At 40.8% G+C, this 72,089-nt stretch overlaps 1 protein-coding gene and 1 non-coding gene across 3 annotated transcripts; one reads left to right on the forward strand and one right to left on the reverse strand.

Moving 5' to 3' along the window:
• Window positions 1-7,433: 7,433 nt before the first annotated feature.
• On the reverse strand, window positions 7,434-35,761 carry LOC135467710 (uncharacterized). 2 transcript variants are annotated; one of them, XM_064745529.1, is made up of 6 exons: window positions 35,327-35,761; window positions 34,329-34,404; window positions 29,263-29,453; window positions 28,535-28,805; window positions 25,746-25,937; window positions 7,434-11,299 (listed from the first exon to the last, which is right to left on the reverse strand). In XM_064745529.1, the coding sequence occupies exons 2-6, from the start codon at window positions 34,393-34,395 to the stop codon at window positions 11,091-11,093; spliced, it is 930 nt and encodes a 309-aa protein (XP_064601599.1). In that variant the 5' UTR covers window positions 34,396-34,404; window positions 35,327-35,761; the 3' UTR covers window positions 7,434-11,090. The 2 variants fall into 2 exon arrangements, with proteins under 2 accessions (XP_064601599.1, XP_064601598.1); XM_064745528.1 differs by lacking the exon at window positions 35,327-35,761 and having other exon boundaries at window positions 34,329-34,511.
• A 5,443-nt stretch (window positions 35,762-41,204) lies between these two features.
• Trnav-uac (transfer RNA valine (anticodon UAC)) lies at window positions 41,205-41,311 on the forward strand. Its single transcript has 2 exons — window positions 41,205-41,239; window positions 41,276-41,311. It is a non-coding gene; the product is annotated as a tRNA-Val (tRNA).
• The last annotated feature ends 30,778 nt before the right edge of the window (window positions 41,312-72,089 follow it).

Genomic DNA, 72,089 nt, shown 5'->3' on the forward strand with positions numbered 1-72,089 from the left:
ACAGTTGTTACCAGTATTATTCACCATGTTGACAGTTAGACAGTTCTTTGAAATTTTTCTCACATCAAGATACATCTCTTAGCCAACTCTGGAATTTTCTTCCAGAGTTGTTCTCAACGCCTATTGAGATTGAATTTTTGAAAGGTAACCACCTGACATACATTTTATGATCATTTATGTGCATTATACATTGAAAATGTACATATGTTTTTTAAAATATCTGGGAAACTGTTTCGAAGTATAGTATGGACTCGTGCTGGTCTTAAAGGATAACAACTCCTGTGTAAATTATGTTTGGCTTAATGTGTAGCAAAATGTTTCATGTGAACCAGTACATTTATGTGTTACATGCATACAATCTTCATGACATTTTTCGTGAAAAAATACACTTTAATACTGTGATTAATTTAACTGACTCACATTATAGTAACATTATTGCTGACAAGTGTTCATTTTGAAAATGTACATTTTCAAAATGTAAGGAACAGTACATGGTGTTTCCAAAGGGCCATATCTCAAAAATCACTGAGAATTTGGAGCTATAACTTGACAAACATTCCTTGTATATGGTAAGGTATGTTGAAGAATTTTCTCAAAATAATCGAAGAGAGTCAGTACAACAGCTGGCTAAAGTGACATGGAATGACCTGTATTGTATCCCATGTACCTGACAGATTCGCTGTAATATTCAATAACAGACATAACTACACATATTAATAGCCATAATCGGATTGTAAAAGAAAATATCACCAACATGTGCCGTTTTAGTGTCACTCACCTACAGGTGCAATACTTTGCATGGTGACATTGCCATAAACTGAAGACAGCTGTTCAGACTCTACAGGTCTTCATGAATAGCAGAATGGAGCACTAGTTCCGGAATGTAACTCTTAATTCGGGCAATAAAAAGTACCGGGTGAATTACAGACAGAAACTGCTTCTAATGTGTCAGATCTGCAATAAGGAACATCTACGGCATCTTCACACGCGCATTAAACTTTCCCAAGCATAAGTCGATGTCAAGCCAGTGGTCCTCATAATCAACTAACCTGTTCTGACTTCTAAATTTTGTATAACCAAAAACAATTCATGACAACTGCACAAATTCACATAATAAATACATTTTCAAACACTATGCCCACTGTGGAGGGAGATTTGTTCCAAAAACAATGTTCCACATAAAAAAAGTTATTAAAAACTAAATTGCTAGAGCAGGTATTATTCCAGATAAAATAACTACGTTAAAGTAAGATAATTAGAGTCTCTTACTGTTACTCAAAGTGATATTCTGCAGCAGTCTGCCTTCCCTGCAAGCATAATGGAGACTTTGAGAAGAGAAAATTTATCGGGTGGCCTGACCAACATTTCAGATGTCACATTTACGACTGTTTGAGACTTGAAGAGAAAAGGTTAACTCTGTACAATGGCAAAAAAGTTGTCACAGTACAGGTCGAGCCTCCTGATGGCAAATGGAACACAGGAAGGGAGTACTTACAAGAACAAAATCCACGGCCAAGCTCTCCAGTGTGCCAATGTTGTGGTCAAGGAGAAATAGAGAGTGAATCTGCTGCAGCAAATGCAATGACTGGTGGCAGCTTTCATGTGCAGGTGTTGCAGATGATGCTAAGTGGGAGGAAGTGTCTAGAGAAGAGGTACACCGATTCTGCAGACTTTCTCCTCACTGCATTTGACCGCTTAACAATGGTCAACTGCCTCAGGATTAGGCCTACACTGTGTGTGGCTGTAGAATATTGCCTGTACAGTGTGGTGCGTCTCAGTTACATCGTGGATGCCCCTCTGCTGTGAAAAATATTTTTTAAATATTATCACTATTGATGAGCTTTGCAACAATAGAACTGTTCAGTGACTGTGAGATTACTGAGATCTGCTTCACAAAACTAGTCAATAGATACTGTATGGATGAGACTTGTTGAGTTTCCAAAGACTTAACATTTGTTTCAGGAACTTAAGCACTGGTGGTGTTGAACAAGGCGTTCAAACTAAGCAGACCTGCCATTCTCTGATCAGCCCTGCTGATTGGTCTCCTGTCATGAAATGTATAAATTATTATCCTTCTCCTTTTCACTAAGGAGATTGCTCCAAAAAACAACCCAGCAAAATCATGACATTCTATGTAGAATTTCATCAGACCACCTCTGTGAGCTGGTTCCTCATTTTCTCTGCTGAATTTGCTGAATGAGCATGGGTGCTCATTAGTCAGTTTTCTATGAATGGGTAACCCATGTTGTTCATAACATTCATAGCAAGCAATCCCAAACTTCCATGTTACTTCATCATCATCAGTTTTAAGCAGCCGTGTATCTGTACCACTCTTCAAAACATTGTTTCGAATCTTCGAATGTGATGGGTCGGAAATAAATATTAGTGGCAGAGAAGACAAAATATTGTAAGTAGCCATTTCTTTGCCATAGCCAATGTAATTTGATCAGACATCTGTTGTTTGAAGATGCATCCATAGAAGTGAAATTTTTAAAGTGCTTCCACAATTTTCCAAAACATGGGATATAACTGTCCTGCAGTGGCTTGCTCGGTGGGAAATCGGGCAGTAGAGATACGGCGGCGACTCCTCAAACCGGGGAGCACAAACTGTAGGACATGGTGTGCAGCTACATTAGCTTGGTTTTCTAACAAGCAAGAGTTGGCTTCCACACCGAGATCAATCAGACCCACAAGTTGGGACCCATTCTTCTTTCTCCCAATTTGAATATCCTTCTGCATGAATATCTCATCCAGGACAAGTCCTCCATAGAAACCATTTTTTTTTAACTATGGCATCCATATACATCCATTTAAACACTTCTGGGTTTACTCCTGGGTTTTGATTAACCGAGTTTTTATACCGAGAAAGTGTTTACGTTCCTGATAGAACCATCATACCATTAAGCCACAGCTGTTCAAAAGCTCTTGGGCTTCTTGTCTTATTGTGGCATAATCGGACTAATCATCATTTGAATCTCTTCCCCTCTTAAGAGTGGTGCAATAGATTGCAAGAGTTGCCCCAGTTGATGTGGCCTAGCATGATGACATGTTGATGATGGTTGTACAGCAGGCAACTCGCTCAGAATCAGTGTTTTCCTCGACAGTAGTGTTCGGGACATTTGAATTCGAATTTGCTGGTAGTTTTTATAAGCAGAATAAACATCTGTTGATTGTCTGTTCGTCACAGGTAAAATTGCTACACATTCAGAAGAGAGCATTTGTTTTTGACCTGAAGCTTTAACTTCATACAATGCCTTTTCCATATTATTTACACCAGCAACATTTTTCCACCCCCTGGGAAAATTTTAGGCAGGTAAAAATTTTAAACACATCTTGTAAATATATTTTCTCCAGTCTTACACTTTCTGGAAATTCACTTGACCCTCTGTTTCTTACTTTTATGTCCATTTTACTATCTGCTTTAATTTCACATTTCATTATTAATTTGTTTCTGTTGCTGAGTAAATTTGTATCCATTCTTAATATGACACTATCGATAGATTTCTTCAAGACACAGTTTGAAGTTTGATGGAATTAAGTCACTGAGATGTTCCAGTGACACAGATGTGGGGGTTGATCAACCATGGTAAACTTTACAGTAACTTTTCCAGTTTCCTTTGTTCCTGGTTTGGGGAGGCTTCACTCTGGAAAGGCTTTGGCTATATATTTTCGGGGTTCCTTTTATGATTTTCCAACAAATATTTCTGTAAATTTATGGTATATAGTGTCCAAGAAAACATAATGTTGAGAATGTTCTTCAAAGTTTTGATGAAGCCCATTGTAAATAGAAAATTATAGATATTTAATTTATGTGTATAAATGTCGCATAAGATTAAATGTCACATATATTTATATGTCAAGATAACTGATTAAAAATTTGTGCAAAGTAAACTTTAGACTGACCTAACATCATGTAAAGCAATCTGTATTATGGTACTTGTCATATTTTTTAATAACCAAGACTGGCAGACCAATAAGGAAAGTAGGCAAAAACCGTGAAGATCATCTAATCATGTACTGCTAGTTCAAACATTGTAATTGATAAAGGTTGAAAATCAATGTTAGTGTTGGGAAACACCCTCATTCATGCGTTTACAGTAAATGTTTTCAAAATAACTTCGGAACTCTTTATATGAAAAAGGTTGGTAATTACCACGAATAGAGTGATTGGATCCTTTCTTAAGCATGGGACCTGGGGTAGAGAGTTCCAATCCAACTCTTTCCAGGTAATCCTTCATCTTAGCAGCAATCACATGATCTATATGTACGAGGTAATTTATTTTTAATTAAGTTTTGATTCACCAATGAAGTGGCAGCCACCATGATATAGGTTGGTCTGAAATCAATCAGTACATAGTCCTTCCATTTGTCTCATGCCTTGCTATTAGTCATATTTAGTGACAGGCAGCATTAAAGGAGAAGAAAATTTTAATACCAATCAAATATCATTGAAAAGAGAATGCTTTCCCTCGTGGGTGCATGCCATAAAAAGAATTCTAATATGTACCTCAAGTTGATAAATTATAAATAAACTCAGCGCCAAAATCCGCTGTGGGCCACTTCAGTTTGAACTAGTCCTGAAGCCTTCTGTGTTAGGATTGGAATTGCCGTCGGAAACCGCCGAAGTGCAGTTCGTACATTTCCGGTAGAATTCTTCCCTGAAGGTAGCGAACAATACAGTTTGTTTTCGGCTTGACGATCGGGAAACCGGAATGTTGGACGTAGGTTCCGAGTTTACTCGAACAAGCCGGCAGTTTTAACGACTCTCATTGGCTGAGAGGCAACACACCCCCAGCATAAATTACAGGGTGTTAAAGATCGAGGACTTGATGGACTCGGCGATTTATGCCAGTATTGCCGTTTTCAGGCTTTAAAAAATGGTAAAATTAAGCAGCAGGCACCATCAGATAGAAAACATGTTTTTAAGTTTTCTTCTCCTTTAATTCAAACTGAAATCTGTGCCATGAGTCTGTTCTCTTGGTGGGTTCCAAGTGCCTGTGAATAGGGTCTATGAGAGATACGAGTTCTCAGGAGTTCCACATGAGGACACTCGCACATATACGAGAAGTTGTGGTTAGAACCCTGGTTGTACACGGCCATCCCTCGTGGACGTTGGAGAATGGAGCATTTACTAACCCAAACTTCCGGTATATGCGAGAGCGCCCCCACACGGAACTCCCGAGAACTTGCAAAGACCCTATTAGAACTTCAATCCAGGTCAGCACAGTTCCGGGGAATGTGTCCTGTAGCATTTCTGCTACCTTTTGAGATTGTTTATACATCAGTAATTCTAAGCTGTGACAATTGTGTTCACGAGTTTGGTGTTACAGTTCCCAAGTACGCATTCAGTAAGTTTACCTGCGATGGGAAAACGTTACAACTCAAAAGTAGGCCTAAATACCTGAAGTCTGCAACGCCATTGACAGTCAATTTCGAAGGACTTGCTCCATGGAGTGGACAACGCCACAAATCCAAGATCTTGGGTCTATAAGGTAAGACACCAGATTCTTACGTCTTTCATAAAAGCAAACGTATATTTGCATTGCGTGAAGTTCCATCAAATATTGTATTGCCATGGCAAACTTTCAAATGTTTAATGTTGACTCCAATAAAAAAATTGCATGGAAGGTTATAAAATTCCAATGTTAAATAATATGATTTTGTCTTGTTTAGATGACCCTACTCTATTGACAATAGTTGAGAGGAAGTACACAGCCTAGCTTGCGAAGAAAGAAGCTAACTCCCGTAAGTTTTGGTGAATTTTAATGCCGTAAACCATGACTTACAACAACTTCTTCCTCCAACACCTATAGTGCATGTGAAATTTACTTTAGAGCGTGGTAAACAATAATCACATCACTTTCCAAATCTGATAGATTTACATACATGCTTATAGGTGTGTAGTAACCTATATATTCGTTTACTTTAATTTCATTTCAGAAAAACGCTTACTACAGAAGCATCCCCTTCAACGGAAGCGGTACGAAAACCCTGAAAAGGTAGGATGCAAAAGGTAATAAACGAGATTTGCTTTATCCTACCTCTTTAAAACTTAATACTTCATAACAAAGTGGCAAAGGCACCGTTTATTGTAGCCTGTTACATAGCGAGGTGAACCGTATAAGTGACCCTTTTCTCCTGTTTTAACCAGGGCATCAACTTCATTTCGCATGCACATAAGAAGCCAGGTATCCAACTGCCGTCAATGCAGGAGGAAGATCAGACGGAATGTTGAGACAGGGGTTTCACCTACCTCTTTCCTCTAACAACCCTCTCGCTTCTGGCCGGTTACTGTTCCAACTATATCTGGCCACCCTGGGTCTCTAACTCCTTCTTTTCCTGCCATTCATCGTGCCATCGCTCCAGTTCCTGCCTCTGCTCCTGTTCCTACCTGTGCCGCTGCTTCTGTTTCTACCTGTGCTGCTGCTCCAGTTCCTGCCTCTGCCTCTGCTCCAGTTCCAGCCTCTGCCTCTTCCTCTGCCTTTGCTCCTGTTCCTGTGTTTGCCTTTGCCCCGTCTCTGTAACTCCTACTCCTGCATCTTTAATCGGCAAGAATTCTAGTAACTCCGATCCTTCTCACTCATTTCTCAATCTGCTAACGTCTAATACTCTTTTTTGATATGGTTGTCTTCAACTAACCCAACTATCCCCATTATCATTGACACCGCTACCTGATCACATAACACCCGCTAATCAGCTGCCTAATGCCAACTGCCCTGTTCCTTCCACTGTGCAGATGCTGGCTGCCTCCCAGCAATGCTGATTGACTCCCTGCCCTTGACGTTGTATACCAACGACTGTACTTCGTCCTGAAGTACATGAGGCGCATAGAGATGTTGGAAGCTCACCTTTGTGGCTTAGCACTTCTGTATTTTAGTTAACGTTCAGGTATAGGCCATGACCTCACCCGTGTGGCTGATCATTTCTGTTTTTCTGTCACCCTCGTGTACATACGGTGACCTCCCCTGAGGGAATGAACACTTGTGTCTTATAGTTGGCCTCAAGGAACCAGCACTTTGCTAAGTCTAATCTGTAAGAGTACATAGGTGCACAGTGTTTTTTAGTAATACTGTTAGGAATTCTGTGAAGTTTTTACTTCCTGTTGCAAATCAGATAGAGCTGTTCGATTATTTAGCTATTTAGTTTATTATTTATTTGACTGGCATTTTACGCCATACTCAAGAATATTTCACTTATACGACGGTGGCCAACATTATGGTGGGAGGAAACCGGTAGAGGCTTGGATAATTAACCCACGACCACCTGCAGGTTGCTGGCGGACCTCACGTACGAGCTATTTGATGAAAGTGTAATGATTTTAATATATGTACTTGTACTATGATATAAAGGTTTACGTACAAGGAAGAGGCCAAAGGTTAGATGTAATAGGATTTCTCGCAAATTTTACAGAACTTCACATGTAAATATGGCTGTCAAAGTTTAATAAGTTTTAAATCATAATTATATCCATCATTTGACAAATATATGAAATATAGCAGTTGGAACGTATGGGAATAATTTTCCAAATAAAAGACGAATTACATGCATGTTTCAAGGAAGACACTATACATGTATATGCAATCCTATAATACAGTGGATTAAACGTTGTCTTTACTTTAAGCCATTTTATTAAAACGGTCAGTCCTCAGTTTTAGGCAAGAGTTTCTGTAGAAATTACACAGATGATGCTACACACCACATGATGTTATACATCACAAACAACATCACAGAAGACGTTACACATCCGAGATGACGTTACACTCCACAATATTACACATCACGTGACGTTACACACCGTGACAGTGTTATACATCACATGACGTTACACAACAGAGATGACGTTACACATCACAGTAGATGGCACATCACAGCAGAGGGTACACATCACAGCAGACGGTACACATCGCAGATGACGATACACATCACAGTAGATGATACACATTACAGAGAACGGTACACATCGCAGCTGATGCTACACATCACAGAAGGCGTTACACATCACAGCGGACGCTACACATCGCATAGTAGGATTGTACATATCGCAGCAGACGGTATATACCACAGACGACGGTACACATCACATTAGACGTTACATGACACAGACCACGGTACACATCACAGCAGACTGTACATACCACAGGAGACAGTACACATCAGAGCTGACCGTACACATCACAGCTAACCGTACACATCACAGCAGACTGTAGATACCACAGGAGACAGTACACCACAGCAGACGGTACATACCTCAGACGACGTTACATGAAACAGAAGTGGGTATATATAACAAAAGACGGTAAACATTGCAAAAGATTTTACATACACCAGACGATGATACACATAGCAAAACACGTTACACATGGTAAACATCCAGAGCACGCTTCACCACACAGAAGACGGTACACACCACAAAACATCGATATATCTCAGATGGCGATATACATCGTAAAAGACATAACACATCAGTGATTACATGACACATCACCGAATACATGACACATTAAAGGATACGTAACACATGACAGTACAGATCACAAAACCTAGTATATTGCAGAAGATGTTACGACATCACAAATCACGGTACATTTGCAGAAGATGTTAGATATCATAAAACACGGTACATTTGCAGAAGATGCTAGATCTCACTAAAGACGTACACGTCACAAAACATCTTACACACCACACGTAGGGGAGTGTCTCCTAACACACACGTCCTCACAGACGGGGGAATGTCACCTATCACGGGTTCTCAGGTAGTGGAATGTCTCCTATCACACATGTTCTCACAAGTAAAGGAATGTCTCCAAGCACACGTCCTCACAGGTACAAGAATGTCTCCTATCACACACAGGTCCTCGGGTAGAGGATTGTCTTGTCAGACACATGTCCTCACACGTAGAGAAATGCCTCTTATTACACGTCTTCACAGGTAGAGGAATGTCTGCTATTACACATGTCCTCGTAGGTAGGGGAATGTCTCACACATGTCCTCACAGGTAGTGAAATGTGTGCTATCACATGTCCTCACAGGTAGAGGAATGTCTGCTATCACACGTCCTCACCGGTAGAGGAATGTCTGCTATCACACGTCCTTACAGGCAGAGAAATGTCTGCTATCACACATGTCCTCACAGGTAGGGGAATGTCTGCTATCACACGTCGTCACAGGTAGAGGAATGTCTCCAATCACACATGCTCACAGGTAGTGGAATGTCTGCTATCACACATGTCCATACAGGTAGAGGAATGTCTGCTATCACATGTTCTCACAGGTAGAGGAATGTCTGCTATCACATGTCCTCACAGGTAGAGAAATGTCTGCTAAAGACGTACACGTCACAAAACATTTTACACATCACATGTAGGGGAATGTCTCCTATCACACATGTCCTCTCAGAAAGGGGAATGTCTCTAATCACAAATATCTTCAGACGTAGAGGAATGTATCCTGTCACGTATCCTCACAGGTAGGGTAATGTGTCCAATCACACGTCCTCACAGGTAGGGGAATGTCTCCTTACACGTGTCCTCACAGGTAGGGGAATGTCTCCTATCACACGTGTCTTCACAGGTAGAGTGTCTCCAATAACACGTCCTCACAGGCAGAGGAATGTCTCCAATCACACGTCCTCACAGGTAGAGGGATGTCTGCTGTCACATATATTCTCACAGGTAGACGATTGTCTGCTATAAAACACGCCCTCACAGGTAGGGGCATGTCTCCTATAACACGTCCTCAGAGGTAGGGGAATGTCTCCTATCACACATATGTCCTCACAGGCAGACGAGTGTCTCCTATAACACACGTCTTCACAGGTAGTGGAATGTCTGCTATCACATACATGTCCTCACAGGTAGAGAAATGTTTCCTGTCACACAGGTCCTAAGGTGGAGGAATGTCTGCATTCACACTTCTTCACGGGTAGAGGAATGTCTCACACATGTCCTCACAGATAGTGCAATGTGTGCTATCACACATGTCCTCACAGGTAGTGCAATGTCTGCTATCAAACGTCATCACAGGTAGTGGAATGTCTGCTATCACACACATGTCCTCACAGGTAGAGAAATGTTTCCTGTCACACAGGTCCTAAGGTGGAGGAATGTTTGCATTCACACGTCTTCACGGGTAGAGGAATGTCTGCATTCACACGTCTTCACGGGTAGAGGAATGTCTCACACACGTCTTCACAGGTAGTGCAATGTGTGCTATCACACATGTCCTCATAGGTAGTGCAATGTCTGCTATCAAACGTCTTCACAGGTAGTGCAATGTCTGCTATCACACACATGTCCTCACAGGTAGAGAAATGTTTCCTGTCACACAGGTCCTAAGGTGGAGGAATGTTTGCATTCACACGTCTTCACGGGTAGAGGAATGTCTGCATTCACACGTCTTCACGGGTAGAGGAATGTCTCACACATGTCCTCACAGGTAGAGAAATGTTTCCTGTCACACAGGTCCTAAGGTGGAGGAATGTCTGCATTCACACTTCTTCACGGGTAGAGGAATGTCTCACACATGTCCTCACAGGTAGTGCAATGTCTGCTATCAAACGTCTTCACAGGTAGTGGAATGTCTTCTATCACACACATGTCCTCACAGGTAGAGAAATGTTTCCTGTCACACAGGTCCTAAGGTGGAGGAATGTTTGCATTCACACGTCTTCACGGGTAGAGGAATGTCTGCATTCACACGTCTTCACGGGTAGAGGAATGTCTCACACATGTCCTCACAGGTAGTGCAATGTCGGCTATAAAACGTCTTCACAGGTAGGGGAATGCCTGCTATCACACACATGTCCTCACAGGTAGAGAAATGTTTCCTGTCACACAGGTCCTAAGGTGGAGGAATGTTTGCATTCACACGTCTTCACGGGTAGAGGAATGTCTCGCACATGTCCTCACAGGTAGTGGAATGTCTCCTATCAAACGTCTTCACAGGTAGGGGAATGTCTCCTATCACACATATGCCCTCGAGTTGACACGAACGGTGACCACGGAGTCTTGTCTCTAAATCTGAACAGTTTTCTCGCGGGTTTCCTCACCATATCCACCAAATACAAGACGTACTGCACTATTTGTCTCTTTCAGGGCGATGAAGTATTGGCAGGTATGTAACCAGCGAACATGGAGAGCTTGTCAATCTCACACTCACAACTCACGCGTATGGGCTGTGTATAAATTTCCCACTGGTCGGATAGTGATGCATCCCCTAACAGGCTGACCGTCTCACAACTGTCATTTTTTTTCCTCAACATGTTCAGGTGGAAAACCTTTTGGGTACAACGACCGTGATCTGTAAAAACAACATGCTGGATTATTTAACATTAGGCGTAAGACATGCACGAGGCTCTCCATAAGTTCCGGCCCGGATAGCACGGTTAGTAGAGCCCCCGCTGCGGGAGCGGTAGATCCAATCGTGGGTCGAGTCACCCCTAAGACTTCGAAAGAGGAAGTTGTAGCTTCCTCGCTTGTCGTTCAGCATGAAGGGGATAGTGCAACAACTGGCTGACCCGTATCAGTGTAATGGCTCGGGTGGGGCGGCTTACTTGCCTTCGGTAAGTCGTCTCAGTGAAGCAGCACTAGATAAAAGAGCGGTGGAAATCTGTCCTGCAACAAGGAGGCACATGACATACACCCTAAGGATTCCTTCGTTGTCATATGACTGAAAAATTGTTGAGTATGACGTTAAACCCCAAGCACTCACTCACTCACTCTCCATAAGTGCACACTGGTACGTGAGAGTCTCCATAAATACACACTGCTACGTGAGGCTCCCAACAAATATATACTTTAACGTGAGGCTCTCCACAAGTACATACTGGTAGGTGAGGCTTCCAACAAATATATACTTTAACGTGAGGCTCTCCACAAGTACATACTGGTAGGTGAGGCTCTCCACAAGTACATACTGGTGGATGAGGCGCTCCACAAGTGCATACTGGTAGGTGAGGCTCTCCAAAAACTACATACTGGTAGGTGAAGCTATCCACAAGTAAATACTGGTAGGCGAGGCTCTCCACAAGTACATACTGGCACGTGACGCTCTGCACTGTAGCACACTGGTGCTTGAGGCTGTCCATAAATAGGCCTATACACTGGTACGCGAGGCTCGTGCTGAAAGCGACGTCAGACTCCAAACAAACACAACACTGTCATCAATATCCATGGTATGTCATGCTATCTAACTTACACTGTCACCAATATCCATGGTATGTCATGCTATCTAACTAACACTGTCATTCATTTCCGTGGTATTTCATAATGTGACAATGAATCAACCGTCAACACATGTTTCAGAAGGATCACCTTTCAGCACTTGATAGAATTGATCGCCCACCTACACATGTGACAGAGAGACTATCCGTTCAGGCTAGAGATCACCCTTCAACACGTGTGGCAGAAGGGATCACCCGTTAACACGTGTGACAGAAGGGACTGCCCGTCTAAACATGTGGCAGAAGGGATGGTATGTCCACACAAGGGATCACGCGTCAACACGTATGACAGAAGGAATAATCCGTCAACACGCGAAGGGATCATCTTTCAGCACCTCTGACAGAAGGAATCATCTATCAGCACCTCTGACAGAAGGAATCATCTTTCAGCACCTCTGACAGAGGGAATCTTTCAGCACCTCTGACAGAAGGAATCATCTTTCAGCACCTCTGACAGAAGGAATCATCTTTCAGCACCTCTGACAGAAGGGATTATCTTTCAGCACCTCTGACAGAAGGAATCATTTTTCAGCACCTCTGACAGAAGGAATTATCTTTCAGCACCTCTGACAGAAGGAATCATTTTTCAGCACCTCTGACAGAAGGAATCATCTTTCAGCACCTCTGACAGAAGGGATCATCTTTCAGCACCTCTGACAGAACGGATCATTCAGTTATTCATATAATTCTCACGGCTGGCAGCCACCCTATATAGACCGTGAACCAGAAGGGCTGAACATAGGTGGAAAGCTTAACATTTTCTAAGTATATGCCAGTAATCCCTGTGAATGGCCAAATCTACCATGTATATTCTGGTGGGTGTGGTCAGTAGGGCCCAGAGAAAGGGGTCCAAAATTAAGCTACATCAGCTCGCATGTGAACCCAGTGAAACAGTCTGGCACGAACCCAGGTGTTATGATCCCCGCCAGGCATTTTTTCGTGATGGGCTGTGTCCGCTAGACGTACATAAGCGATATCAAATAATTCAGCCAGATCAGCTGGTGAGTTAAACAGACGAAACTATATCAAAAATGTTTGACTTAGCCACCGGTGTCATGAATGGGCACTGTCAGACATTTTCAGTAGTGGGCAGTGCCAGCCGAACACCCCCTAATAAACCACCCCTAAAAAGCTAAGCTAGATCAGCTCATCACTTAACCCGATGAAACCAAATTAAAAATACTTGGCATAGCCCCAAATGTCAAAAATGAGCAGTGCCAGCCAGACACGCCTAATTTATATCGTGCACAAAGTTACATGAATGCTAGATCAGCTTGTCAGTTAACATGATTAAACCGAATGGAAAATGTACGACATGACCGCAGTGATCATGACCAGCGACTTTCATTTTCGGTGGTGGGTTGTACGATACGGACGCCCCGTAATATCTCATCCAAAAAGTAAGCTCTATCTGTCCTAGGTATCATGAATACATCATATAATGTCTATTAGCAAGAAAAAGCCAGGAGATATGTAACAATATTGACTATACTCTTATTAAGCCCAACAGAACATGTGATTGATTTATTGGCTTCACTTTCTGAAATCTCGAAGTTCAGCATTACACACAACGATTTCATCCTCCTATAACCCATTGTGGCCGAAGGATACGCTCACGGTCGGCCCTTTGTCAACGTACGATACGCCCATCATGTACCTTCATACACTTACCATGGCACGATCTTCAGGCTATCGTACGCGTACCCGCGGCCGACAGTCGACGGACCCTCGGCTCATGATCATCAAATATCCGATTTCCTGTAAACCGTGATGACTGTGATGAACACCGTGATGGCTCACAGCATATTTACTTGCACACATATTTCGCACAAAATTCGAGTTTTAACTTATTTGGTACCCCCAGACCTATATGTTTAGGCTCGCCGCGCATATGCACCGTTCTCCTAGGACAGAGGAATTAAGTTTGTACCGGGCGTCTCGAGCATACGATATTTTATATAATATTAGTTAGTTCAATAATTATTAAACAACAAGCCTACATAGTTATGTGCCGACAAATATATGTGTATGCAACACGTTGCTTTCTGTGAAATATACTCGCTGTAGGCTACATGATGGCCCTAAACAACCGTGGCGGTTTTTCAGAATTTGAAAATGGACTCGAGTTCTTCGGCTTTTCAGTTGGTAAATTTACCACAGTTTCATGTTGGATGCAAAATTATGCAGTAATATTTGACTTTGATGTGAGCGATGTGTGTTAGCCTGTGTACTTACATACAACAAAAGGCGCATTAAAAACTATATTGCAAATGTATATGTAATGCATGAGTCATATCGCTACATCACACAAGGCCTACAATTTATAAGATTCAAACCACTGATACGTCTAAGGTATCCTTTTAATGTCGAGTCCCTGAATTGTATCCCCAATTTAACAACTGTCGATCCTATCGTTCATTAATTTTTTAAAGCCCAGAAATGGCGCACGACGAGCGCAGTAATATGTAGCCGTTATATACATGTGCGCACGGCGAGCGCAATCATACGTAGCCGTTGTAGATATGTGTGCACGGCGAGCGCATTCATACGTAGCCTTTATATACATGTGCGCACGGCGAGCGTAATCATACGTAGCCTTTATATACATGTGCGCACGGCGAGCGCAATCATATGTGGCCGTTCAATACATGTGCGCACGGCGAGCGCATTTATACGTAGCCGTTGTAGACGTGCGCACGGCGAGCGCAATTAGACGTAGCCGTTATAAGTCGTAAAACATATTACATATTTTATGTAACCTATCAATGTATAAACTGTGAAAGTACACCAAGTAAACATCGCCGTCGTATGAAGTAAAAATCAAGACCGGAGATTTTTGGTACAGGTAAAAACATCTGTAGGCGAAATTTCAATCCAGTTTTTGCTGTTGCTATGAATGACGGCGTGTTTGAAAGGGTTCGGCCAGGGTCGGCGTATGGTGGGCGTATGATACCCGGACCATTCGACCACAGTGGGCGTAGGATTGATGGTTAGGATCAGGCTGTACTGTATTTCAAGGTAACAGGCGACATATAAGAATTCAGATATGTAAGTTGAAAGCTTTCTTAATTTTACTGACATAGTTTGCTATTATAATGGTATAAATATTTTATTACTTTTTACATATTTTGTCATGTTTTTTGTCTACTGAAATCCCTTGCTTTTCGAAAGGTGAATGCTACTAATGTGCTAGTATTGGAAACAGGTTACAATGGCATTTGTTTTGAAAGATTTGCGAACAATATACACTTTATACACTTTTTATTCAAAGGATTTGGTATAAAAAACGCTTTTTGTTACAGTATTCTACTGGAAATTGAATGCTAACCTCTTAGCTATGGCGCATTTGTTGTAGGCCCTATGAAACAAAATTAGAGCCTAACTTGCTTGAAATAGCCAAAAAGATAGTTAGGCGGTATTTCTATTACCAGTGTTTAAAACCTCTTTTTGTTAGGGGACTTGATTTATTTACAGTTTTAAATATTGAAAAGATTAACAAATACAAGACATTCGCTGGAGTATTCTCAAGCCTACACTCAATGTAGTCTTAGTCTGATGTACTGGTGTTCGCTAGTTTCATACTCTTCAGAATTCTCCAACCCAAAATAGCCTACATGTTAATGGCTATCTTAACCCGTGAAACTATTTAAATCAAACAAGATTGTTCCTTACCCCCTGGTACCAGTACCCGGTTTAGTGAACAGCAGCTCTGTTATTAAAATAAAAATGTTCAACTAGTCATATGATTTGAAGAGGGTTAATATGTTAGTAAACAGCCTTGATTTTATTTTGCGCCCAATATTTTCAGTCTACCGTATAAGTATCAGCGAGTATATGCTTAGAGGCTAACTAAACATATTGTTTTCACAATATTGATAGATATATGCCGCATCAACAGTGGGACAAAATGTAACACATACTTCTTCAGTGTCCACACCAAATCAATTTCTGAATTTTAACACCAAGATTGTGGCGAGCAACTGTTTTACACGGATGATATCCAGTCCGTCCAAACGGAAGTGAGTTTTTAAACAGTGATATTAGAAATACCGTCAAACCATGTTTTTAACTGTTTCAAGGCCTACAACAAATGTGCCATAGTTGATAGGTTGGCATCCAATTTCCAACAAAGTGTTGCAACAAAAAGTTTTCGTTCAAACGAAACCTACCATTATAGACTGCAAATATTACTGTAGTAAATATATATACCAACTCCTTTGTTTAATACGTGTATACTGTTTGCAAACCTTTTAAAACAAATGCCATTGTAGACCGTTCAGTTTCCAATACTTGCACATTAGTTAACATTCACTTTACAAATAAGGTAAGGAATTTCAGTAGACTCAAAAAACATGACAAAAGAAATAACAATTAATAAGACATTTATATCATCATAAATTTCAAAAAATGTCCGTAGAATTAAGACAGTTTCCAACTTACATGTCTGAAACTCTCCCGAGCGGCGGGTGGTCACTGGCATAAGCTTTTTATCAAATTAAACAGTTCAAAGCTTTAAGGACGATGCCATATGCGAATGGAATATATCAAGAGAGCAAACGTTATTAAGAATCAATCATAATAGAGGCTAGTTTGCATTGTGTGATGGGTGCTACAGACAAAAATCACTTTGACGTTTCAATGATCTCTGTGAGTTGTGGTAAGATTGACCCTTAATTTTAGGTTTGAAGATTAGTTGAGTGAATGCTGTTCATGCATCATGACAGGCTTAGAGACATAGATATAGTATTAGCCTTGTCTCCAGCAGTGTGACTGGTGCTACATATTTGACACTATGCCATCTAAATTTATTTTAATCAAAAAAGAAGACAAGACAGGACATTTACAGATGAAATTAATTTTTTAATGAATCTAACTCTTTTTCAAATAACAACTCGTCTAATCATTTTCAGTTTGAGTGATCGTGTTGGTTGCCCAACCTCTTGTAACATTACACTCTGCCACTGTGTCTTGCCCACACTGTGTGTGAGTGTTTGTTGTACCATATTATATGCACCTGAGTGTCGTCTCACAATCACAGTGTACCCATACAGTCATCCGTGTATCATTACACTCTGCCAGTGTGTCTTGCCCACCCTGTGTATGAACGTTGGTTGTGTCATACCATATGCACTTGAGTGTCGTCTCAGAATTACAGCGTATCTATCCTTGAAAATTCCTTTGTTTTGATTAACACAACCCGGTCCCCAAAAATAGGGCCAGCATGTATGCAGGTTTTAAAGCTGACTAATGAAAGATATAGAGATTTTAAAGAAATTACATTTAAAGAAAATCCATCCGACGGGGAATAAAAGAGTATGGCCCATTTTGGAGGATCTGTTACCCCAAACAAACATATTTTTTTATAATGATCTAATGACCCCCATATCTAATGAATTGCTACGGTGTTAATATCTAAGTTGGTGTGAAGTTTTCAGTCACTCTCTCTAAATAAACGGAGTTCGACTTGCTGAAATCTCGCGAAATCCAAGGATTTAGCGTTTAGGGGTTACGCATTAGGAATGACAACCACTTTAATAACACTATATTAGCACGGATATCTTGACTCTTATTAATATTAATGATTAACCAGGCATTTCTGCTTTAAAATTCATAGAGTACTGAAATAAAGACGGCGTGTGGTTGATATTAAAATATCAGTTCATAACTAATGGGTACACTCGTGTCAAACCGACAAATTCAGTGTGCATGTAAAGCAACATGTTTTTTCCACAGTCTGTTACCCGCGCTTACAAAACCGTGTGGCTATCGCAGGTTTTCCAAGAAAGTTGAATAAAGGTTATTGCATTCGTCTATGTATTTGTCCCTGTCAGATTTGCTTACATGGAGTACTCTGTTCTTTTCATATACCGCTATCTTTAAACCTGATCGAATACATTACTATATCTTATCTTTTGTTTTAAAAAATTTTCTTGAAAGTTTTGTTTGCATTTCAATTTCCAACTAATGAATGGTAGTTTCCTTTGATGACACCACCAAGCCAAAGTCAGTTAATACCGTGTACATGAAGAAAGCAAACCATCAATTTCTTTTAAAATTGAGAACTGAGACCAACACTAAGGTATGCGGTACAGATTAACTATAAAAAACACTGCTCTGAAGATCTTGTCATAAAATATTCAGATTCCATACTTCATATGTTCTAATGGTCAACAACAACAAATACTTTTGAGGTCCTCTAAATATTTACAGTGAATTCTAATTTGCTTCTTATGCCATGGGCAAACAGAACAGGACAGACCATGTGATCTGTGACAGATTATTTTTATGCCATGGGTAGACAGAACAGAACAGACCAAGTGATCTGAGACATTATTCTTATACCATGGGCAGAGAGAACAGGACAGACCATGTGATCTGTGACAGATTATTCTTATACCATGGGCAGACAGAACAGGACACCATGTAATCAGGGACAGATAATTCTTATGTCATGGGCAGACAGAACAGGACAGACCATGTGATCTGTGACAGATTATTCTTATGCCATGGGCAGACAGACCGGGACGACCATGTGATCTGGGACAGATTATTCTTATGCCATGGGCAGACAGAACGGGACAGACCATGTGATCTGTAACAGATTATTCTTATGCCATGGGCAGACAGACCGGGACGACCATGTGATCTGGGACAGATTATTCTTATGCCATGGGCAGACAGACCGGGACAGACCATGTGATCTGTAACAGATTATTCTGATGCACTGGGCAGACAGAACAGGGCAGACCATGTGATCTGAGACAGATTATTCTTATGTCATGGGCAGATAGAACAGGTCAGAACATGGGATCTGTGAAAGATTATTCTTATGTCATGGGCAGACAGAACAGGTCAGAACATGGGATCTGTGACAGATTATTCTCATGTCATGGGCAGACAAGACAGGTTAGAACATGAGATCTGTGACAGATTATTCTCATGTCATGGGCAGACAAGACAGGTCAGAATATGGGATCTGGGACAGATTATTACACTGTCACTGGCAGACAGAACAGGTCAGGCCATGTTATCTGGGACAGTTTACTCTTATGCCATGAGCAGACAGAACACGACAGACCATGTGATCTGGGACAGATCATTCTTATGCCATGGGCAGACAGAACAGGGCAGACCATGTGATCTGGGAAACATTATTCTCATCCCATGGGAAGACAGAACAGGCCAGGCAATGTGACAAGGGACAGATTATTCTTATCTCATGGGCAGACAGAACAGGTCAGACCATGGGATCTATGACAGATTATTGTTAAGCCATGCGTAGACAGAACAGGTCAGACCATGGGATCTATGACAGATTATTCCCATGTCATGGGCAGATACAACAGGACAGATCATGGGATCTGTGAGAGATTATTCTTATACCATGGACAGACAAAACAGCTCAGACCATGGGACCATGACAGATTATTTTTATGCCAGAGGGAGACACAACAGGACAAGCAATGTGATAAGAGACAGATTGTTCTTATGTCATGGGCAGACAGAACAGGTAAGACCATGGGATGTGTGACAGGTTATTGTTAAGCCATGGGCAGACAGAACAGGTCAGACCATGGGATCTAGGAAAGAATTTTTTTATTCCAAGGGCAAACAGAACAGAATAGACCATCTGATTTGGACAGATTATTTTTATGTCATGAGCAGACAGAACAGGTCAGACCATGGGAACTGTGACAGATTATTCATATGCCATGGGCAGACAGAAGAGATCAGACCATGGGATCTTTGACAGATTATTTTTATGTCATTGGCAAACAGAACTAGACAGACAATGGGATCTGTGACAGATTATTTTTACCCCATGGGCAAACAGAATAGGTCAGACCATTTGATCTGTGACAGATTATTCTTATGCGATGTTCAGACAGAACGGAACAGGCCATGTAATCTGGGACTGATTATTCTTATGCCATGAGCAGAAAAGACAGGTCAGTCAATGAAATTTGTGACAGATTATTCCTATTTCATGGGCAAACAGAACAGGTCAGACCATGGGAACTGTGACAGTTTATTCTTATGACATGGGCAGACTAAACAGGTCAGACAATGCGATCTGGGACAGATTATTCTCATGTCATGAGCTTACAAAACAGCACAGACCACGGGATATGTGACAGATTATTCTTATCCCATGGGCAGAAAGAACAGGACAGGCAACGTGATAAGGGACAGATTATTCTTATCCCATGGGCAGAAAGAACAGGACAGACCATGTGATCTGGGACAGATTATTCTCTTGCCATGGGTATGCAGAACAGGACAGACCATGTGACCTGGGACTGATTATTCTTATGGGATGGGCAGACAGAACCGGTTAGACCATGTGATCTGGGACAGATTTTTCTTATCTTATGGGCAAACAGAACAGAATAGACCATGGGATCTGTGACAGATTATTTTTATGCCAGGAGCAGACAGAACAAGACAGACCATTTGATCTGAGACAGATTATTCTTTTGCCATGGGCAGACAGAACAGGTCAGACCATGGGATCCATGACAGATTTTTTTTTGCCATGGGCAGACAGAACAGGACAGACCATGTGATGTGTGACAGATCATTCTTATGCCATGGACATACATATTAAGACGGACCATGTAATTTAAGTCAGATTATTCTTATGCCATGGGTAGACAGAATAGGTTAAACCATAGGATCTGTGACAGATTATTCTTATGTCATGGGAAGACAGAATATGTCAGACTATGTGCTCTGGGATAGTGTATTCCTAGGTCATGGACAAAAAGAACAGGACAGACCAGGGGATCTGTGACAGATTATTTTTATGACATGGGCAGACAGAACAGGTCAGATCATGGGATCTGTGACATATAATTTTGTGTCATGGGCAGACAGAACAGGTTAGGTGATTTGATCTGGGATTAAATATTATTATGCCATGGAAAGTCAGAACAGGACAGACCATGTGATCTGGGACAGATTATTCTTATGCTTTTGATGACAGGACAGGCCAGACCATGGGATCTGCTTCAAATTATTCTTATGCCATAGGCAGACAGAACAGGACAAACTGTGTGACCTGTGACGTATTATTCTATTCTAGTATTCCTATGTCATGGGCAGAAAGAACAAGACAGACCAGGAGTTCTGTGACGATTATTTTTATGTCATGGGCAGACAGAGCAGGTTAGACCATGGGATGTCAGACATATTATTCTTATGCCATGGGCAGACAGAGCAGGACAGACCATGTGATCTGTGACAGGTTATTCTTATGCCATGAGCAGACAGAATAGGCCAGACCATGTGATCTGTGACAGGTTATTCTTATGTCATCTGCAGACAGAACAGGGCAGACCATGGGATCTGAGACAGGTTATTCTTATGCCATGGGCAGACAGAACAGGCCAGACCATGTGATCTGTGACAGGTTATTCTTATGCCATGGGCAGACAAAACGGGACAGACCATGTGATATGTGACAGATTATTCTTTTGCAATGGGCAGACAGAGTAGGTCAGACCATGGGATCTATGATAGACGAACAGGACAAACCATGGGATCTTTAAGAAATTATTTTCTTTTCATGGGCATTCAAAACAGGTCAGACCATGGGATCTGTGACAGATTATTTTTATGCCATGAACATACATATCAGGACGGACCATGTAATTTGAGACAGATTATTTTTATGCCATGGACAGGCAGAACAGGACAGACCATGTGTTCTGGGACAGAGTATTCCTATATCATGGGCAGAAAGAACAGGACAGACCATGGGATCTGTGAAAAATTATTTTTATGCCATGGGCAGACAGAACCGGACAAACTATGTGACCTGGGACGTATTATTCTTGTGTCACGGGCAGACAGAAATGGTCAGACCATGGCATCTGTGCCAGATTATGTTTATGCCATGAGAAGATAGAACAGGAGACACCATGTGATCTGGGAGAGACTATTTTTATGCTATCGGAGCACAGGACACGCCAGACAATGGGATTTGTGACAAATTATTCTGATGCATAGACAGACAGAACAGGACAAAAAATGTGACCTGGGACGTATTATTCTGATGTCATGTGCAGACAGAACAGTATAGGCCATGGGATCTGTGACAGATTATTCTTATGCCACGAGCAGACAAATCAGGACTCACCATGTGATCTGGGAGAGATTATTTTTATGTCATGGGGAGACAGAACAGGTCAGACCATGGGATCTTTGACAGATTATTCTTTTGTCATGGGAAGACAGAACAGGTCAGACCATGTAATCTGGTAGATATTATTCTTCTGCCATGGGCAGACAGAACAGGTCAGACCATGTGATCTGAGACAGATTATTCCCATGCCATGGGCAGAGAGAACAGGTCAGACCATTGGATCTGTGACAGATTATTTTTACGCCATGGACAGAGAAAACAGGTCAGACCATGTGATCTGTGACAGATTATTCTTATGTCATGGGCAGATAGAAATGGACAGACCATGGGATCTGGGACTGATTATTCTTATGCCATGGGCAGACAAATAAGGACGGACCATCTGTTCTGGGAGAGATTATTATTATGTCATGGGGAGACAGAACAGGTCAGACCATGTAATGTGGTAGATATTATTCTTCTGCCATGGGCAGACAGAACAGGTCAGACCATGTGATCTGAGACAGATTATTCCCATGCCATGGGCAGAGAGAACAGGTCAGACCATTGGATCTGTGACAGATTATTTTTACGCCATGGACAGAGAGAACAGGTCAGACCATGTGATCTGTGACAGATTATTCTTATGTCATGGGCAGATAGAAATGGACAGACCATGGGATCTGGGACTGATTATTCTTATGCCATGGGCAGACAAATAAGGACGGACCATCTGTTCTGGGAGAGATTATTATTATGTCATGGGGAGACAGAACAGGTCAGATCATATCGTCTGGGAGAGATTCTTCTTATGCCATGGGCAGACACAACAGGACAGACCATGTCATCTGTGACAGATTATTCTTATGCCATGAGCAGACAGAACAGGGCAGACCATGTGATCTGTGACAGGTTATTCTTATGCCATGGACAGACAGAACAGGGCAGACCATGTCATCTGTGACAGGTTATTTTTTTGTCATGGGCAGGCAGAACAGGTCAGACCATGGGATCTGTCACAGATTATTCTTATGCCATGGGTAGACAGAACAGGTCAGACCATGGGATCTGTCACAGATTCTTCTTATGCCATGGGCAGACAGAACAGGTCAGACTATGGGATCTGTGACAGATTATTCTTTTGTCATGGGCAGACAGAAATGGTCAGACCATGAGATCTGTGACAGATTATTCTTATGCCATGGGCAGACAGAACTTACCAGACCAAGGGATCTCTGACAGATTATTCTTATGCCATGGGCAGACTAAACAGGACAGACCATGGGATTTGTGACAGATTATTCTTATGCTTTGGGATGACAGAACAGGAGAGACTAAGGGATCTGTGACAGATTATTTTTATGCCATTAGCAGACAGAACAGAACAGACCAAGGGATCTGTGACAGGTTCTTCTTATGCCATAAGCAGACAGAACAGGTCAGACCATGGGGTCTATGACAAACTATTCTTGTTTCCTTGACAGACAGAACAGGACAAACCATGGGATCTGTAAGACATGATTTTTATGTTATGGGCAGACAAAAGAGGTCAGACCATGGGATCTGTGGCAGATTATTTTTATGCCATGGACAGACAGAACAGGACAGACCATGGGATCTGTGACAGATTATTCTCATGTCATGGGCAGACAGAACAGGTCAGATCATGTAATCTGGTAGATATTATTCTTCTGCCATGGGCAGAAAGAACAGGACAGACCATGTGATCTGCGACGGATTATTCTTATGCCATGGGCAGACAGAACGGGACAGACCATGTGATCTGGGACAGATTTTTTTTTTGCCATGGGCAGACAGGACAGGCCAGGGCATGTGATCTGGGACAGATTAGATGATGATTAGAGATGTTAAAGCAGAAATTGATTACATTTAGATTTTCCAATGTCTATATTTTCTTGGCACATATATTTTTAAAATAAGCAACAGTTTTGTTTAGTGACACCACGGAGGCCTAGATCAGCTTATACAATGTGTGCACTTAATAGTACTGATTTTGACGGGTGATATGTTTGGTGATCTGGCAACTGTCACATGAAATTTGTAGCACTCGTCACTCGAATTAGCCACTTTTATTAGCAAGCATTAGACAAATAACTCCACAATGTAAATGTAAAAGAAAACAAAGAGAGACATTTTTGTATATATATAGGAAATAAAAAAAATCCAAATTCTGACGGGCAATATGTAACAGTTTTAAATTATTTCAGTTATAAAAATCAAAAACTAAATGGTGGCCTCCGTTTCCGAGTGAATTCGCACGTCAGCGGGGTGCAATGACCCAGGAGCCCCTCATCAATGAGGTCGCTGAGAGTTCATACTGGCTTCTTCTCCGGCCGGACGTGGGAAAGTCACCAGCAACCTGCGCATGGCCGTGTTTTTCCCACGGGCTCTTCTGAGTTTGCTCCCACCATAATGCTGGCCGCTGTCGTATAAGTGAAAAGTGTAAAACACCGATCAAATAAAGAAATAAATCAGTCAAAAACTAAAATTCATATAAAGTTTCTGCATTTTCCAAACACTTCACCAATGAGACTACAAACAAATAGACAAATGTTTGAAAATATACGTACCAGTGTCAAATATCTGGTGTTTGAATCTTAGTGAATTCCTTGAAATCAGCACTCCTAATACTAATTTACACTGATGGCTCCACTGTGTCTTTCTTGGATAAGTTAAGTGAACTTCAAACACTTATTTTTCATATAGTATGCAATTTATATGGCAGGAAACAAGTTTAAAAATTAGATTACATGTATCTCCTGGCTTTTTCTTGCTGATGTACATTTCCTTACACGATGTAGTCAAGATAGATCACTTTTTAAATGCGGTGTTAGGGGGCGTCCGAATCTTACAGCCCATCACTGAAAATGCTGAAAGTGGCTGTTCATAACACATGGGGTATACAGAACATTTTCCATTCAGTTTTATACGGTTAACTGACCAGCTGGTCTAGCTTAGCTTTTTGGGTGGGATATTAGACTGGCACTGCCCACTACTGAAAACGTCTGACAGTGCTCATTCATGACACCGGTGGCTAAGTCAAACATTTTTGGTTTAGTTTCGCCTTGTTAACTGACGACCTGATCTAGCTGAATTATTTGATATCGCTTTCCTTTAACGTGTGTTAAAGCCCACCACAAAAAATGCCTGGCGGGGATCATAACACCTGGGATCATGCCAGACATTTTGTTTCACTGGGTTAACATGCGAGCTGATGTAGCTTAATTTTGGACCCCTTTCTCTGGGCCCTACTGACCACACCCACCAGAATATACATGGTAGATGTATGCAGGATTACTGGCATATACTTAGAAAGTGTTAAGCTTTCCACCTAGGTTCAGCCCTTCTGGCTCCCGGTCTAATAACACACTACCCACCTACACCATTGATGGTTAAGCAGCCTCGGTCCTGGTTAGAACAAACCACCTCGTTAATGACTCGTGGGAAATGATCGGTAGGCAGCGTAGTTGTAGCTGAACAAGTGCTGCACATGCGTAGGTAGGAGCCGTCAGGGGTAAGCGTTCCCCTTTCCTTACAATACTGTGTCTCTGTGACCGAGCCGTCAGCATCTACAAGTACAGAAGAGTATTCATCAGTCATATTGAATCTCCTTTCCCCATTTTTACTTCAGCTCGCACGTGTGATGTAAGGTAAAACTCTATGTACACTTCCGTATTTTCTGTTGAACAGGCAAAGTACTAGTATTAATTTTAGTACGTTCATTTGGTGACACTTATGGTTATAAAACTTGACTTTTGCAGCAAAAATGAAAGCGACTCAGACTATATCAACATGCCTCTCACAGAATGAGTATAGACTCTGTATGCTAGTGCTACATAACAAAAATGGTCCCGCATTCATTTAATGAAAGCATTAAAGAAAAGATAACACTAGATGTGTATGTGAGTCGATAAAATATCCCATCCAGTATTTAAAAAAAACGTACCATATAAAGTAAGCAAAAATAAAAAATAAAACCTAACCCTAACCACATAGAGACAATTGAAGGAACATTGTCTTTTCCGTGTCTCCAACAAGCAACATCCCAGGGCCCTACGAATCCCATGATTTACCAATAATAACTAATAATTTATTTATTTATTTATTTGATTGGTGTTTTACGCCGTACTCAATAATATTTCACTTACACGACGGCGGTCAGCATTATGGTGGATGGAAACCGGGCAGCCCGGAGGAAACTCACGACCTTCCGCAGGTTGCTGGCAGACATTCCCACTTACGGGCGGAGAGGAAGCCAGCATGAGCTGGACTTGAACTCACAGCGACCGCATTGGTGAGAGACTCTTGTGTCATTACGCTGCGCTAGCGCTCTAATCAACTGAGCCACGGAGGCCCCATAATTAATAATACATAATATACAGCCTAATACTGTAGACAGAAAATGTCGCAATATACAGATTAATACTGTATATGGAATGGTGCCTAATATACTGCCTAATATTATGTATAGAATACATCTTAATATGCAGCCTAGTATTGTGTATAGAATAGTCTTAATATACAGCCTAGTATTGTGTACAGAATACGTCTTAATAAGCAAACCTAGTATTGTGTACAGAATACGTCTTAATAAGCAAACCTAGTATTGTGTACAGAATACGTCTTAATAAGCAAACCTAGTATTGTGTACAGAATACGTCTTAATAAGCAAACCTAGTATTGTGTACAGAATACGTCTTAATATGCAGCCTAGTGTTGTGTATAGAATACGTTTTATTATACACCCCGTCGAATAAGTGAAATATTCTTGAGTACGGAGTAAAACACCAATAAAATAAGATCAATCTTGTTATACAGTTTAGTACTGTGTACAGAATACCTCTTAATATGCAGCCTAGCATTGTGTATCAAATACTTCTTAATATGCACGTCTTAATATACAGCCTATTATTGTGTTTAGAATACATCTTAATATACAGCCTATTATTGTGTATAGAATACGTCTTAATATACAGCCTATTATTGTGTATAGAATACGTCTTAATATACAGCCTATTATTGTGTATAGAATACGTCTTAATATACAACCTATTATTATATTACTACTCCTTGATATGCAAACTATTATTGTGTGTAGAATACAACCCGGTTTCCTTTAACCATAACGCTGACCGCCCCAGTGAGTTCGGCGTAAAACACTAAATCAAATAAACAAATGAAAATATAGAATACGTCTTAATATAAAGTATAATATTCTTCATCCCATAAATGTGATCCATAACATGGCATGAAGGAGGTGGGATAAATATCTACGAATAAGTATTGTATCCCATCTTTCATCAACAATTGTTGAGAGCTACTTAACTGACTCACGACAGTTCATTGATAAAAATGAATCAAAAACTACACACGCGTCCAACTACATTGTTTTACTACGAGATTTTGTCGTCTGCGTGGAGGGCAGACGCCCAAGATATGTTAACTGTATAGCCATAGATAGCTTGGAAATTCCTTTTTATCTCTAATTTTTACTTAAAAATGATGTTGCCATCAAGTTTTTGAATGTTCTTGTCTAGGATGCTTAGGTGAATTTCAGTCGTAATTTTCACACACGACATACACGCTATGCACTCGAGAGTCGTGCCTTCGTCACAGATTTCCCAATGACTACTCGAGGTCTGTCCTCGACAATCATGTTCGTAAACTGAAAACTATCTGCTGCTCACCTTAATTGTGTGGATGAAATGTAAAAAAAAAAAACAAAAAAAAACATTGGTCACGATAACTTTTTGTGAGTCAGAAATTGAGCCCTTTTCTGTAGCGAATATATTTCATGTTTCATACTGCGCAGAAATGCTGCTCTTTGGTCTGAGAACACACTTCTGCACCCGTTTCTGTACACAGACACACAAGACAAAAATGTCTCGATGATTCGAGGAATAGTTTTCTTTCGATGTTCCATTTATGGGATGAACAGATTCTACAAATGATGGTCCTCTAGTATCAAACTGATTGAAATCGAGTCCAACATTTCGTTTGTCTCTCGCCACAGACTCGAAACAAAAGAAATGTTTAACTTTCGTCTCGTTGATACTATAGTGTCACTCATTGGAGAGCCTATCTATATATGCACAATAATAGGCCATATGCTTTTAACCATAATACAAGAAAATATACCCGCCTATGTCCAGCTGTTGTGACTTACTAGTCTGTCGCTTTCTCCGCCCCAGCAGCAGCTGGGCCGAGTCTCCGGGCAGTAGTTTAGTGAGAAGTTTGGAGGATATAGTAAAGTTAAGCCGGAGTAAGGCGGACGTTAGGTTGTCGAGCTTCTGTACGAGGAGAGAGTCGGTGTTAGTACGAGGGTGGAGGTGTTGTAACTTCTGATTATGAAGATGTTCTAGGTCGTGTAGTAAACGCTTCATCGTTAACTCATTATCTTTGTCTGGCACGAAATGATGATAATCCAAGTGGACTTCCTGGAGGAGAAACAAATAGGCGCACTGCTGTTAATGTCTTGTCTTAAGTAGGACTGGAATATTGTTCTACTTGTGACACTTTTATTGTGCCAATAAGAATATGTATAGGAACATTTTAAACATTGTGCTATTTAAACATTTTCACATTTACCATAGGCAAGTCATGTACGGCCACATAAAATATAAACTTAAGTGAATTCAGAACGTTATTTCTCTATCAAGTTCCTGAGCGATTTGGGAACTTTAGAACTCGATATGGGAACTACATTCGTTCATTTCTGTCAGCACTCTGATTACCTCATTCAAATGAAATTTTTTTTCCAAATACCTCCTTAACTAAATGACAAAGTTTAGCTGTCAAGTAAATCGTTGTTCGACAATATTTGACAGAACCTCAGCACTTAGTTGTTATCAGTGATAAACATGGTTGACATGTGACATGAAAGTGTACCCGTGCCTTGTAAGCCTCCGTCAACTTTATCATGTTGGGGAACTGCCTCTTGGCCTGTTCCTCGCTCGGCGCCATGTAGTCGGGCACGTACGGAACGCCTTTCAGTCGCATTATTTCCATCATCTGATTGTTATCGAGCTCCACCTGTCGGCCGACAATGGAACTACGAGGGCACGGAGAACGAGTGGACCTAGAATCTAACAGAAGGAGACAGAAAACAACGGTGTAATCATTCACCGCAGTGCCCATGATTACGCAGCATGCTGGGACCAGTTTATAGGATACATGAAAATGTAGGCCTACAATAAAACAAAGAGTATTGTTTTACGAAAAATTAAGACAGATATAGAAAAAATAGAAAACAATTATTATTTCTAAGTGACCCCTCTATTTTATGCATATTATCGGACAATGAAACTTTCGGGAAAGTTGTTTTGACAGCTATCACAAAGAGCTGGCCACTGAATTCTAGGATTGATCGCAGGGGGCTTAGGACAGGTAAAGCCATTTTTACGCCACTTGGATAGGCCCTATATGTAAGAAGTTAAAACAAAACATTTCATGCATCTTTTAACATTTATGTACCGGTAGTTAACGGATCAGGCAGCCCCACTCAATAGTGTAAAATTCCGCCGTAATAAACGGTTACTTTCTAGTCCAGTGCTAAAATACAGGGCAATGGAACTGTAAATAAGAAATTTAGGTCTATTTTTGTTACTGTGCGTTGTTGTTCATGGGTTCGTAATATGAGTCTGTCCCTAGCTAGGCTACGATGTAGTGTCATGGCGCCCAAGCACAAGACAGGAGGGGTGTGGCTGTGGGAAAGAGCAAAGTAAACCTATACCTGACCTTAGTGCGGACATAAATTATAGATAGTCTCGATAGGGACCGTGTGAGCCACATTAGCGAGCTACTGTCGTCATAGCGACCTTATCATAATTTCGTTCTCAGGTCTCTTCTACACGCTGACAGTCCTGTCTGTATGCTAACACGCTGACAGCTCCTCTCTGTATGTTTACACGCTGACAGTTCCTCTTTGTATCCTTACATGCTGACAGATCCTCTATGTATGCTCATACGCTGACAGCTCCTCTCTTTATGCTTACACGCTGACAGTTCCTCTTTGTATCCTTACATGCTGGCAGATCCTCTATGTATGCTTACACGCTGACAGCTCCTCTGTGTATGCTTTACGTGCTGACAGTCCTATCTGTATGCTTACACTGTGACAGCCCCTCTCTGTATGCTTACACGCTGACAGCTCCTGTTTGTATCCTTACATGCTGGCAGATCCCCTATGCATGCTTACATGCTGACAGCTCCTCTGTGTATGCGTTACGTGCTGACAGTCCTGTCTGTATGCTTACACGCTGGCAGCCCCTCTCTGTATGCTTACACACTGACAGCCCTTCTCTGTATGCTTACACCCTGACAGCTCCTCTTTGTATCCTTACATGCTGACAGCTCCTTTGTGTATGCGTTACGTCCTGACAGTTCCTCCCCATATGCTTACACGCTGACATCGCCTCTCTGTATGCTTACACGCTGACAGCCTCTATGCTTACACGCTGACAGATCTTTCTGTATGCGTACAGGCTGAGGGATCTCTTTGTATACTTACACGTTGACAGTCGTCTCTGTATGCTGACAGTTCCTCTCTGTATGCTTAGATGCTGTCAGTTCCTTTCTATAAGCTTAGATGCTGACAGTTCCTCTCTGTATACCTAAATGCTGAAAGTTCCTCTGTGTATGCTTACACGCTGAAAGCTCCTCTCTGTATGCTTAGATGCTGTCAGTTCCTTTCTATAAGCTTAGATGCTGACAGTTCCTCTCTGTATACCTAAATGCTGACAGTTCCTCTCTGTATGCTTAGATGCTGTCAGTTCCTTTCTATAAGCTTAGATGCTGACAGTTCCTCTCTGTATACCTAAATGCTGAAAGTTCCTCTGTGTATGCTTACACGCTGAAAGCTCCTCTCTGTATGCTTAGACGCTAAAAGTTCCTCTCTGTATGCTTAGATGCTGACAATTCCTCTCTGTATACCTACACGCTGACAGCTCCTCTGTGCATGATTACAAGCTGACAGTTCCTCTGTGTATGCTTACACGCTGACAGCTGCTCTCTGTATGCCTACATGCTGACAGATCTTACTGTATGCTTACACGCTGACAGTTCCTCTCTGTAGACTTACTCACTAAAAGTTCCTCTCTGTATGCTACATGCTGAATCCGCCTCTCTGTATGTTTGCACGCTAACAGCTCATCTATGTATGCTTACACGCTGACTGTCCCTGTAAGCTTACATGCTGATGGCTCCCCTTAGTATTCTTACACTTTGGAAGCTCATCTATGTATGCTTACATCCTGACAGTTCGTCTCTGCTTACACGCTGACAGTTCATCTCTATATGCTTACACGCTAACACCTCCTGTCTGTACGCTGACAACTCATCTCCGTATACTTACGTGCTGACATATTCTCTCTGTATGCTTACACGCTGACATCTCCTCTCTGTATTCTTACACTCTGCCAGATCTTCTCTGTATGCTTAAACGCTGACAGTCTCTGACACTCTCTAACCCTCCTGTCTGTATGCTTACACTGTGACAGTAGTCTTTGTATGCTTACACGCTGACAGTTCTCTCTGTATACTAACACGCTAACAGTTTTTCTCTGTGTGCTTACACGCTGGCAGCTCCTCTGTGTATGCTTACACGCTAACAGTCTCTGTAGGCTTACATGTTGATCATCTCTGTATACTAACACGCTGACAGTTCCTCTCTGTATGCTTACACGCTGACAGTTCCTCTGTATGTTTACACGCTGACATCTCCTCTCCGTATACTTACACGCTGACAGTTTCTCTATGTATACTTACATGCTGACATATCCTCTCTGTATGCTTACACGCTGACAGTCTCACTATGCTTTTATGCTGACAGTTTCTCTCTGTATGCAGAAACGCTGACAGTCTCTGTATGCTTACATGTTGACTGGTCCTTTCTGTATGCTTACATGCTGACAGTTTCTCTCGATATGCTTACATGCTGACAGCTCCTGTGTGTTTGCTCACCGGCTGACAGTTTTTCTCTGTATGCTTACACGCTGAGTGTTCCTCTCTGGATGCCTACACGCTTACTGTTCCTCTATGTATGCTTACTTGTTAACAGTTCGTCTCTGTAGGCTTACACGCTGACGGTTCCTCTCTGTATCCTTACGTGCTGACAGCTCCTTTCTGTATGCTTACACGCTGACTGTTCCTCGCTGTATGCTTACATGTTGACAGCTTCTATCTGTATGCTAACACGCTAACGGTCCTTTCTGTTTGCTTACACGCCGATGGTTCCTCTCTGAATGCTTACACGCTGACCATTCCTCTCTGTCTGTTTACACGCTAACAATTGCTGTCTGTTTTCTTACACGCAGACAGCTCCTCTCTGTATGCTTACATGCTGACAGCTCCACTCTGTGTGCTTACATGCTGGCAGTCTTCTAGACATGCTTTCACGGTGACAGTCTCTTTATGCTTACATGATGAAAGCTCCTCTCTGTAAGCTTACACGCTGACAGTTCCTCTCTGTGTGCTTACACGCTGACAGTCTTCTCGGTATGCTTTCACGGTGACAGTCTCTTTATGCTTACATGCTGAAAGCTTCTCTCTATAAGCTTACACGCTGACAGTTCCTCTTTGTATGCTTACACGCTGACAGTCCCTCTCTATATTCTTACATGCTGACAGTTCCTCTCTGTATGCTTGCATGCTGACAGTTCCTCTCTGTATACGTACAACCTGACAGTTCATCTCTGTATACCTACACCCTGACAGTTCCTCTCTGTAAGCTTACACGCTGAAAGCTCCACTCTGTGTGCTTACACGCTGACAGTCTTCTCGATATGCTTTCGCGGTGACAGTCTCTTGATGCTTACACGCTGAGAGCTACGCTCTGTAAGCTTACACGCTGACAGTTCCTCTCTGTATGCTTATTGGGTAACCGTTTCCTGTCTTTTTGCGTACACCCTGACAGTTCCTTTCTGTATGCTTACACGCTGACATTTTCTGTATTCTAACACGCTGACAGTCCTCCCTGTGTGCTTACACGTGGAACAGCGTCACGTTTGCCAGCACCTTGTGGAAGGTCTTCGTGGTATACACGTGTGATAGTGAACGGACATTTTTGTACTCGTCAAGTCGTAATTGTGTTTATAAAAATGTATCAAGAAATTTAATATAAATTGGGCATATTTTATTTTGAAAAGCCTAGATGTGTTGTTATCTCAAATCATGAAACAATTCTACAAGGAATCATGCCAAACAATTCTGCAAGCAACCACAAAACGATATAAACAGTGAGAATTATAACTTATGAAATACCGCGAGATTAACTAATATAATAACAGAGTTCTGGGTGATTATACCAGAGGTTGCAGATAATGCCCATTTCTTGTGAACTGAGGAACTGAAGTAAAAAACTTTTAGTCAGTCAGATGTTTGGACGTGAAGCATTATTTACTCCCTGAAGAGAAGTTTTCCTATACATATGTAGTCTTAGCTTTACAACTGGCGTTAAATGCTCAACTGTCTTTGCTTCGCGGGTCACTGGGCTAGGAGAATTCCAGAAAAGTTAGAAGTTTTACCAGACCGAAGCAATCTGCCTTATTAATTTATTACCATGTGTCCTTTACAAAATGTCTGAATGGATTATGATTTGAACTAACTGTTTATTATACGCAAAATAAATTCGTGCCATTAATGGATTCATTCAAACAAACGGCACGAGATTTATCCTTGTGGACCTCTAGGCTACAATGAGTATGCCAGATGCACGTGACTTAATTTTGTTTTTAAATCCCTTACATAAGCAAACGAGTGAAAAACCCCTATCTCACCCTCCCCAAATAACAGAAATTGAAATAAATGGATACAAAATGATATTATACTTCATTTATTAGTAAGTTATTTATGCACTGCCTGTGTATCTTTACCCAAGAACAGATTTTTGCCATAACTGACTTACAGCTAACAAGCGAGTAACAGTGCCTGCGAACGGTATAAAAAGAGTGAGTGAGGCTTACCGTGGAAAACCTGTAGTAAGGCGGAGACGATAAGCACACCGCGGGCTAGGGCAAGCGACTGAAGCATCCTGCAAGCCTGAAAACATATCATATAATTATGTGGCGAATTTTAGCACCCATATCAAATCAGCTAAACAATATTATGGTGTGGTAAAAGAATAAAGGTAAAAAGGTAAAAGCATGTAGTATATCGCTTTGTTCTGTATACTTCACGCCGTTTTTGAAGATACATTAGATTAACCAGCTGTACCTAAGGCCATATCCTCCAAAAATCACACACACTGCATATCTCCACCCACTATATATCTCCATCCACGATATATCTCCATCCCCTCTATATCTACATCCACGATATATCTTCATCCACTATATATCTCCATCCCTATATATCTTCATCCACGATATATCTCCATCCCTATATATCTTCATCAACGATGTATCTCCACCCGCTACGCAATACCATGGATCACCACGGTTATCCTACAAATTCCCTGAAGTTGAATGCATTAAGCTGTCTTAATACTTATACTAACAGTTTAGAGATATGAAAAAAATACACATTTTATCACAATGCTTCCTTCGTGGCACGGTGGTTTCGAGCTCTCGCTGCAGAATGACCCGTGAGACTCTCACCAACGTGGTCGCAGTGAGTTCAAGTCCAGCTCTTGCTGGCTTCCTCTCAGGACGTACTTGGGGAGGTCTGCCGTGGGTTTTCCCGGGTTCTATCCGATATCCTGCTCCGACAGTGCTTTTCACCCGGGTTCTATCCGATATCCTGCTCCGACAGTGCTTGTCACCATTGTACAAGTGAAACAGGGGTACGACGTAAAACATCAATAAATAAGTAAATAAATAGCTTAATTTCGTGAGAAAACTTCTTTAATAGAATAATGTATTCTTTAATAAATGTAGTTAATCCTGGTTTTTTCTTGTTCTGTTTTTTATAACTTTTTGTGAAATGAAGTTAACTGATGAAATCTAGTTGTGTTAACCCTTACCGTGATGAATCTGTGGCAGTTCTATCAGATCACTGGAAGGTAGCTGGTGTTAAGTTTGGGGGACAGGCCATCGCGTGTCAGCTTATAACGGATGTAGAGTCATCGTCTGTCTCTGCACACTTCCGTATTTACGCAGCCTGGCCTCTGGCACACATCAGTCGGGGCGCTCTGTTTACAGACCCTATCGCACGAGCTCTCCCTCGCTCGCACCCAGCTACTGTTTCAGTTCAGTGTAATCACAGTTGAGGGGCGCTCCTGTCCCCTGTCTTCACCAGTGTATGAATAACGGTCGATTCGCTGATCAGCACGCGCTGCAGGAGAAGGAATATCCCTCAGTCCACCCCACCCCTCAGATACCGGGACACTGGACACAGGGCGGCGGCGTAGATTGGCTACCAAAGTGCACATTCATTAAAGCGCTTTTTTATTTCTACTGTTGTGATTTCAAGAAGTGTCCCTTTATGTTTGCGGACGCACCCGTGGTCTAACACTAATACAATGACAAAGACGGTGTAACTCGGGTGTACTGTCCCTTCAGCGATTGGCTAAACTCATGGAATACCTGTCTGTGGAGTTGGATGAACCGCACTCATTGGTTAACACCCAGCTCAGACTGGATATATATTTGACTCGTGCTGAGTCACGTTTTTTTTAAGAACCCAGGTGTTTAATCACTGATCGAATGAACACTCCCAGAACATCTACGTGGTTCTCAGGTTTTTCTGTTTGAGGGTAAATGTGATTAGCTGTCGTCAAGACTGAATTTGGGCGACAGACACCAGTGTCCCCCCACTCCCTGCTCGCATTATGTCGCCCACGCCCCGATGCATGGGGGGATCTGAACCACAGTCACACTTGTATTAATGTTTACCCTTGTCAGCCAAATGTTTCTCCAGTTAATTTATGCGTTCGCCAATACACCGGGGTTATTAAACTTTTTTACTACACGTTTATTTGTATCAACGGCACTTTATCATACTTTACATCTTACAGGGAACAAAAAGGACTTTCTCTTGGTTCTCCGCTTGAGGCCTTCTGACTTCACTGGTAATTAAAAAGTGTCTCTCTCTTGGACATCAGTTTGAAGCTTTCTAACTCACGGGGAGTGAAAAAGGGTCTGTCTCATGTTCATCAATTTGAAGCTTTCTAACTCACGGGGAGTGAAAAAGGGTCTGTCTCTTGATCATCAGTTTGAAGCTTTCTAACTCACGGGGGGTAAAAAAGGGCCTGTCTCTTTGTCATCAGTTTGATGCTTTCTTACTCACGGGGACTAAAAAATGATCTGTCTCTTGTTCTCATATTGAGGTTTTCTAACTTAGAGAGAAAAGCAGATTGCCTATTTGTGATTCTAAATTTTAGGCTTCCTAACTTATTAGGAAGAGTGAAGAAAACGTTCTTCTTGGTTTTCCGTTTTAGGCTTCTTAAGCTGTGTGGAGTAAAAAGCTGTTTTTTTTTCTTTTTGGTTCTCACTTTGATTCTTTCTAACTTAGCCGGAAATGACCCATATACAGAAACCCCTCTCCAGTTTATCTCTAGTCAATACAGAGATACCCTAGTGCTGCCAACTTTTCCAACAGTCTCCGCTTGACACTGCAAATACAGCATAGGAAGATATCAAAGAAAATAGAAAAATGGCTTATATCTGCAAAATCCCACAAAAACTGAAAAATGAACGGTGTACTTGAATTGTTGAGATTTTCTAAAAATTTAAATGGCAAGTTTTTGCATATCCGATAATGTATGAAAAGGCTACTATTGGGTTTAATTATATTCTGGAGCCGAATACTGACTACTTTTTCGCAAAAGTGTGTCTCAGCTTTGTGTGATGTGTACTGTTAGATGAACTGTCAGCTAAACTGATGTAGCCAGTTGTAATGGAAGCGGTACAGTCCGCGCGGTGCATTTGTCCCGAAATCGGACAGGAGTGCAGAAAGCTGCATGAGATGAATCTTGTCAGTAAATCGTGCGCTCTGTGTAATTCGGTTAGGCTGAAGGCAGTGCAAGATTACAAAGTGGCACACGCGTCTTTCAGGCGTACATTTAAAGTTTGTCGACACAAAAAGGGAGGACTAGTGTTTGAATGGTAAGACAGCTTCTTCACTACGCAAGTTATGGTAGGCCTAGTGTATGTCACCAATAGACTGATCTATTTCTGAGGTTTTATTCTCTTAATTTATAGGCGTTGGTTTACTTTATCTCAGTCACAAAGTAATTCAAAGTATATTTTTGTAGAGGAAGTAGGCTATTCTTAAGTGAAGTTCGGTGACCAATTATAACTGTGCTTTATAAATTTGGCCGCCGTCGCATATGTGAGATATTCTTGTGTATGGCGTAAAACACAAATCAAATACATTCCGGTTTAGAGTACGATCGATGAACAGGTGAGAGATGATTTTAGTCCGATATTTATTTTGCATGTTAAATACATGTAAGGTAAAAATGGTAAAGATATTTTTTGAATGAAACAAGCCTATTTAACGTGACAAGTAAAATATTTCGTACTTGTGCGCCGTAATCAAGTGGAGTCTTAGATATAAAATCCAATCAATAACTTGAAAAAGTAAAAGTGGATAAAACATAATGTGGTTAGTATGCATAGCAACTGATCGGTTTCTTGAAGACGCCGGTTGGATGAACGTTGCACAGTAACACCCCCTCCCCCCGGTGTAGCAGTATCATGGAAAATTCCCATTCTGGCGACATTGTATTTGTAAAAGGCTGTAGAAAAATGAAAGTACAACACCGATTTTTAATATCAGGGGGCAAAGCACATCGAGTCGTTAAAGCCTTGTACTTTGGGATGTATTTTCGATAATTTGCATCTGTAAAGAAATATTTATAATTATGTTGAACAAAAAGGACCTTAAGGCCTGTTTTATAAATTTGGATGAGGAAAAGGCGCTTGATAGAGTGGACTGGTCGTTTTGTTTGAATGTTTACAAAAGTATAATTTGGGGCCAGATTTTGAGAGGCTCCTGGGTCATTGCTGTCTGTTCCTGGCATTCCTACACGTACAGTAACGCCGAAAGGGTACAGCCCTAACGGACACCACGAGATAAGCTAAATGATTCTGTCACGTGACCGTTAACAATAACACTGCCTGTCACGTGACCGTTAACAATAACACTGCTTTTTATATAACAGTTTTACCCAGTTACAAAATCTGGCCCCAAATTGTACTTTAAATTATAGGTCTGTCAGCAACCTACGCATGGTTGTGGGTTTTCTCCGGGCTCTGCCCTGTTTCCCCCCCACCATAATGCTGGCTGCCGTCGTATAAATGAAATATTCTTGAGTACGGCGTGAAACATCAATCATATAAATAAATAAATATTTAAATATAAATATGGGTTGAAACAGTTGTTCCTGATGTTGATCTGAAAATTTGTGGAGTGTACTTTGGAGTAGATCAAGCGGAGCTTAACTCGGATCGAATCCTCATAAAGGTGAAATAGAATGTTTTGTCATGGGCAGGAAGATTTTTAACCCTTCATGGCAAGTCTGTCCTCATTAATAGTTTGACATCAGCAGTGTTATGGTTTACTGCTCAATGTGTATGTTCACTCAGTCAATGTGTTAACCAGTGTTCCCAAAAAGAGTTCAGGTTTTTATGGAGCAACAAACCTGAATCTGAACAAACAAAAAGGACTATTGTGTACAATACCTTCGTTGCTGGCGGAGATTGTATAAGTTTTAACTTTAACTTTTTAAACGCTAGATTGTAAAATTTTTAACTGCCAGATATATTTTGAAGTTGATTAATGGGTCTATGGCGGCTTGGACTTGTTTCGCCATTTATTGGATAGGACTGTCTTTGCAAAATGTTAAACCAGAGTTCGGTTAGGCCTAACATACTTCACTCTCAATATGTACCACCAATTTACCACCAGTTCGCAATGAACGCATGGAAAGAGTTTTACAAGGGACAAACATTATATGTGTTCCCATACACCACCAAGTTCATTTACACTCAGCTCAACAAAACTGTTGTAGAGGTTCCTCATGTGTTTTCTGTCAGAACCCAGAAACGCAGGAACATCTGTTTGTCGAATGTCGCATGATGCAGCAAGTCTTTAATGAAATCTTCGTGTTTTGGCTTTGTATACAAATTTTATACCGCATTTAAACGAAAAGAACCTAATCAGTAAGATACAGTTTTCCCTCTGGTGTGCTCGCAATGAAATGGTATTTCAGAACAAATTAAGAGATGTTAATTCTATTGTTGGATTTGCAAAGGGTACCATCAGGACAAGACTTCATGTGGACTTTGTGTGGGTAAAAAGGCAGACGTTACAACAGATTTGGTGTAAAAGCAAAGTGTTTTGCAGAGTACAAAATGAAAAATTGGTGTATTTGTTAAAGTAAGATGCATGTTTGTAAATGTGATATTAGTGATTCAATCCCGTGTATAGTATAACACTGTTTATCTAGTCAAACTTTTGCAATATATATGGGCAAGCTAGTTACCGTGCCAACACTGTTATGTATTTAAGAAGATTGAATGGGTGTACATTGTCACCGGTGATTAAATTATTTTAATTATCAAAAAAAATATTGTCCCTTAAATTGGGAATTGCGTATTTGTACCATAATACTAAACCATTTTCTTAGAGCGAATAGTATTATCACGTTTGTCGTGTGGTACGCTGGAACTTTCGTTGGAAGAACTTTTGGAAAGACCTCTTCTCATCTGGTAGTGTGGTACAAAATTACAAGGTGGCACACATGTTTTTCAGGCGTGCATTTAAAGTTGTCCACACAAAAGAAGGGAGACTACTTAATTAATGGTACGAAATATTTAGCACTAAATAAGACTATGGTAATGTATGCCACCATTGGACTGAGCTATTGTTGAAGTCTTTTTCTCTTAATTTCCAAGCACTGTTGTTCTTTATCTCATATTGTGGAAAAATATTTCTTTAAATAAAGTGTGGTTACTGATAATTGGTGTACTCTGCTTTGTTTCCTCCAACCTTAAAGCTGGGTCGGCGTCGTATAAGCGAGATATTTGTTGAGTACGTCATAAAAACCAATTAAATAAAAAAAAATGTTTGATAGATTCTGGTTTAGCATGCAATTGAAGGAATACAGTGTCATGTTTATTTTGCATGTTAAATACATGCTAAGGTTAAAGTGGGAAACATTTATTTTCAAAATAAAACAACCCTATTGAACATGGCAGATAAAAACTTCCGTATTTAGGCGTAATCAAGTGGAGTTTAAAATAGAAAGTACAATCAACAACTTGACAAAGTAAAACGTTATAAAACTTAATGTATTTGTAAGGGGTATGTATTTCAATTGATCACTTTCTTCAAGAATCCGGTTGAATGAGAGATCAAAGCATTTGTTTTAAAAAAGCTGGTGTAGTGGTATCATGTAACATTCCCATTCTTGCGATCCAAGTTTGATTCCACAGCGGCGCGAAATTTTTTTGGTCTTGATAGTGCATTTGAAAAGGGTTGGTGAAAATGAAACTACAATACCGATTTTTAATACCAAAGCACATGGAGCACATGACTCCCGGGCGGCGCAAACTGTTTCTTTGATAGTGCGTTTTAAAAAGTATGTATTTATTTATTTATTAGATTGGTGTTTTACGCCGTACTCAAGAATATTTCACTTATACGACGGCGGCCACCGTTATGGTGGGAGGAAAACGGGCAGAGCCCAGGGGAAACCCACGACCAAAAAATGGTATGTAAAAAATTAGACTACAAAACGGATTTTTAATACCAAGGTGCAAAGCACATGCACTAGGGAGACCAAACTATGTCGTTGAAGCCATGAACTTTGCAAAACTAATGTTACATTTCAATGTATTATTGATGAGCGGGAATCTTTGAGGAAAGTGCATGAAGCTGTATGCTGTGTGGCAGCAGTGGCTCAGTCGGTTAGCGCGCCGTACTTACAGACAGTAAGCAAACCTTTTACATAAAGCTTTAACACATGCGGAGGTCGTGAGTTCGATCCTCACCTGGAGCATCCAATATTTTACCCCATGGCTATAAAGCTTTTGTGTAGAAACTTTCATCGAGTGAGAACCTTTTAAAACCCTAAAAAGGGGAGTTCGGCTAAAGGTACGGAAGCGTGAAGACAATTCGGTGATCGTTGGCTGCGAGTGACTACAACAACATCGTTTTGTTTTTGAACAATTTTGAGCTGATTTATGTGGATATGGGCTGATTTGTGAAACCGGCAGTTGCACTAAGGAGGTCTTCTCCTCAAGCAGGACAGGTATATCGAAGCCCCAGTGTTATTTTCGCCTGTAAACAGGCCTGCTAGGACTCTGCCTGTGGCTATCACAACAAAGAACCGCACTAGTTTTTCTGTGGCTGTCCAGAGGGCCTTTATTGTAGTATTGACTGAGGTGATTAAAATTAGGGTGGACCTGATCAGTTTTCAGAAAAACTATTTGAAAAAAATGTTTTACATTCGTGTGTCCAATCAGGCAGCTCACAGTGCACTACTGCAGGAGAATTTTGTAATCGATGGAACAACGTGGAATATTATTCATGTCTCTTCAGTTTATTTAAACTTGATCGCACCCTGAGCACCTGATGAAATGTCAGATGATATTATAGCAGATGCATTGAAGCCTTACGGACAGTTCCAGGTGTGAGTAAACCGAAGTTTGCAAACATTGAATTCTCACACGTGCGTGCAGACATAAGTATATATCATTTCAGGAGTCACAAAGTTAGATATATACCGAATTTCATCAGCTAAGGTGGTGACGTCATAATGTTTACATATCCCGGCCAAACCTATGAAAGCAGGAAATGTGGGCAAAAAACCCCACAAGACATCCGAATGTAAAGCTAAATGGTGTGATAACTGTAATGAATTCTCTCCACATGAGAGCCCTCATACGGAGACTGACAGTGACGATATGTGTAGGATGTGCGGGTCTGCCGAGCATACCGTTAGGGACTGCTGTGCGTGCGCCTGCTCTTACGCTGCACATGTAGAGGGCAACGGTTCGGGAAAATTTAGGCCGGCGGAGGTGGGGGTGACCTCTGATAACGACGACACAGACGTTGACGCAGACGTGACGAGGACGGTGAGATGACCTGTGAGAATGAAGGTGAAACAAATGGAATAGCCTGTGATAATCCAGGCTTGGTATCATCCGAGTCAGTGCTTGTTGAACCAGCCGCCTGGAGAGTTCGATTCCATTAGCGGGCAAAGAAAATGTGATGGAAGTACAAGCTGAGGTACATAATGCTCGCTCACCTGAACCTGTTAATGAGAAGAGAGCTAAGCTGGAAGAAGGTGGTGTAAGCGGGGCCAGTATGGGTGAGGACACACCTGGTGTTGTCGTGACAAAGGACTCCATTCTTGAAGGTATGTGGTCGAGGGAGATGTCTCCGTCACCGTCTCAAGATTGTTCCATGATGTTGGTGGAGTACAGAAAAAAGTCCATGGCCTCTCGGAGTCGAAGGCGGTTACACAGGGACTAGGGTCAAGGAACTCGAACACTATTGTTTTCATGTCAGTAAGAGCAATGGGTAGGTTGGTCCTCCTGTTTCTTTTGTCCATAATGTCTGTAACTGATACAATTTGTTTTGGTTCTTTAAACGTCAATGGTTTACATGATTTTAACAAGCAGGCTCACGTTAAGAATTTTGTGTTTGACAATAACATTGACGTTCTCTTCTTACAAGAAAAACAAAACTTCTAAATATTCCTGGTGATACAAGGTGGACTTATGGTACAAACAGGAGTTGTCGGGTGGGAATTGTAATACGTTGTACAGTAGATTGTGTAATACAATTATTTATTTATTTATTTGATTGGTGTTTTACGCCGTGCTCAAGAATATTTCACTTAGACGACGGCGACCAGTATTATGGTGGGTGGAAACCGGGTAGAGCCCGGGGAAAACCCACGACAATCCGCAGGTTACTGGCAGACCTTCCTACGTACGACCGGAGAGCAAGCCAGTATGAATTGGACTTGAACTCACAGCGACCGCATTGGTGAGAGGCTTCTGGGTCACTACGCTGCGCTAGCGCGTTAACCGACTGTGCCATGGATGCCCCTTGCGTAATACGAAAAGTAACTAGATAGCCTTACGTCGGTTACATAACAATGATTTTTTTTTTTGATTGGTGTTTTATGTTGTACTCAAGAATATTTCACTTATACGACGGCGGCCAGCATTATGGTGGGTGGAAACCGGGCAGAACCGTGGGAAACCCACGACCATCCGCAGGTGGCTGGCAGACCTTTCCACATACGGCCGGAGAGAAAGCCAGCATGAGCTGGACTTGAACTCACAGCAACCGCATTGGTGAGAGGCTCTTGGGTCATTACGCTGCGCTAGCGCGCTAACCAACTGAGCCACGGAGGCCCTACATAAAATCAACAACACTGCCCTAAATCTTGTATGTGTGTATGCCCCTAATGGTGCTAAAGATAGAAAAGAATTTATAGCGAATTTGGACGCACTTATGTCCGGTAGTGAAATCATTGCGTTAGGGAGAGATTTTAACTTTGTGGAAAATAGAATAATGGATAAGCGTGGTTGAACATGAATGATAGAGATGATGGTGTCGATTAGATGAATGTGTTAAAAAGAGGTTATGCAATTTGTGGTATAGGAAGTTACACCCTAAACATAAAACCTATTCGTAGTGCAGAGGTCAAGCAGCCAGTGGACTTGATCGACTTTATACACCAAGCATTATCCAAGATCATGTTAGAACTGCTGATATACTGCATTATCTTTTTTCTGATCACTCATATGCTGCTATTGATATCACATGGGGGCCAATGTTTCTGTTCTGATGACGAAAATATAGAAGTCAAAATTAAGAGTGTTTATCAAAGAATTTCTGACTGTACTTCGGTTACTGAAGTCAAGGTGATTGACAGATGGGAACATTTAACACATGAATGGAAGAGCATCATACGTACACACTGTGTTGTTGCTGCAGCCAGTAGAAAGGGACAATTGGTTCAGTTAGAAAAAGAACTGACTGACTTGAAAACCGACCCTGTTTCTAACTGTGAGAAAGTTGAGAGTGTCAAAAAGACAGTCAACGCCTTACATTATACCGCTCGTCAAGGAGCACTTATCACAGCCAAATCGGCTCATTTCGTTCAAGGGGAAAAGCCAACTAGATATTTCATCAGAAAAGAAGTTAGTAGAGCCAGGAAAAATGATTAAATGTATCATTTGTCACACAAATGGGTCTATTGTTCGTACTGGCATTGTATACGTTACTATTATAAGAATCTCTATACAAAAGAAATGACTGATGCAGGCTGGGAGGAGAAATTTTTGTTCACATTACCAGAACTGTCAGAAGATTGTAAAGATATTTGTGAGGGAATGTCAACAGAAAGTGAATTGCTCCTCGCCGATAAGAACATGTGTAAACATCGCACTTCTGGCAATGACGGTCTGCTTGCGGAATTCTATACTTAGTTTTGGCGTGTGTTTGGCAAAATGTATACCTCCGTTGTAAATTCTTGCTTTCATTCGGGCTCCTCAAGTTCATCTCAGCGATCAGGTTTAATAACCATCCTCTGTAAGGACCCTAGTAGTTCTGAAAACATAAAGAAGTGGAGGCCAATTAGTTTGCTGAATGTTGATGACAAGATTATATCGAAAGCTTTATGTAATTGACTTAAGAATGTCATTTATTCTGTAGTTCTCAGGGACTAAATATGTGGCCTTCCTGGCAGAAGCATTTTCGACAATTTACTCCTCTTACGTAACACGTTCGATTTTGTGGAACAGAAAGACTTAAATGCATGTTTTATTATCCTGGACCAAGAGAAGGCTTTCGAACGAGTTGACTGGTCTTTTTTATTTAAGTGTTTGGAAGAATATAATTTTGGTCCAGACTTTTGTCACTGGGTTAAACTTTTATACACCTATATTAGTAGTAGTGTGATTGTAAATTGCCACGTGGCAGAACCATTCATCCTGCATGTCCCATGGGGTTCGTCAGGGTTGCGCCCCTTCTCCACTTTTATATGTATTGTCCTTAGAACCCTTCATAACAGCAGTTAGAAACAATACCCTCATAAAAGGCGTACCTATCCCTGGAACAAATAAGTAGGCCAAGGTATCGGCTTTTGCTGATGATTTCACTTTAATTGTATAAGAGGAGAAATCAGTTCCGCGCGTCGTGAATGGTGCTAAAATGTACGGTAGAGCGTCTGGGGCTAAACTCAACTTAACTAAGAGTGTCACCTTACTGGTTGGTAAGTGGAACAATTCCACTGTACCTGATACTGGGTTGAGGACTGTTAAGAGTTCCAAGATTTGTGCTGTATATTTTGGAGAGGGGCATGAGGAACTGAACTCAGATCACATTCTTGGCAAAGTTTAAAAGAGCACAACATCATGGAAGAGCAGGGTCTTAACCTTACGGGGGAAACCTGTGCTAATTAACACAGCAGCCTTACCAGTGTTTGCCTAGAAAATGTGTAAATGAATGTACTCGAACTGTGTCCAGATTTTTCTGGAATAATAAACTCGAATCCTTAGAAGGGAATGTCGTGTATAACCATTTTGCTGCAGAGGGACTCAGTGTTTTAGTCATATTGACATTTTGAAGTTACTGTATGACTTACCGCAGATTGGACACATTTCGCAATTCACTGGATTGGGAATCTCCTCGGAATATCAAACTTGAATTTGGTAGATCAAACATCCCACATTCGTTCTCAGTGCTTAGAGGGAGTTTCAGAACAGGTGTATCCCCAAAATGCGTATAATAGCAGGTTTATTTATTCTCAGTTAGTAAGCGATGTAGTTGAGCTTCCCAGGATTGTTACTAAGCGTCCTATGTTGGACTGGAAGCTTATGTGGGGAAATCTGTTTCACGACCATGATTTGGTTAACCTTGCTTTCAAATTAACTCACGATATTTTACCTGTAAAAGAAAGACTGTTACGGCATAATGTTGCCACCAATGATTCGTGTGTGTTCTTTCAGAAACACAGATACACTCATTTGTAGAATGTCCAATGATTCGGCGTTTTGCACGATTACAAGGTGGCGCACATGTTTTTCAGGCATGCATTTAAAGTATGCCCACTGAAAAGAGGGGAGACTATTAATTGTAAGAAATATTCAGCACTAAATAAGACTATGGCAATGTATGACACCATTGGATTAAGCTACTCTTGACATTTTTTTTTTAATTCTAAACATTGTTAGATAAAGTTTGGTTACTGATAATTAGTGTACTCTGCTTTGTTTCCTCCCACCATACAGCTGAGTCGGCGTCGTATAAGTGGGGATATTTCTTGAGTACGGTATAAAAATCAATCAAATAAAAAAATGTTTTATAGACTCCGGTTTAGCATATGATCGATGGAAAGGTCATAGATGAATAGTGTCATGTTTATTTTACATGATAAATACATGCTAAGGTAAAAGTGGGATACATTTATTTTCAAAATAAAACAACCCTATTTAACATGGCAGGTGTAACCTTCCGTATTTGGGCGCCGTAATTAAGTGGAGTTTTAAATAGAAACCCCAATCAAGAAGTTGACGAAGTAACTTGACGGGCGGCGCAAACTGTTTCTTTGATAGTGCGTTTTAAAAGGTATGTATTTATTTATTTATTCGATTGGTGTTTTACGCCGTGCTCAAGAATATTTCACTTATACGACGGCGGCCACCGTTATGGTGGGAGGAAAACGGGCAGAGCCCAGGGGAAACCCACGACCAAAAAATGGTATGTAAAAATTAGACTACTAAACGGATTTTTAATACCAAGGTGCAAAGCACATGGAGAAGAGAGATCGAACTATGTCGTTGAAGCCATATACTTTGCAAAGCTCATGTTTCCCTTAAATGTATTATGGAGGAGCGGGAAACTTTGGGCAAGTCCATGGAGCTGTATGCTGTGTGGCTGCAGTGGCTCAATTGGTTAGTGCGCCTTACTTACAGACAGGACACAACCCTTTCGCTTTAAAAGATGCGGATGTCGTGAGTTCCATTCTCATCTGGAACATCCAGTTTTTATACTATTGCTATAATGCTTTTATTTAGTCAATTTCATCGAGTGAGAACCTTGTGAAAAGCTGCAAAATATTGCCACTTAAATTGGCAACTGTTTGTTTCGTAAGCCATACGATTATGTTGAACAAATGGATTTGGAAACATGTTTTTTTAAACTTGGATCAAGGGAAAGCTTTTGACTTCGTCCTTTTTGTTTTAATGCTCAGAGAAGTTTAATTTTGCACCAGATTTTTGTAAATGGGTGAGGATGTTATATACCGATATTTCTAGCAGTGTAATTGTAAAGGGGCATATAACAGATCGTTTTATGTTAGGTCGGGGCTTCTGGCCAGGCTGTTCTGTGTCTCCGTTGTTATATGTATTATCATTGCAAGCGTTTATAGCGGCTATCAGAAAGAGTAACCTCATTCAGGGAGTGCAGTTAGGGTTAGGGTTAGCCTGGTACGGCCAAACAGGCGGTTGCGCCTGCGTTTGCGGACGACATCACAGCTATTTTGTCTGATGAAAGGTCAGTGACCCAGGTGATCAAAGCAGCTGAAAATTATGGAAAGGCTTCAGGAGCTAAACTCAATTTGTCTACTGTCCTGCCTATTGGAAAATGGGATGAAAATTTAGTTCTTAGAGTTGGACGAAAATCAGCTGACAATGCAAAAATATGTGGAATATTTTTTGGGGAAAATCTCTGCCCAATAGAACTCAGAACGTGTTTCAAAAAAGGTCCAAAAACATGTAAGTTCATGGAACGGTAGATATTTAACTCTTAGAGTAATATCTGTGCTCATAAATACCGTTACCCTGGTCGTATTGTGGTTTACAGTGGAATGTTTTTTCTTAGCTTCTGAATGTGTAACCGAGTGTTCTCTAGCTGTATTAAGATTTTTCGTGGGACAACAAGCCGGAAAGTTTAAAGAGGGTGGTAGTGCGTAACAAGTGTGCAAATGGTTGATTAAACGTTCATAATGTTGAATGTAAAGCTAAAGCTCTTGCCTTACGGCACATTTTCAATTTGTTATTTGCCACAACAGACGACGCAATATATTGCCTGGGCTTATCTCTCTGGAATCTTCGAACGGAATTTGGCAGAGCTACTCTGCCACACTCACAGAATGTGCCAACTCTTTATAGATTTGCTTTAAATGCTTGGAGAGAGTTTTACAATGGTCAACAACTGCCTTCAGTTATTTATCCCATTAGATATAAACTGACGGCCTAAAGAATCTTTGGGGCCTCCGTGGCTCAGTGGGTTAGCGCGCTAGCGCAGCGTAATGACCCAGAAGCCTCTCACCAATGCGGTCGCTGTGAGTTCAAGTCCAGCTCATGCTGGCTTCCTCTCCGGCCGTAAGTGGGAAGGTCTGCCAGCAACCTGCGGATGGTCGTGGGTTTCCGCCGGGCTGTGCCCGGTTTCCACCCACCATAATGCTGGCCGCCGTCGTATAAGTGAAATATTCTTGAGTACGGCGTAAAACACCAATCAAAAAAAAAAAATAAAAGAAACTTTACAAAGAGTACATCAATTTATTTTGCCAAAACAAAAAACAGGATGATTAAAGTTTAATGTATTGAAAAGACCAATGACTTTAGACATGAAAAGTCTTGAGTAAGAACGGACAAAACAGCCCTCAAATTATTTTACAAGTGAACAAACATAGCAGGGGTAGCAAAATAGCCATTCCATCTGCGTTAACAATAGGCAGAGTATACAAAAAGTTGATTATTTTTAAAATATAAAACCCAGTCAATATCGCGTGTGGCCACCCCTTGCTTCAATGCATGCAAAAACTCTCGGACGCATAGAACCAGTCAGTCGTCTGACGAGATGACGTGGGATTCGTTGCCATTCATCTTGGAGAGCGAACGCCAGTTCTTGTCAGTTGGCCTGCAAGCTATAGCCGTTGTCTTACTCGACGACTCATGATATCCCAAAGGTGTTCCATGGGGGACATATCTGGAAACGTGAAGACGTTGACGTGTTTGGCGCCCAGGAAGCTCTGCAACACTCGAGCTGTATGGGGTCTGGCGTTGTCATGCTGGTACAGGACACCACGTGGCTGCTGTTGAAGGAATGGCATGACAACAGGACGTAAAATTTCATCCACGTAACGTTGAGCTGTTAGGTTCCGTAGATGATGACCTGTGGTGTCTGTTCCTCTCCACAAATTCCACCCCCAAACGGTACCACCTCCTGGACGCATGATGCAGCCGTTCGTTCGCCTCTTTGACTGCCATCGGCTCGGAACAGGCAGAAGCGGCTTTCATCCGTGAAAAGAACACGTTGCCAATCACGTCGCTGCCAACGGCGCACGATGTCCTCTGAATGGTCGATAGACCCTAATTCCGTCCCCTGGACACGATCTGCCGACTGACCCGGTGGCATTGATTGACGATGACATCACTGTCAGGAAGCGGTTCCTCAGGTGTAAGGTACCAGTCTTCTCTGGGCGTAGTTGCCCTAGGCCTGCCTGTTCTTGACCTGTCCGATGCCTGCCCTGTCTGTCTGTAACGTTGCATCAAGTTTGACACAGTTAGACGGGACACAGCCGGCGGTCCTTGAAATGTGGGCATGGGTGGCTCCCATGGATACCATACCCAGGGCCCTGTCGCGTTGTTCTGGACTTAATCAAGGCATTACTTTGGTAGTTTTTAGTCAGTCCAGCATACTGTGTGTAACGTTTTTATACACTTATTACATGTTCAGTTGCTGCCATCCATGTGTCACCTGATTTTTCAACTTCTTCGTTGTCTCAAAACAGTTTCGTGTGGGTGTATATGACGCTGGTCGCACATGGGAATATGCTTTGTACAATGTTTTCCTACAATAATTTGGTATTAATTTGCTGAAATGGCTCGTCGTAAAGTTTCTTTTGGCCGTCAGTTTAAATACCACACGTCACCACATGTCTGTTGTACAATACCACATAGAAGTTGCAGCGTTCAAATTATTTGCGTTTCTGTACTGTTCGACTTTTACTAGGCATTACCCCACTTACTTCAATACACCGCATACTCGTTGCACCGCATATAAGTTGTAAAATACCATATGTGGGTTGCAACTGCTACATCTGTGTTGTGATTTGCTGATAAGTGATAAACCAGGTAGAAAGACCAAAGCAGTAAACAGCCAAGATCGTAAAACCCACCTCTGTGTCGTAGAATACTAAATCGCCGCTATGTTAAAAAAAAGATAAAACCGCCAGCCCACTATTATGCGGTAATCTACCGATCCTCTGTTAAGTTGAAAAATGCCATGCTGGAAAATGACAAACGCAGTAAAAGGATCTATGTTGTAAACTCCCACTTCTATATTGTAAAATGACAAACCGAGTAGAAAGACCAAAGCAGTAAAAGACCAAGATCGCCAAACCCCAGTGGTTAAGTTGGAAAATACCATTTTGAAGTATGACAAACTGAATAAAAAGATCTAAGTAGTAAATACCGCTACCGTGTTGTAATAATGAAGTTGTAAAATTCCATGTTGTTAAATGACAAAACGAATACAATGGCCAAAATTGTAAAAGGCTAATATCGAAAACCATCTTATTACAAAGTTGTAAAATGCCATGTTATTAAATAATAAACTAAATATGAAGATCAAAGTTGGTTTTTTACTTCAACACTCTAATGTTGTAGTCTAGCAACCCATAACAACGTTCAAAAAGCCATGTCGTTCAATAACAAACCAAATAAAACCCCTAAAGATGGAAAAGCCCAATACAGAAAAAAATAAGCCTTCTGAGTTGTAGAATACCTACCCACACTGAACTGCAAAAACATTGTCGATAAATATTCACCTTCACAGTGTAAACCTGCCCTCCACAATTGTGTGCTAATCTAACAGTCTATTGTTATGTTGAAATATACTGTGTTGTAAAATGACAGACCGAATAAAAAACCTAAATTTGTAAAATGACACCTTCGTAGTGTAATCCAGTAACCCAGTAGAATGTTAAAAAATACCATGTTGTAAAATGACAAAATGCAGTAAAAAAAATCCAGGATGAAAACTACCACTTCCATGTACTAAAATGACAAACCGATTAGAAACAGCCAAGCAGTAAAAGACCAAGATTGTAAAACCCACCTCCGTGTCGTAGAATACTATGTTAAAAAAATATGAAACCACCAGCCCACTATTATATAGCAATCTACGGATCCTCTGTTAAGTTGTACAATACCACATATAAGCTGTGAAATACCACATGTTGTTTGTATAATACCACATATGTTGCAGGGTTCAAATGTAAGCGTCAAGTCCGACATTCATATACCATTCGTAGTCCGTAAAAAGCGTCCCAAGTCGATAATCGCAAGGTCCATGTCCAAAACAACGTCTAACACTAACTCCCAAAGACAAAGGTATGTAAGAAATTATACAAACAAGAAATAAAGCCGGTAACACACAAGAGAGAAGCAGTCATCAGTTTTCAATGATGCCGGGCCGACAATGAATATTCTAGGCATGAATTCCATATCAGAGTTCAAATTCGTTGTCCGTGAATGAGTTCCATAACAATTAAACAAGTATCGCAGTCGCGCTTTAATTGCAACGGTTCATAAAGGCATCATATATATGTGGGCTGTATTATTCCAGATGTAAGTTGCGGGTAGATAAGTTGTGAAACACCACATGTTAGTTGCATGATACCACATATAAGTTGCAGCGTTCAAAGTATTTTCCTTTTTGTACTGTTCCACTTTATTTGACATTTTCCAGCCTTATTAAATACACCGCATACACGTTACACCACATATAAAGTTGTAAACTACCACTTGCTGTTTGTCAAATACCACATATAAGTTGTAAAATACCATATGTTGGTTAGAAAATACCACATATAAGTGGTAAAATATCATATGTGGGCTGTAATATTCCAGATGTAAGTTACGGGTAGATAAGTGAAACACAACATGATGGTTGTACGATATCACATAGATGTTGCAGCGTTAAAAGTACTTGCTTTTTGTACTATTTGACTTTTATTTGGCATTCCCCAACTTAATTAATTTCACCATATGTCTGTTCTATAATTCCACATGTAAGTTGTGGGTAGATAAGTTGTAAAACACCACATGTCGGTTGTATTATACTACACAGAAGTTGCAACGTTTAAAATACACTGTTGCCCAAAATGATGGAACAAAAAAAATTCAGGTTACACTTCTGGAAAATACTGGTATTTGGTCCTCTCTGCAATACACTTGACTCTCCTAAGTATTATACGAAGGACCCATTATGTAGGTGTAAGCCAAAATTTAGTTACATGGAAGGGCTTTCGGTTGAGAGCCATGTAAAGCGACACAACTTAAGTTTCGTACTTTCTCTCCAGCTCCACCCCTATATAAACAGGCCTTCTGTTTAGGCCATCCCTGATTTCATGGACGCAAATTTTGGCATAGAAGTTCACAGTGTCATGCCTGCTCCTACGCCACTAGCGATTCGACGGAGGGTGGTTGCCCTAAGACGGGAAGGGTTTAAACAGGCCGATATTGCCACTTTTGCAGGGTTATCACAAAGTGCGGTCTCTAAGATTCTGAAACGTGTCAGACGCGTCACAAGACGACAGGATAGGAGACTGATACACCTGTGTTGAACAAACCGCAGAATGCCAGCCAGCCGTCTCTTGTGGAGGCAAAACTATGGGGTTCGTGTTTCACGCCAAACCGTGAATCGACGACTTATTGATTCAGGGCATCGAGCAAGGTCCCGTCAAGGTGGTGGCGGTTCAGTGATGGTGTGGGGTGGCATTCATCATGGTGGAAAAACAGAGCTTTTCGTGACGGAAGGAAAGGTCAACGCCGCCGTGTATCTGAATATTTTACAGGAACACTGCTTGCCACATGCAAGACAAGTCTACGGCAACAACTTTCGGCTTCAAGACCACAACGCCAGGCCACACAGGGCCAACGTCGTCAGGCAATTTCTTTGGAATGAGGGTGTGGAGCAGCCCCCATGGCCAGCTTGTTCGCCTGACATGAACCCTATCGAGCATGCTTGGGATGTCCTTGGCCGTACGATCAAGGACCGGGACAATGCACCTCAAACCTTGCAAGAATTGGCACAGGCTCTGAGGGAAGAGCGGGACGTTATGCACGTTGACGTCATAAACAACCTCGTTGATAGCATGCCGCGGCGTCTCCTTGCGCTCATTCGTGCCAGAGGTTGTCACACGCGTTACTGGAGACTTTTAATCTGTTGCTGAGACGTTATTTGTGCATTCCCATTTGTCAAGTTCATCGATGCATCTGTTTTCATTTGAATCTTATGGTCACACTAAATCTCAACAATTGAAGCTAAATCTTCTGGTTTTGTATGCCTTTCACCATTTTGCATTCTCTGGACCTTTGAACATTGCAAATGGTTCCATCTTTAACCGAAGATGGTCAATCTGTCTAGAATTTTCTTGGTAGCCCAAAATGTTGGGGAAAATCTGGTGTAAATTTGGAAAAATCTCGTGCAAATTTGTAAAAATCTGGTCCAAAATATTTTATTCCATCATTTTGGGCAACAGTGCATTTCCCTTTGTGTGCCAACTTATTTATATACCACGCATACACGTCACACCACAGAAACTGACACTTTTATGTTGTAAAATGTTGATAAATGATAAACCGGGTAGAAAAAACAAAGCAGTAAAAAAACAAGATCGTAAAACCCAACCTCTTGTAGTAAAATACTAAATCGCCACTATATTGAAAAAAGATAAAACCGCAAGCATACTATCATTGTGGCAATCTACCGATCCCCTGTTAAGTTCAAAAATGCCGTGTTGTAAAATGCCATTTTATAGTAAAAAAAATCTAAGTGGTAAACAGCCACTTCCATATTGTAAAATACCACGTTGTTAAATCACAAACCGGTTAGAAAGGCCAAAGCAGTAAATCACCAAGGCTGTAAAACCCACCTCTGTGTCGTAGCATACCAAATTGTCGTCATCTTAAAAAAAAATAAAACCACCAGCCCGCTATTATCTGGCCATCTACCGACCCTCTGCTCAGTTGAAAAATGCCATGTTGTAAAATGACAGACGCAGTAAAAGGATCTAAAGTGTAAACTGCCAATCGCATGTTGGAAAACTACACATTATTAAATGACAAACACATTTGAAAAACCAAAATCGTAAAAACCACCCCCATGTTGTAGAATACCAATTTGTCGCTATGTTTAAAAAAAGTAAAAAAAACCCGAATATGGTAATCTCTAAAGTTGGAAAATACCATGTTGTACAATGAGAAACGCAGTAAAAGGTTGTAAGTTTTAATCTGTCATTTCAATGTTCAAAAATGCCATGTTGCTCAATGACAAACCTAGTAGAAAGACGGAAGCAATAAAAGACCAAGATCCTAAAACCCACCTCTATTTTGGAAAATGCCAAGCCGGTCAGGTAGAAAAATACCATGTTTTAAAATAACAAACGCACTGAAAGGGTGGATGTTGTAATCTCCCACTTCCATGTTGGAAAGTGCCATGTTGTAAAATGAGAAACCAAGAAGAAAGACAAAAGCAGTAAAGACCAAGATCGCAAAGGCTTCCTGCATGTTGTAAAATGCCACGTATGTAAGGTATAAAAATACCATGTTTTAAAATGAGAAACGCATTAAAGGGGTCTTAGTTGTAATCTCCCAATTCAATGTTCTAAAATGAGATACCGAGTAGAAAGGCCAAAGCAGTAAAACGCCAAAATCCCACGTCTATGTTGTAGAACACCAATCTGTTAAGTTAAAAAATGTCATGTTGTAAAATGACAAACGGGGCAAAATCAGGCCAAAGCAGAAAAAGAACAAGATCGTAATACAAACTCGTGTTTTGCGTTGACAGAAAAATCCACTGGTCGACTTTTATATGACGACAGATTCTTTTTAAGTTCAAAAAGACCATGCCGTAAAATAATAAACGCAGAAATAGGATCTAAGTTGTAAACTTCCACTTTTTTAGATGTAAAATGACAAACGCAGTAAAACGATCTACATCTAAGTTGTAAACCACCTATTCCATGTTGGAAAATGCCATCTTATTAAATGACAAATCGATTTAAAAGACCACATTAGTAAAACACCAAAATCGTAAAAACCACCTCCATGTTGTAGAATACCAATTTCCCACTATGTTAAAAAAGGGGAAAAAACTTTACCCTAACCGAATGTGGTAATCTGCCGACCCTCTGTTCAGTTGGAAAATACCATGTTGTTCAATGAGAAACGCAGTAAAACGTTGTAAGATTTAAACTGCCACTTCCATGTTCTAAAATGCCATGTTGTTCAATGACAAACCTAGTACAAAGACCAAAGCAGTAAAAGAACAAGAATCGACCTCTGTATTCTAGAATATTAAATCACCGGTGTGTTGAAAAAACAAATCTACTAGTCCACTTGTATATAGCAACCGATTCTCTCTAAAGTTGAAAAAGGCCATGCTGTAAAATGATTAACACAGTAAAAGGATCTATGTTGTAAACTGCCACTTCCATGTTTTTAAATGAATAACCTAGTAGAAAGACCATAGAAGTAATGATCAAGTTTGTAAAACCCACCTCCGTGTTGTGGAAAGTTGAAAAACGCCATGTTGTAAAGTGACAAACCAAATAGAAAGACTAAGGTAGTAAAGGATCAATACGGTAAACCTCACGCCCATGTTGTAGAGTAATAAATCTCTTTTTCAGGTAAATGCCATGTTGTAAAATGACAATCGCAGTAAAAGATTTTAGTTGTAAACTGCCACTTCCATGTTGTTAAATGACAGGCCGAGTAGAGAGACCAAAGCAATAAAAGACCAAGATCGTAACACCACCCTCCATGATGCAAACTACCAAATTTTAAAATCACAAACGTAGTAAAAAGGTGCTAATCTGCCACTACCATGTTGTAAAATGCCATGTTGCAAAAGCAAACCAAGCTGAGAAAACACCATGTTTTAAAATGCACAACGCAAAAAATTGATCCAAGTTGCATGCTGTCACTTCCATGTTGTAAAATGACAAACCGAGTAGAAAGACCAAAACAGCGGAAGACCAAAATAGTAAAACCCACCTCCGTGTCGTGTAATACTAATTCGCTGCTATGTTAAAAACGGATAAATCCGCCAGCCCACTATTATCTGGCAATTTACCGATCCTCTAAGTTGAAAAATACCATGCTGTAAAATGGCAAAAGCAGTAAAATGATCTATTTTCTAAACTGCCACTTCCATCTTGTAAAATGCCATGTTGTTTAATCACTAAATAAGTACAAAGACCCAGGCAGTGAAAGATCAAGACAGTAAAACCCACCTCCATGTTGGAAGATACCAAGTCTGTTAGGTAGAAAAATACCATGATCTAAAATGATAAACGCAATGAAAGGATGTAAGTTGTAATCTCCACCTTCCATATTGTAAAGCGTCATGTTGTAAAAAGACAAACCTAATAGAAAGACAAAAGTAGTAAAGACCAATATCGCAAAGGCTTCCTCCATGTTGTACAATACCAACTATGTTAGGTTGAAAAATACCATATTTTAAAATGCCCAAAGCAAAAAAATGATCCAAGTTGCATGCTGTCACTTCCATGTTGTAAAATGACAAACCGAGTAGAAAGACCAAAACAGCGGAAGACCGAAATAGTAAAACCCACCTCCGTGTCGTGTAATACTAATTCGCTGCTATGTTAAAAACGGATAAATCCGCCAGCCCACTATTATCTGGCAATCTACCGATCCTCTAAGTTGAAAAATACCATGCTGTAAAATGGCAAAGGCAGTAAAATGATCTATTTTCTAAACTGCCACTTCCATCTTGTAAAATGCCATGTTGTTTAATTACAAAACAAGTACAAAGACCCAAGCAGTGAAAGATCAAGAAAGTAAAACCCACCTTATATAAGATACCAAGTCTGTTAGGTAGAAAAAATACCATGTTTTAAAATGACAAAGGCATTGAAAGGATGTAAGTTGTAATCTCCACCTTCCATATTGTAAAGCGTCATGTTGTAAAATGACAAACCAAATAGAAAGACAAAAGTAGTAAAGACCAGTAGTAAATAGTAATAGTAGTAAAGGCTTCCTCCATGTTGTTCAATACCAACTATGTTAGGTTGACAAATACCATATTTTAAAATGAGAAACGCAATTAAGGGATCTAAGTTGGAATCTCCCACTTCCATGTTGTAAAATGAGATACCGAGAAGGAAGACCAAATCAGTAAAAGGCCAACATCGTAAATCCCATGTCTATGTTGTAGAATAGCAAATTTCCGACTTGTTTAAGAAAGATAAAACCGCCAGCCCACTATTTTATCTACCGATCCTCGGTTAGGCTGTAAAGTAAGACACGTTGGTTATACAATATTACGTATAAGTACATATGTGGGTTGTTAACTACCACTTTAATGTTGTTAATCCTGAATAAAGACAAACCGATCTAAAAGGCCAAAGCAGTACAACGCGAAGATCGTGGAACCCACCTAGGTGTCGTAGATCAATAAATGGCCTATATGTTGAAAGATAAAACCTCCTGCCCCCTATTATGTGGCAATCTACCGTTCTCCTGTTAATTTGAAAAATAGGAAGCTGTAAAATGACTAAAGCAGTAAAATTATCTAAGTTGTAAATGCCTACTTCCATGTTGTATAATGCCATGTTGTTAAATAACAACCCGCGTGAAAAGACTAAATATAAGCGTCAAGTCCGACATTCATATACCATTTGTTGTCCGTAAAGGGCGTTCCAAGTCGATAATCGCAAGATCCATTTCCACAACAACGTTTAACACTAACTCCCAAAGACAAAGGTATGTAAGAAATTATACAAATAAGAAATAAAGCCGGTAACACACAAGAGAGAAGCGGTCATCAGTTTTCAATGATGTCGGGCAGACAATGAATATTCCAGGCATGAATTCCATATCAGAGTTCAAATTCGTTGTCCGTGAATGAGTTCCATGGCAAATAACAGCTAAACAAGTATCTCAGTCGCGCTTTAATTACAACTTTTCATAAAGGCATCATGCTGATGTAATTAGCATGGCTACCTTTACGGCCCCTAGCCCCAGGTTAAGCGGTATTAGATACAGTTTGAAAATGACGAGCGTTACAGACCCTAACCGGTCAGATTATGATTCAAAAGTAACGGACGATTGCGTCTTTCCCGTTAATATGTAAAGATCTCATGCTACAAGAGGCGCCATCTATGATGTTACACATGACATACAAGATAGACGGTTAAACTGGGCAACCAGCGCCATCTATGTTGTTAAATACCATGTACGTGATAGATATGTACATAGGGATGACAGCACCGTCTATGTGGTTGATCACAATGCAGATCGCCAGAGATTCTGAACGCTCTGTCCATACCTGCCAACGAGAGTGTTATACTCATTGTAAAATTTGAGAAACTTAGAATGAAGGCGTTTAATGGAGTATCCTTGACAAACTAGTTTTTGAACTAGCAACTTGTGACACAGATTAAAGTCATCACAATTAACGCAAGATCTGACAAATGCTACAAGGCGAGATATGTATACGCCATATGCAGGACCGTCTGGTATATTGCTATCTAAATAAGGATAATTTACAATATCAAATTTGAAATTATCCCTTTTGTCGTAAAGGCGGCGTGAAAGGAGACCTTGTCCGTCATTGTACAGATATAGATCCAAATAAGATGTACCATCAGGACTATCTGTTGTCTCCTTTAAATCCAATGAAGGCGAATAGATTTTCTTCACCGCTTCAGCAATATGGGGATTATTTAACGCCAGTAGATCATCAATATACCGTTTGGTAAATGAAAAGGACCGAGCTTTAAAGATATTACTTTTAAGTAATTTCTGCATATAGTCGTATTCATATGAAAACAGGTATAGATCTGGCAAAAGAGGCGCACAATTTGTACCCATTGGAATACCTATGCACTGTTGGTAAATGGTATTTCCGAATTTCACATAGATGTTATTAATGAGAAATTCAAGTAATTCAATAAATAATGTAACATCCCATGAGTGGTAACCTTTATAAAGAGTAGAACTAAAGAAAACCTTATTGCTTCTGACATTAATGTAACGGTGACCTGTTTTAGTAAATACCGAGACAATTAACGACGATATTCTTTCAATAAGATCTTTGTGAGGAATCGTAGTATAGAGGGTAGAGAAATCCCATGTGGATACGTCTTTGTACGGTATATGCATATGAGCATCGAGTTCTTCTGTAAGACGTTTGGAGTTGTTAAGAATCCACATGCAGTTGACACCTGAATTTTTTGTTATGGCACAACAATACTTATTCCAAAACGCTCTCGTAAGTAGGGTTGACAAGAGTTTGGTAGTACAGCTTCTTGAACTTGCAATAAATCGAGCCTTGTATGGGGATTTATGCATTTTAGGAATCCAGTAAAGTTGTGGTATTTCTGTGTGACGGATAGGTATATTTATGCGCCTTTCTTTAAGAAAGGTTTTGTGTTTGTTAAATAGTTCCTCCAGAGTACATGTAGTAGCAGAATACGTGGATGTCGTTGTAGATGCACATAGCTCTTGAACAAGAATTTGATAATAATAATTCTTGCAAATAAAGATGACATTATTAGGAGCCTTGTCTGCTACAGTGATGACAAATTTACTATGAAGGTCAGCGAGTGTTTCTTGCACAGTGGGATCCTTCAGAACCTGTTTAACTTTAGGTAGAGCATCAATGTCTAGACGGTGTATAGTTAAACTAACTTTCTTTTTGACAATTTCAAGCCAATAGTTAAGTACCGAAGAATCCACTTTTTCCCGTTTTGACTATTTTTTAAACATACTCCTCAAGTGCCGAGATGATATTTTTTTTGTTTGATCGAATGTTGACATTACTCTGTTCTCTATATTTAGGACTCCTCACAAAGAGATTCCTTAGATCATGATTCTTAATAATATTAAGGTCACCAGTCAGGACATGTTTACATTTGTCGTAGGTAAAAACTGAGGATTCACAATCACAGTTATAGCCGCCAGAAGTATACGTTGCCAAATCGAACTCCTTGATGGCCTGGGGATAATTGAAAATTTTGGAAGCGATAGGCTTTGTATACTCACAGGATATGCAATGTGGCTCTTGGATATTAAAAAAATTAGGCACAGCACTACGAACATCAGGTTCATTAAAGATGCGTGGTAGGTGAATTAAATCAAGGCCACTGTCTAAATACTTTATCTTCAGAAAGAGTCGATCGTTTTGAGTTTCATTTGTAGTTACAGGGCGATACAATCGAAAATACGATATGTCTTGACACAGACGTACAAGGTGAGGTGGAACATTAAAACTGTGTATGTTGTTGGATACGTCTTGAACGACCTGTTTTAGCAAGTTCAATGGCAGTGCATATAATACTGTGCGTAGAGCATGCATGCTATTGGTGTCATACGACAATCCTACTAAATAGCTAACTGTAACGTGTTTGTGAATCATGTTTCTGTTGAACTTCCTCCTACCATGACTGCGAGGTCTACGTTTATGGTATTTGAATAAATTTGTTACGATGGAGTCATATGGTTGGCTAGATGTTACATTGCCGATTCCCATAATGTTATCATTCAACCCATATGGGAAGACTGAACCAATCTCTAGCATCCAGAAAAGCTCACGGTCACGGATTTTACGCTCAAGTTCGACATCAGTCTCATTTGTTGATGGATAAACCGATTCTATTATTTGAATGCTGAAATGGTCCCAGTCATGGTCGGAGGCAGAGAAATGCTTGCCTAGTAGCAATTGTTTCTTGCATACGGACTTATGGTGCCCGTTCACCCGTAAATGTAGTTTCTGGGTGGTCTTCCCAACATACTGCTGACCACACTTCTTGCATGTTACCAAGTAAATACAATTGGACGCAATACAACTTAGGTTAACGTAGGAATTAACAGAATAACATTTACAAGTCAGTGAGGAAATAAAAGTGGCGGATGTATCAAATGACGGACATGTAAGACAATTGGTATGTCCACATTTTGGAAATAGTTAAATGTTTGCTCGGGAATTCAATGTCAAAAAATCGTTCAGTTGGATAGAACACGGTTTGGTGAAAATACCATGTTTAATGCTTTCAAATATATCCGGTATTTGGATGGGAATGGGTCTTAGTGCAAACGATTCATTTATTGACTCGCCCTGGCAATATGCACCACTATTCCCAACGTTAGTCCTATGCATATTTTTGTAGTTCATAGTTATTGGTATAATTGTGCTGAGGCCTCGCCTCGGGGTCAAAAACCACCAGCAAAATCGGGGCATGCACAGGTTATAAATATAAGCGCCAAGTCCGACATTCCTATGCCATTCGTAGTCCGTAAAGGGCGTTCCAAGTCGATAATCGCAAGATCCATTTCCACAACAACGTTTAACACTAACTCCCGAAGACAAAGGTATGTAAGAAATTATACAAATAAGAAATAAAGCCGGTACCACACAAGAGAGAAGCAGTCATCAGTTTTCAATGATGCCGGGGAGACAATGAATATTCCAGGCATGAATTCCATATCAAAGTTCAAATTCGTATGACCATAATCCTAAAACACACCTCCGTGTCGTAGAATACCAAATTGCCGCAAGATTAAATAAAAAATAAAACCGCCAGCCCACTATTATCTGCCAATCTACCGATCCTCTACTCAGTTGAAAAATGCCATGTTGTAAAATGACAAACGCAGTAAAACGATCTAAGTTTTAAACCGCCTATTCCATGTTGGAAAATGTCATATTATTAAATTACAAATCGGTTTGAAAGACGAAATTAGAAAAACACCAAAATCGTAAAAACCACCCCCATGTTGTAGATCACCAATTTGCCACTATGTTAAAAAAGGAAAAAAACCGAATGTGGTAATCTGCCGATCCTCTGTTAAGTTGGAAAATACCATGTTGTACAATGCGAAAATCAGTAAAAGGTTGTAAGTTTTAAACTGCCGCTTCATTGTTCTAAAATGCCATGTTGTTAATGACAAACCTAGTACAAAGACCAAAACAGTAAAAGAGCAAGATTGTAGAACCCATCTCTATGTTGTAGAATACAAAATCGGCGCTGTGTTGATAAAACAAATCAAGTAGTCGACTTTTGTATGGCAACCGCTTCTATGTTATGTTAAAAACGGACATGTTGTAAAATGATTAACGCAGAAAAAGGATTTAGGTTGTAAACTGCCACTTCCATGTTTTTAAATGACAAACCTAGTAGAAAAACCATAGAAGTGAAAGATCAAGTTCGTAAAACCCACCTCCGTGTTGTAGACTACCAAATTTAGTAAGTTGAAAAATGCCATGTTGTAAAATGACAAACTAAATAGAAAGACTAAGGCAGTAAAAGATCAATATAGTAAAACTCACGTCCATGCAGTAGAGTAATAAATCTCTTAATAAAGTAAATGCCGTGCTGTAAAATAACAAACGCGGTAAAAGGATTTAAGCTGTAAACTTCCATGTTGTTCAATGACAGACCCAGTAGAGAGACCAAAGCAGTAAAAGACAAAGATCGTTAAACCACCCTCCGTGTTGGAAAGTACCAAATCTGTCAAGTTGAAAAACGCCATGTTTTAAAATGACACACGCAGTAAAGAGATTTAAGTTGTAATCTCCCACTTCCATGCTGTAAAACGACATATTGTAAAAAGACAAACCAAGTAGAAAGACAAGAACCGTACAGGCCAAGATCGTAAAAGCTTCATCCATTTTGCAGAATACCAAATTTTCTATATTAAGAAACACCATGTTTTAAAATAAGAAAGGCATTGAAGGGATGTAAGTTGTAATCTCCCAGTGCAATATTGTAAAATGACATAACGAGTGGAAAGACCTAAGAAGTGAAACGACAAGATCACAGAATCCACCTACGTGTCGTAGAATACCAAATCACCGCCATTTTGAAAAAAAAGATAGAACTATCAGACCACTATTATTTGGCAATCTACTGATCCTCTGATGACTACAAAAATGCTACGTTGTAAAATGCAAAAGAAAGTAAAAGGATATAAGTTGCAAACTCTCACCTCCATATTGTAAAATCATAAACCAAGTAGAAAGACCGAAGCAGTGAATGACCAAGATCCTAAAACCCACCTCCATGTTGGAAAATACAAAATCTGTTAGGTAGAAAAATACCATGTTTTAAAATGACAAACGCATTGAAAGCATGTAAGTCGAAATCTCCCACATCCATGTTGTAAAATGCCATGTTGAAAAGTGACCAACCAAGAAGAAAGACAAAAGCAGTAAAGACCAAGATCGTAAAGGCTTCCTGCATATTGCGGAATACCTAGTATGTTAGGTTGAAAAATACCATGTTTTAAAATGAGAAAGGCATTGAAGGGATCTAAGTTGTAATCTCCCACTTCAATGTTGTAAATTGAAATACCGAGTAGGAAGTCCAAAGCAGTAAAAGACCAAAATTGTAACTCCCACGTCTATGCTGTGGAATAGCAAATTGACGAAAAAAAAAAAGAGATAAAAACCGCCAGCGCACTATTATCTGCCAATCTACCGATCCTCTACTAAGTTGAAAAATGCCAAGTTGTAAAATGACAAACGCAGTAAAACGATCTACATGTAAGTTGTAAACCACCTATTCCACGTTGGAAAATACCATATGGTTAAATGACAAATCGATTTAAAAGACCACATTAGTAAAAACACCTCCATATTGTAGAATACCAATTTGTAAAATATTAACGCAGTAAAAGGATCTATGTTGTAAACTGCCACTTCAATGTTTTTAAATAAATAACCTAGTAGAAAGATCATAGGAGTAAATGATCAAGTTTGTAAAACCCACCTCCGTGTTGTAGAAAGTTGAAAGTCGTAAAAGTCGTAAAACCACCCTCCATGATGGAAACTACCAAATCTGTTAAGTTAAAAAATGCCATGTTTTAAAATCACAAACACAGTAAAAAGGTTCTAATCTGCCACTGCCATGTTGTAAAATGCCATGTTGCAAAATGACAAACCAACTAGAGAAAACACCATGTTTTAAAATGCCCAACGCGAAAAATTTATTCAAGTTGCATGCTGTCACTTCCATGTTGTAAAATGACAAACCGAGTAGAAAGACCAAAACGGCAGAAGACCAAAATAGTAAAACCCATCTCCGTGTCGTGGAATACTAATTCGCCGCTATGTTATAAACGGATAAATCCGCCAGCCCACTATTATCTGGCAATTTACCAATCTTCTAAATTGAAAAATACCATGCTGTAAAATGATGTATGTTCTGCCACTTCCATCTTGTAAAATGCCATGTTGTTTAATCACAAAACAAGTACAAAGACCCAAGCAGTGAAATATGAAGAGTGTAAAACCCACCTCCATGTTGGAAGATACCAAGTCTGTTGGGTAGAAAAATATCATGTTTTAAAATGACAAAGGCATTGAAAGGATGTAAGTTGTAATCTCCACCTTCCATATTGTAAAGCGTCATGTTGTAAAATGACAAACCAAATAGAAAGACAAAAGCAGTAAAGACCAATATCGTAAAGGCTTCCTCCATGTTGTACAATACCAACTATGTTAGGTTGAAAAATACCATATTATAAAATGAGAAACGGAATGAGGGGATCTAAGTTGGAATCTCCCACTTCCATGTTGTAAAATGAGATACCGAGAAGGAAGACCAAATCAGTAAAAGGCCAACATCGTAAATCCCATGTCTATGTTGTAGAATAGCAAATTTCCGCGTTGTTAAAGAAAGATAAAACCGCCAGCCCACTATTATAGCTACCGATCCTCTGTTAAACTGTAAAGTAAGATATGTTCGTTGTACAATATTACATATAAGGACCATATGTGGGTTGTTAACTACCGCTTTAATGTTGTTAATCCTGAATAAAGACAAATCGAGTAGAAAGACCAAAGCAGTGAAACGCCAAGATCGTGGAACCCACCTAGGTGTCGGAGAACAATAAATGGCCTATATGTTGAGAAAAGATAAAACCGCCTGCCGACCAATTTAGAATACCACTTTGCCGAAAGGTTAAAAAAAAAGAAAACCGCCATCCCACTATTATCTGCCACTCTTTCCATCCTCAACTCAGTTGAAAAATGCCATGTTTATAATGCCAAACGCAGTAAAACGGTCTACGTTGTAAGCTGCCCATTCCATGTTGGAAAATGCCATATTATTAAATGACAAACTCATTTTAAAGACCACATTAGTAAAACATTAAATTCGTAAAAACCACCTCCATGTTGTAGAATACCAATTTGCCACTATGTTAAAAAAAGAAAAAAACCGAATGTGGTAATCCGCCGATGCTCTGTTAAGTTGGAAAATACCATGTTGTACAATGAGAAAAGCTGTTCAAGGTTGTAAGTTATAAACTGCCACTTCAATGTTCTAAAATGCCATGTTGTTATTTTCAAGCAACTCTACTAGTCGACTTTTGTATGGCAACCGATTCTCTAGTAAGTTAAAAAACACCATGTTGTAAAATGATTAACGCAGAAGAAGGGTTTAGGTTGTAAACTGCCACTTCCATGTTTTTAAATGACAAACCTGGTAGAAAGACAAGAGCAGTTCAGGCCAAGATCGTAAAAGCTTTATCCATCTTGTTTTCTAGATTGAAAAACACCATGTTTTTTAAATAAGAAAAACATTGAAGAAATTTAAATTGTAATCTCTCACTTCAATATTGTAAAATGACATAACGAGTGGAAAGACCTAAGAAGGGAAACAACAAGATCGTGGAATCCACCTACGTTTCGGAAAATACCAAATCACCGCCATGTTGAAAAAAAAAAATGGAACTGTCGGACCACTATTATTTGGCAATCTACTGATTCTCTGATGAGTTAAAAAATGGTACGTTGTAAAATGCGAAAAGGCATCAAAAGAATCTAAATTCTAAACTGCCACCTCCATATTGTAAAATCATAAACCAAGTAGAGAGATCAAAGCAGTAAAAGACCAAAAAGCCAACATCAAAAATCTCACGTCTATGTTGTAGAACACCAAATCTGTTAAGTTGAGAATTGTTATGTTGTAAAATGTCAAACAGAGAAAAAAAAACAGGACAAAGCAGCGAAAGAGCATGATCGTAATACAAATCCGTCTTGTACAATATCAAATCGCAGCTGTGTTAAAAGAAATCTACTGGTCGACATTTATTTGGCCACAGATTCTCTGTTAAGTTGAAAAAGGCCATGTCGTAAAATAATAAACGCAGTAAAATGATCTAAGTTGTGAACTGCTAAATACATGTTTTAAAACGACCAACTAAACAGAGAGACCAAGGCAGTAAAAGACCAAGATTGTAAACCTCCCCTCCATGTTATGAAATATTAAATGTGGCAATTAGGTAAATCAAATATTGTAAAATGATAAACGCTGTAAAAGGATCTAAGTTCTAAACTGCCACTTTCAGGTTGTTCAATGACGGATTGAGTACAGAGACCAAAGCAGTAAAAGACCACGATCGTAAAACCCACCTCCAAGTTGGTAAATACCAAATCTGTTAGGAAGAAAAATACCCTGTTTTAAAATGACAAACGCATTGAAAGGATGTAAATTGTAATCTTCCAATTCCTTTTTACAAAATGCCATGTTGTAAAATGACAAACCAAGTAGGTAGACAAACAAAAGCAGTGAAGACCAAGATTCTCAGTTTAACTGAAAATAGCCATCGTGTAAAATGATAAAAACAGTAGAAGGATCTAAGCTGTAAACTGCCACATCCATGTTGTTAAATTACAAACCTAGTAGAAAGACCAAACCAGTAAAAGATCGAGTTTGTAAATCCCACGTACGTGTTGTAAAATACCAAATCTGTTCAGCTGAAGAATGCCATGCTGTTAAATGACAAACGCAGTAAGAGCATATAAGTTGTAATCTGCCACTTCCATGTTGTTAAGTGAGAAATCAAATAGAAAGACCAAGGCAGCAAAGGACCAAGATCGTCAGAAAAACGTCTATGTTGTAAAATATTAAATCCCTTTATTAGGTTAATGCCATGTTGTGAAATGACAAACGCAGTTAAAGATCTACGGTGTAAACTGCGACTTCCATGTTGTTAAATGTCAGACCGAGTAGAGACCAAAGCAGTAAAAGACCAAGATCGTAAAACCCACCTCCATGTTGGAAAATACCACACCTGTTCAGTTGAAAACTGACATGCTGTAAAATGACAAACGCAGAAAAAATATTTAGGTTGTATTCTGCCACTTCCATGTTGTAAAATGCCAAACCAAGTAGAAACACAAAACCAGTAAAGACCAAGATTGTTAAAGCTTCCTCCATGTTGTAGAATAACAAGTTTGTTCGGTTAGAAATAGAATGTTTTAAAATGACAAAGGTAGTAAATTTATCCAAGTTGTATACTGCCACTTCCATGTTGCTAAATGACAAAGCGAGAAAAAAGGCCAAAGTAGTAAAAGAGCAAGGTCGTAAAACGCACCTCCGTGTCTTTGAATACTAAATCACCGCTGTGTTAAAAGAGATAGAACTATCAGCCCACTACTATGTATCTATCTACTGATCATCTGATGACTTTCGAAAATGCTACGTTGTAAAATGGAAGAACGATGTAAAAGGATATAAGTTGAAAACTCCCACCTCCATATTGTAAAATGATAAACCAAATAGAAAGACCAGAGCCGTAAAAGACCAAGATCGTAAAGGCTTTCTCCATGTTGTAGAATACCAAGTATGTTACTTTTAAAAATACCCTGATTTAAAATGAGAAAGGTATTGAAGGGATCTAAGTTGAAATCTCCCTCTTCAATATTTTAAAATGATATATCGAGTAGAAAGACCAAAGCAGTGAAACGCCAAGATCTTGGAACCAATTCCGTCTTGTAGAATACCAAATCACCGCTATGTTAAAAAAGGATAAAACCGCCAGCCTATTTTTATGGGGTAATCTATCCATCCCCTGTTAAAATGAAAAATGCCCTGCTGTGAAATGGTAAAGGCAGTAAAATGATCAAAATTATCAACTGCCACGTCCGTCTTCTAAAATGCCATGTTGTTAACTGACAAAAAAGAAGAAATACACGTAGAATATCATTTCTTCGCTGTGTTTAGCAAAAAATGTACTAGGTTTATTTATTTGGCAACCGATTCTCTGTAAAATTGCATGAAGCCATCCTGTGCAATGATAGACGCAGTAAAACGATCTAAGTTGTAAACTTTCACTTCCATGTTTTTCACAAAGACCAACGTAGTAGAAATACCAAAGCAGCAAACGATCAAGATCGTGAAACCCACACCCGTGTTGTAGAATATCATTTCGTCTCTGTACTGAACAACAAATGGACTAGGCCTTATTCTCTGTTAACTTTTTAAAAAAGCCATCCTGTAAAATGATAAACGCAGCAAAAGGCTCTAAGTTGCAAACTGCCACTTCAATGTTATAAAATGACAAACCTTACTGAAAAAATACCAAAGCGGTAAACAATCAAGGTCGTAAAACTCACTTTCGTGTTGTAGAATACCAAATCTGTTCAGTTTAAAAATTGCCATGCTGTAAAATGACAAACGCAGTAGTATGCAGAGAATAGGTTCTGGCGCACCCCTCCCCGCCCCCCTTGGGGCCCTCCCCATAACAAATAGAGGCTCCCAACCCCCATTCCCTGAACACCCTCCCCCTGGCAAATAGGGGCTCCCAGCCCCATCTCGAGGCGTATACACACTATAGGTTCTGGCGCACCCTCCTCTTGGGGCCCTCCCCAGAACAAATAGAGGCCCCCAGCTCCCCAGCGGAGGGTCTGGCGGCTATCGAAATTTCATATTAGAGAGACATCGCAACGAGGCATATGGCGATATTGCACAACGGCGCGTACAATGACCAATCACCAAGAAGCACGAGCACTACGGGAGGAGTATGAGACGCTCATAGGCGTGCGGCCCAGGTACCCACGGTCCCGCATTGCCTTGGAAAAATTGCAGGGGTTCCTCGACAGGTATAAAACGGCTGGGAAGCAAGACAACATGACAAAGTCTCAATAATTGCCGGTGGCTTCTCATCGGCTCCACGGAGCTCTGTGGTAAGAGTTGTCTGGGGGAGTACTGCGGCTTCCACCTATACCGTCTGCAGAAAGGTCCTGGCACCCAGCCATGTATTCGCTGTGGTCGGGGCGTTAAAAACCAATTTCGGCTTTGCGGGGCCTGTGGATATCATAATGTCCAGACACGTGAAAGGCAGCGGAGGCGCAAGGCTTTCTTGGACGAGTTCAAACGGCTGGCGGCTATCGAAATTTCATATTGGAGAGACACCACTAGGCATACGACGATATTGCACAACGGCGAGTACAAACAGTTGGCGGCTATCGAAATTTCATATTAGTGAGGCATCGCCACTAGGCATACGGCGCGTACAATGAGACACCATCAAAAAGCGCGAGCACTACGGGAGGAGTTTGAGACGCTCGTAGGTGTGCGGCCCAAGTACCCACGCTCCTGCAATGCCTTGGCAGAATTGCAGGGGATCCTTGACAGGCATAAAACGGCTGTGGCTGAGTGGAAGCGGCTGCAACACAGCAAGAACTCCCGAAGTAACGAGGAGTTGAAGCAAGACAACAAGAACTTCCTCAGTAACGAGGAGTTGGATGAATTGCTAGGTGGAATACAGGGTGAAAAGAAACTAGAATTCATTAACACCGGCAGGGCCATCAGGAATCTCCTCCGGGTCTGGCATATGGGCGTACCCGAAGGTGTTTGGACGGACCCCGTAGCCTTCTTAGAAGAAATTCGAGCCAGTATTCGCCAGAAGCTAGAAGAAGAGATCCTGGCACTCAGCGGGGTTAAGTTCCAACTAGGCCTCAGGGTTCAGCTGCGAAAAGCCCACGCCAATCGCAGTGAAGAGTATACCAGACCAGTACTCCGCAGCAAACAGAAGGCCCTCTTAGAGGTCGGTGACATTGACTGGGCTCTAGATAGGGCCTTCCCCACCATCCAGGAGGCGCTAAAAAAATGGACGCAGCGAGGGTCAGGGTGGGCTGTAAATAGCGTGCAAACTCTGGCTTGACATTGCAAGGTATCAGCCACTGAGAGGCGGGTCCTATATCCCCCTACCTGCAGCTGTGAGTAACAAGAAAGCAGTCATCAACGTGAAGAACAAAGACGACGACTGCCTCCGATGGGCACTCCGGTCTGCCTTATTTCCAGCCGCCCAGGACCCTCAGAGACCAACAAAGTATCCCACCAACGATGGCCTTGACTTTGAGGGGATCGACGCCCCCACGCCCATCTCTCAGATCCCTAAAGTGGAGGAAAAGAACGATCTCGCCATCAACGTGTTCGGGTGGGACAAGGGTGTGATCGTGCACCGTCTCAGCAAGCAGCCCGGCGACACGCCCCGAATCAATCTGCTGCTGATTGAGAAGGCAGGCAAATTCCATTATACGTGGATAAAAGACCTCAATCGGCTCCTATACCAAGAAAGTAAGGCGCCAAATCGCAAACTTTTCTGCGAGCGCTACCTACACGGCTACAAAAGGGAGGACCTGCTCGAGGCGCATAAGCCGGAATGCCCAGGGATTGGCCAGACGGCGGTGAGGGTGGAAATGCCCCATGAGGGAGAAAAAACAAGTTCTCCTTCCAGAACCACCACAAACAGCTACCGGCACCGTTCATTATGTATGCCGACTTCGAGGCTCTGACCAAAAAGGTTGAAGGCCCGCCGCCCAGCCCCACAGAGAGCAGCACTCAAAAGACTCAGCACCACGAGCCCTGTAGTTACTGCTATGTTGTGGTGCGTTGCGACGGCCGCACAAAACGCCCCGTGGAATACAGAGGCCCTAACGCGACGGAACACTTCCTCAGAGCTCTCCAATACGAGGAGAGGGAAATCAAAAATGTTCTAGCCAACCCTATAGCCATGAGGATGACTCTCCAGGACTGGCAGGTCCACAACAACGCCACAACCTGTCACGTGTGTGAGAAGCCTCTAGGCGTCGATTCTGTGCGCGATCACTGCCATATCACCGGCAAGTACAGAGGCGCGGCCCATAACGTATGCAACCTAATGTTGCGGCTGGGTCCCAAGACAGCCATACCGGTAGTCTTCCACAACCTACGGGGTTACGACGGGCACCTCCAGACGCAAGCCATAAGTAAGGTGGAGGGCCGCATCTCCTGCATCCGCAACAACACGGAAAAGTACATCTCCTTCTCGCTGGGGCAGCTCCACTTCATCGACAGAGTTCAATTCTTACCGGCTTTCCTTGACAATCTGGTAGAGGCCAACAAACCTGAGGCTTTCCACATCACAGCCCGGTATGAGCCTGCCGAAGAAAAACGTAAGTTACTCATGCGCAAGGGCGTCTACCCCTATGGGTATATGGACTCCTGGGAGCGCTTCGACGAAAGGGGCTTTCTACAGTAAGCTCAAAGTCTCAGGCATTAGCGATGAGGACTACATCCACGCTCAACAGGTATGGAAGGTATTTGACTGCTCCAATCTGGGAGACTACACAGACCTTTACTGCCGCACAGACGTGCTCCTGTTGCCTGATGTGTTTGAGGCCTTCCGGAAGACTTCTTTACGGCAGTATGGATTGGACCCCGCCCACTACTTTACGAGCCCAGGTCTCTCGTGGGATGCGCTGTTCAAGAAGACCGGGGTAGAGCTGGAGCTGTTGACGGACTATGACCAACATCTCTTCATTGAGAAGGGGTTGCGAGGAGGAATCTCCATGGTAAGTAAGTCAATAATCCGCAGGTGGAGGGATACAACCCCGAAAGTCCAAACAGCTACATCCAATACCTAGACGCCAATAATTTATATGACTGGGCTATGAGTCAGTTTCTTCCAACGGGCGGCTTTCAGTGGGTAGGTGACGCGCAG

The sequence above is a fragment of the Liolophura sinensis genome, chromosome 6, assembly GCF_032854445.1.
Source record: "Liolophura sinensis isolate JHLJ2023 chromosome 6, CUHK_Ljap_v2, whole genome shotgun sequence".
Taxonomy (NCBI): domain Eukaryota; kingdom Metazoa; phylum Mollusca; class Polyplacophora; order Chitonida; family Chitonidae; genus Liolophura; species Liolophura sinensis.

Bases quoted from the DNA above. Each gene is read 5' to 3' on its own strand.
- LOC135467710 (XM_064745528.1), bottom strand. From the start codon at position 34,419: ATGATATGTTTTCAGGCTTGCAGGATGCTTCAGTCGCTTGCCCTAGCC. The intron at 29,454-34,328 runs GTAAGCCTCACT...TCCTTCTGTTAG, and splicing joins CTTACTACAGGTTTTCCACG to ATTCTAGGTCCACTCGTTCT. The intron at 28,806-29,262 runs GCACGGGTACAC...TTTCTCCTCCAG, and splicing joins AGTTGACGGAGGCTTACAAG to GAAGTCCACTTGGATTATCA.